The following is a 72089-nucleotide window of genomic DNA, read 5'->3' as shown; positions in this document are numbered from 1 at the left end:
AGTAAAACCACCGGCTCGCATACGGGAAAAGCATAAACGGTCCAAGTGCCCAACCTTCCCACAATAAGAACATCTCAGATCAGCTCTCATCTGCTGAGCGGGCGGCGCTGAACGCCAAGGAGGAGAATCAACACGCGGCCTCTTGCCAAGGAAAGGTGCACCATGAAAATCCGGTCTCGGCCTAGGAGGCATCGGTGCTCGCATGCGGGACGCTCTATCTCCGTCTTGCTCCTCTGCTCGCAAGGACATGCTCACTAGCTCCGCATATGAAGAAATGCTGCCACAGCAAATCTTCGATCGGATCTCAGGTCGCAGCCCCTCAGAAAAACGCCGCATCCTCATCGGCTGATCACCCAGGATCAAAGGAACATACCGCCCCAACTCAGGAAACCGGTTCTCATACTCCGTAACCGACAACCCTCCCTGGCGGAGGCGAAGGAACTCACTCTCCTTCTCATGTCGGTACCAGGAAATACTTCTCGTGGAAGCGCGCCTCAAACGCCTGCCACGACCACACGAAGTCCTCCTCGACAGTGCGAAGCACACTGTCCCACCACAAACCGGCCTCCTTCTCAAACATGAAGGTGGCAAGCTCAACTTGCTCGACCCAGAACAGTGAAGCGGCCTCGGCATCTTAGAGATGCGGTCAATCCAATACTCGGCCTCCTCGGGTCGTGAGAACCCGCAAAAGTAGGAGGTCTCAAGCGCTGAATCGCTCGAATGTGCGCGGCACTAACACTGCACCGCACTCCCAGGATGGAGGCATGGGTGAAACAGGTGGAGTCGCCCCTACTGATTGAGCAAAGATGCCAACCATGGAGGAGAGGAACTCCTGCTGCTGCCGCTGCTGCTGGATACTGCTGCTACTGCCGCTGCATCAACAACATCATCTGCTCAAACCTATCAACGGGTGAAGCAGAAGAAGGTGCATGGCTCGGCTCAGGACCGAGGGTGTGACCGGAGGAGCCATAGGTGTCGACCCAACACCAACACGAGATGGACCCCTGCGGATCTGACTAGCTATCGCTCAAGGGAGGAACCCGAGCAAGCGACTCAAGGAGAGACGGGCCCAAGTCTTCGAACCCTTAGGAGGCATCCCTACATTAAATCAAAGGATGCAACCTCGATTCTAAGTCACATAATCCATCCACACAACAACAACACAACAGCACAACACCAAAACAAACCACATGCATTCCATTAATCAAAATCGTCGCAATACAAGTAGTGCAAACAATACATGAATCACGACTAGGAAAGCATGAAAACAACAACATCTAACACTACAAACAACCACAACTACTACAACCACTAACAACTACCACACTACAACAACTCCAACTACAAGCCAACAACGGCTACACACAGAAAGAAAAACACAAACAAAGCAAAGACGGCCACGACGATGCTACTCGTCTGAGTCAGGAGACGGAGGCGGAGCACCCTTATCCTGCAAGCAACACAGGATAGACTTCAAAGTCCGGGACATCTTCTTGAACTTGTGCTTAACCAAGCCTCGAAGATCCACCATCTCCTTGGCGTAAAGCGGCTTGCCCTTCTTCAAGCCGTGTAAGACGGGCATCTCTGCAATCTGCTCTGCACCCCGCTCCGGCACCACAGGAGGAGAGCGATCACTCGAATCCGTGCCCCACTCTCTTCCTCGTCTTGCTCGCTTCTTCCTCGACTCCGCACCACCTTCAAGATAACTCTCATCATCACTCTCAGACCGGCCTCACCCTCGAGGCAAGCCGACCAGAACCAACCTCCATCGGCTTAAGGGTCCTCAAGTTGAGATGACGAACAGGGACCGGCTTCTCGGCTCCAAGCCTATAGCCAAACTCATGTGCAATCTTGCAAATGAGGCGGCCAAAGGAAGAGACTCGGTCCGTCTACTCGAACGAGCGATGAGAATAATCGGACGCAGACGTACCTCGGCACACACAACTTCGCATCCTCCCCCCACCCGATATAGAAAATCTACCATCAGCGCGTACACTCGCTGCGGTTGCTCCACCCGGGATACACATTGAACGTAAAGATGTGGTGAAGCAAACGGAAGTCGTCCGTCATGTGAGAAGCCAAAAGACTCCTATTCGGCTGCCATTCGACTAGACGACCACACAAGGATCGGGTGCGACGATCCTTCTCGCGCACACTGTCCACATTCTTCTCGCCTGGCATGCACTTCCCCTAGTTTCACCTTCAATAGTCGGGAGATCAAAGCACCTTTGACAATTCCAACTCTACCGCTACCATAGTGAATCTTGAAATTCAGAGTATCCAGCGAAGGCTCCATAATGTTGTCATAGAAGGCCCGAACAGTGCTAGCATTCGCGCGATACTCGCCTTCGAACAAGGGACCCCAACCAGCCCCTTCTAGGCGCTCCAACAAGAAGAACTCACCAAAGAGCCGCGGATCAACATGAGCCTCAAAAGGACTCTACGCCCCTCATAGACTCCATGCGATAATTCCGCCAACAAGGTCCTACTGACAGGAGCTCGAGGATCAAGGTCCAGCTCCATCTGGAACTCACGAGTGGCTGACGTGCTTGCGGCGGCACCTCTCGGCCTCCGTGCACGGGTTGGGCGGCTCGGCCCGGCTTCATCCACGGGCGCTCTCTTCTTCCCCATCAAGGAAAGAAGGGAAGAAATGGAAAAGATGGCCGCACAATCTCAAAGAGGGCCATGAGAAATGAGAGAAAGAGAGAAATAGGAAGATGGTGAAGCTTCCACACAACTATGAGCCAAAAAGGGAATGAAAGGGCTCAAATGAGAGGGAAAGATGGAGAAATCAGCAATGGAATGGAAGATTTGAGAATGGAGTGATGGGTTTGCACGAAAATGGAAGGAAGATGAAGATTTGGGAGAGATTTGAGAGAGTTTGGAGAGGTTGTTGAAGAAAAGGAGAGCTTGGAAGAGGGTGTTGTGAAGGAAATAGATGAAAGGAAGGGTTTTAAAGTGAAACCCGTGGAGGGGTGGGCCACACAAGCCTCATGGACGATCGGCCCGCGTCGGCCGTCGGCCCAACGACCGGCGATCCCTCGCCGAACCGGCGATGGCATCGCCGGTCTCTGGACATATCGGCGATGCCTCGCCGATTTGGCGAGGTCCTCCTGGTCCTCCTTGGTCCAAATGATGTGGTTCCCCCCCTGGGTCCCACGGAAAATGCCCCGATTGGCCCCTTGTGTAATTTGAAGCCTATCGGGTCATTCTGACAGAAATCCAGCGATTTCTGGAAGGTTTAAAACTGAATAATGGGAGGGTAGACCATCTACACTCATTAATAGAGGGTCTAGAACAGGTTTCGGGTCGCTGTGTGTGATCAGGTAAGGGTACAGACTCGATCTCGGCAAAGGTTTTCAGGAAACTTTCGCCGATAGAAACTACGGAGCACAAACACAAAGCGATGATAGACCCGCACCCAATTACACTATAGTGGTGACAACGTGCGGTGTGTGACCATAACCCAGGTCCGGTTTAATCCAGATCATGCTTTGATACCAACTTGTAACGCCCTGAAATTCGGGGGTCGAGCATAACTCGGCTCCCGAGTTCCAAAACATCACTTATGCAACATAATTAATGAGAGATGTATGTTGACTGTATTAGTACATAAAACGGGATAGATTAAGCCAAAACGCAGATATGATTCAAGGATAAGTGAATAAAGCAAGCGGAAGACTTATAGTAAAATATGTGTACAAGTGTAAGTCCCTGAATTACATATACAACCGGATCGTGTAAAAGTGTTATTTATCAAAATTATAAGTACAAGTTACATCATTTCGTTCCCAAAATAGTAATCCCATAGATCCCGCACAAGCACGAGGCTTGCTAGAACCCGTCTAAAACCGCATATAGGAGAAGGCGGCCTCGTCGTCATCCGGCTCCCGCTCTCCTCAGGCGTCGCATCCACATCTGCAACATCGGGGCCTAAGACAGAGTCTGGTGGTGTACAACACCGTCCCGAAACGTGGGAGTGAGTGATCAACTCAGTGGAACAATAAGGCACTGGTTAACATGTTATCAGTTCAATCAAACAGTAATGATAAAGCAGGACAATTAAATAAATCCTAAGTACTCTTGTTAATGCAAGGATGAATGCAATATGATGCGTGCCCTCACGCGTACACCCTCAGCGTCTTCATCTTACGTTACGCATGACATCGCCTCAAAGTGCGCCACATCTACAAAGCACATGCAAATGCGGTGCATGGATATGATTACCAAGTTGTTATTAGTCCATTTCACACAGCAGGATTGGGAAGCTAAGATACCTTCCTCATATCACCATCCAAACAGTGATCCATACTAGGGTCGTCAATCCTAGACATCTCATACGATCATATAGTTGAGGTCGTAGCAAAGGGCTCGTCACCAATCAATGCACGCCTTTCATGCCCTTACTACCACAGATCGGCTCGTCACCTCCTTGCGGTATCCAGGTATGCTCGAGGTCACTACAAAGGGCTCGTCACCAATCAATGTAGGCCGACAAAGACGAATATAGTGTCCCATACCACCATAATCGGCTCACGAGTTTAGTTGCTCACTGGTCACTACGGGAGGCTCGTCACCCAGCGTAGGCCGACGCTCGACCACGGTGTCCCATACCACCATGTCCGGCTCATGAGTCTTAGCGGATCAGGTACCATGGTTATTAGGATTTCACTGGTAAGTTCGGTACCCTAGATTCAAGCAGTAGCGTCCATACATGGTTAACATACACTGGACAATCGGGTTAGTTGACGAACTCGACTAGCACGAGCGCACGTTGAATTGAACGACATAGAGTGCGCAAACACTCCGCGTGGCCAAACCACTGCCGCCAACTCCAATACGACTCGGGTTCGTCTAATGCGTCTCACGTGGCGAAAGCAATCTCAACCACGACCAAAGGGTCAATTACCGATTTCCTGGACTAAGGCATAGTCCCAAACATCCTACACTACGACAAATATTCATATGGAATGTAAAACAGTAATGGAACAACAACTCAAATCATGTTACATACACATCTGAAGAATATCAATTTAACATAAATGTGAGCATAGGAATGCTTGAATTTAAATAACTTGGAATGTAAATGCGTAAGGGAAATCATGCGCATCCATAGAAGTATTGAGAATCACTTCTCAACGCCTGCATTTAGTGTAATCAGTTACACTTAGGTCATTCATGCATTTCTACAAACACTTAGCATACATGGAACAACATACATGACGCATGTTGAAATACATGCACTTAGACAATTCCTTCTTCCAAGGAGTTGTCATACATGCATCTAGCATACATACATGACCAAAAATCATGGCAAACATAGGTGCGTATTTTATACGTATACGGTACTTTATAAATACACTTAGAATACACAAATCTCAATATAGCACATGCATATCAGGAAAGCAATGTAAACATAACATTTGACATGTGAAATCTCATCCATAACAAGAATAAATCACTAACTGGGATTGAAAGCCTTGAAAACCATAACCTATACACTTAAAGTCCGCACCTTAAGCGAGGAAAGAATAGCCGAATTGATTTAGACGAGTTGTCTTCGTCAACGGCGCAAGAATACCCTAAAATAAGGATAGAAATGAGATACAACAACACCAAGTCTAATCTAAGCTCTAACACAGGTTAGGGTTAGGTTAACTTACCCCAAAGGAACTCAGAAAGTCAGAGGAACGATTCAAAGCAAAGGTTCAAAGGTGAAGAAGAACAAGGAAGAATCAAGATGATTCACCAATCAATCTCTCTCACTAACTCTCTCTTTTCCACTCTCTCTCCAAGCTAGGGTTAGAGAAAATTCGTATGGAAATGAGAGCTAGGGTTTAAGGACTATATATAGGCCTTAAAATGATGGAAATAACCCCAGGGTCAAGGTATACTTAGGTTATAACCAAAGTACGCCTTCCTCGATCCAACGAAGCACTTCTGGTGGGCCTATAACCACGAAAGGTCGGACTTAAGCTCACGACCATGGATCTAGGTCAGCCTGAGTTTTCGTACCGACCGGCTTTAGATCAACCGTGGCGGACCACACTCAATTCAACGGTCACGGAAACTCGATCAGTCCACAAGCACTAGGATATGCATGGGCCAACCTCCCTGATTCGAGGGTGAAATTGGGTCGAAATCCAACGGTCAGATAGCTTAAAATCGTCGCGCAAGCGACACGACTCAGATTTCATAAAAAGCTTATTAAATTCCAACCGTTCTCACACTCTTCACTCCGAACTCAACCAAATCGACCCGGAACATCAGATCGACTTGATTTTCGAGGTGAAGACCAAGCCCAACTCAGTGACCGCAACAGCCTAAGATCATCGCCATCGGACTTTCGACGCGCGGTCTAGGTCCGATCCAGATCTTCCAAAAATTTCCCAGAACAACTGGATTTAGCGATGGATCCCAGATTTCAGAGTAACGTAGCGCTCACTAATCTGCACGTTTAGAGCCATGCAGATACAATTTAAAGTGATTGATGCGAATTTCACAAGCAATCAAGTAAAGCGCTAATTACCCCAAAAACAACTACTTAAGGAAAGATTAGCACAAAAATTCCAAGGTCGTTACACTCTATGTCGTTCAACCCAACGTGTGCTCGTGCTAGTCGAGTTCGTCAAGTAACTCGATTGTCCGATGTATGTTAACCATGTATGGACGCTATTGCTTGAATCTATGATACCAAACTTACCGATGAAATTTCGTTAACCGTTGTACCTTGATCCGCTAAAACTCATGAGCCGGGCATGGTGGTATGGGACACCGTGGTCGAGCTGTCGGCCTACGCTGGGGTGACGAGCCTCCCCGTAGTGATCAGTGAGCACACTAGACTCGTAAGCCGATTATGGTGGTATGGGACACTATATTCGTGCTATCGGCCTACATTGATTGGTGACGAGCCCTTTGTAGTGACCTCGAGCATACCTTGACACTACAGTAAGGCGACGAGCCTTAGAGTAATAATGAAGGTATGATAGGCGTGCATTGATTGGTGACAAGCCCTTTGCAACGACCTAAAACCATATGATCGTATGAGATGCCTAGGACTGACGACCCTAGAATGGATCACTGTGTGGAATTTGATATGAGGAAGGTACCTTAGCTTCCCAATCCTGCTGTATGAAAAGGACTAATAACAATTTGGTAATCATGTTCATGCACCGCATTTGCATGTGCATGGAAGTCGTTGGCACTGCGGGAGGATGTCATGCGTAACGTAAGATGAAGATGCTGAGGGAGGAAGGCGAGGGCATGCATCATCTATACATACATCCTTGCACTAATAAGAGTAATTAGGACATGTTTGATTGTTCTGCTTTATCATTACTGCTTGATTGAATTGATAACATGTTAACCTTTGCTTTATTGTTCCACTGAGTTGATCACTCACTCCCATGTTCTGGGACAGTGTTTAAACACCAACCAGACTCTATCTTACATGCAGATCTTGACGCGACCCCTGAGGCAGAGCAGGAGTTCGAGGATGATGAGGCCGCATTTTCTTTTATGCAGTTCTCAGGAGGCTTCTTGTGAGCCATGTCCTGATGTGCGGGAAATTCTGGGTTATTGTAATAGAAGATGTCATTTAATACTTGTACTTTTGATAGTAACACTTGTAAGTATGACCTGGCATGTATACGTATTTCAGGGACTTGCACATGTACACATATGTTTCTATAAGTCTTCCGCTTGCGTTTCTCACTTATCCATGAATTATGTTTGCAGTTTGGCTTAATCTATCCCATGTTTTATGTACTCTTATAGACAATATACATCCACCATTAAATATGTTGCATAAGTGATGTTTTGAAACTCGGGAGCTGAGTTATGCTCGACCTCCAAATTTTAGGGCGTGACACCAAGATCGAGGAATTTAGATGCCAAAGATCCGAGAAGATCAAGTGATTGGGTTTAAACGGGCCTAAAAGTCATTCAGAATGCAAGATCATAGGGTTCCCACCATCCGTTCGGCTCGAAACTTTATATCTGGCCTAAAGACCATAAATTAATCGCATACGTCAAAATTCAGCCCTTAGATTAGTGTATAAGTGATCCGATAGGCAAGATCAGACAATAACCATTAAGAGAGCATCTTAGTCATCCTTGAGAGATTAGGGCCCAAACTTGACCGATGAAAGGAGCACGAAAAATGAAGAATACCAGCTCAATTTCAAGGAAATCGGATAGTGCATTCAAACATAACACACTTCAGAAGACGGTGGCTAGAATGATGGCAAATCTGTAATTTAAGGAACTCCATATGCATGCACATAAGTGAGAACAGAGGTTTGCTTCAACTGTGAGTATTGCCTCATCACAGGTGGATGGTGTGGCCCACCTAGAGTTCGAATCTACTTCCATGGGCTTACATGTTACTAAGAAGATGATGAGTGGAGTAGATCTCCGAGAATGTCATCAGAAGTGGGTCCCACCTATTTTTTGAACAAAACATCTAAATAGTGCCCTTCTTGTGCAAAACGCCCAGCGGACGCACCCGAGCTGATTGGGTTTAGATCCCATCATTCCATTGGATGATCTGATCCGTTCAATCAACTCAGGGGGTGAAGATGACCCCAGCCATGCTTTACTTTTGGTTTCACGCACGTGTATGAACGTGAATCGTCAGAAAACACAAGATGGACAATGAATTGATTTTATACAGTGGACCGCACCAAAACTTGACTAAAACCACTCCTTCTCGACTGGTTTTTCACCAGGAATCCAATGGATGGAGTGGATTTCTTTGTGTACGCTGATCATGGGCCCACCAAATGTCTTAATGCAAGAAAGTGCGCAGGTGAGTGCGAACTTACGCACGGATGCCGCCCGGCCCACTGTGGGCGGTTGTGCTAGCAAGATCATAATTGGATCAATGATCCAGACCGTCCAAATGCTAGAGAATGGGGTTTCAACCCCTCCTATGTTGTCAGTTTGAGCATATGAGACTGTTTTTCTCCCCAAAACCACTTCAAACGTAACCTGCTTTCATGTTTTCGTTGCGCGAGAGAGACATGCGAAACAGAGTCGGTCCGACTCCAAACCGACTCCCAACCACCATCCTCCCTGCTTAGTCTATAAAAAGGAGAAGAACATCAGAGGGAGATCCATCTTGTGCACATGGAGAAAGGGTGTAACATGGAACCAGCGCCTAAAGTTTTTTTTCTTTATCTTCTTTCTTTCTGATTATATTGTTTTTCTTTTCTCTTAGCCTAAGCATGTCCGGCTAAGCCTCTTAGCTAGGGCTAAGAGGTGAAGCTTGTAGAGTGATGGGATGTTTTTTATGCTTTAATTCATACTTTAGTTGAACTTTCTTTTGATTATAGTTTGATATTAAGGAATACTTTCAGTTTTTAATGGTTTGTTGTGACTTAAATTACAATGGATCTGTGATAGCTTTGAGCATGTTCTTAGCATTATAGGGTTTATGAATTTGGAAACCCTATTGTTCATCATTGTCTCCTGGGCATGGTTGGATGACGGAATCCTTCCTAACATTCATACATCCCTAAGATTGTATGTGGATTGGCTAAATTCTGTTGTTTGCTTTGTCTCATGGGCATAGTTTTGTGTTGGAATCAATTCTAATTCTCATACCTATCTTTCCTTAAAAACTGGATCAATGAAAGTTCAGATTTGGTTTTTATTGATATATCTTCCAACTGGATAAAGATGGGATTCTTATTCCAGTTGTGTTCTTGAATCAAGCATAGATCTACCTGAGCTCTACAAGTGGATCCTTGGCACCCTAGTTTCCCACCTTTGAATTCTACAAGTTTTAATTAATTAATTCACCATTATTCTCTTAATTCTCCCTGATTTAGATTACATCTTCGCCTAGTTCTAGTTCAAGTTACTTTCAGATTACATACAAGGTTTAGTCCCTATGGCTTCGACCTCGGTCTTACTGAGATTATTACTACATCCCAACCCTATACTTGGGGTGTGAACAATGTACACCATCATTTATAAACTAGTTGCTTAAATTGGAATATCATATGTACTCTATGTGATTGGACTCACTAATGGCTTGGAAGCCTTAATGTTAATTACATTCTAAGTTTAATTTGGCATATTAGTTTAAGTACGTAATTTTGTTTTGAATTAGCATATTTTTATTAGTCTTATTCACCCCCTAGGACATAGTTATTCATTTCTTAGCTCCTTTAAGCTTTCACATACATAGTCATTCATTCCTTAGCTCCTTCAAGCTTTCGCAGACATAGCTCGCATGGCCCACCACCTCATGCAATAACAACACATTTTTCCACACGAATGGCACACAGGAAGGGATTTAGATTGTAATATGAATATAGAGTCCTTTTGTATCACCACCGGGACAGAGGTTGTAACATGAATATTCATATTGTTTCTAAGACCTTATTGTCCCCAAAAAGTTTACCAACATCAAAAGATTTACCTATATGTTCATTTTGGACAACCTTAATATTGGTAAGATAAGATTTAAGTTGACTAACTTGAAGTTTCAAGTCTTGATTTTCAAATTTAACTGTATCAAGTTCTAATTCAAAACCCAAATACCTCCCTAAAGTATCATCAAGGTTAGACTTAAGATTTTCCTTTTCTTGTGTGATGGAAGAATTTTCAAGTTTGACTTGTTCTAAATGGTTAGCCAATTGTATCTTTTCGGCCTTTACCAAACCCAACATCTTTATAATTTCTATACATTTCTTGAAAAGTTGGTCATAGGCCTCTTGCAAATCAATTTCTCAATCCTCATCATCTTCTTCACTATTGGAGGAGGATGTCACTTCTTCATCCGATATGTTATGGTCAGATAATTCTCCAATGTCTTTAGTTTTAAGGATAATATATGTATTGGAGACCATTAACACATTGATCTAAGGTCCCCACAACTATGGAATTTTTCAAATTTTGATTTAAAAATCATTGGACTCATCCCATTTTGCTACCATATCATTTTCTTTAAATTTCAATACATTTGGACATGAGGAGGCAACATAACCATAACCCTTGCAAGTATGACAACAGATTTCTTCTTCTTCTTCTTCTTTTGAAAGATATACATATATGAATAGAGTCAAATATTAACCCTCCATGTCACCACTCCCTCTATTGTTAGACATAATTCCAAAGCTCATATGAATCAACTCTAAGTTGTTACATCCTTTAAGAGCTACTGCTCTAATATCAATTGAAATTGTATATGATAGTCTACCATGATACGTGCGAAAGCTTGGTGGAGTTATAAAATTATGGCTAAATCCTAGAGGAGGGTGATTAGGATCAATTAAAATTTTTTAATTAAAACACAAATGCCTAATATACTAATTTAAACTAAGGAAGGCAATTAATAGTAAAGCTTCCAAGCAAAAGTAAGTCTAACAACAAAAACTACAAAGGATATGTTAATTAAGTAACTACTCTATAGGAGATAGTAAACTTGTATGTTCTTTGCAAGTTAAGTGCCTAGCATTCAATTCAACTCAAGCATTCATATGATTTAACTATCAAACGCAAAAGCAAGAATAGAATTGTGCAAAAATGATAATCACAAACATAAGCATGTATAGTGGTTCGGTTTTCCTACTCTACTCCCTGTGAATGAACTCTCTTCAAATGTACTGGTATTCATTATCTTATGAGTTTTCAATAGATTTACCTCTAACATTTACAAGTGTACACTCCCACCAGAAGCCTACACAAGGTCTTACAAACATACACTCCCGTCAGATTCCTACACAAGGATTAAACACATACTTACCCATGTTGGTAGTGATACGGTCATACATAAGAACCTATGTGAATTTGGGTCACAAATTCTATACTCAATCCTATACAATGAGAGAATATGTATACTCCTACAATTGACAACTTGTCAATTTGAGCCCCTTTTGTAGTGCCTTCTTGAGATGCTTAATCAATGCTCTCACATGCTTCAATCAGCTTCTCTCGTGCTTCCCCGATCTTTGGAGTCGGTCTTCTTTCACTTGCTTGTATTGGTTACCTTGCATTTGATGCTCCAATGAGCCTACCAAGGTAATGGGAGTTGTTTAATTGAATTTTCTACAACTAAAGGCTACGTTAGTTTTCAAATGAAAATTCACCTATATGAGCATTTTAGAGGTTTGAAAGATAAGTGATTTTTCTTATTGGATTTGTATATATCCTCTAAAGAATGCAAGCAAACAAGATCATCTTTATAAGGAGCTTGAAATGCTCATGAGAGTGATCAAGATGACTTGGATCCCTTTAGATGATAGCCTAAAAGTGTTGGGAAGTATTGGGATACACTGGAGCTTCTAACTCACTCAAGAACTATCATTTTGTCCAAGGTCTGAGTGCCCTATATAAAGGAATTAAGTTTCAATGGTAAAAAAAAAAAAAAAACGGGAAGAAAATTGAAATTGCAGTTTTCGTGTCACATTGCGTTTAAGTGCGGAAGTATGGCGGAGTTAGAGAATGAAGGTTATGCCTTAGAGGGGGGTGAGTAGGACTTATTTAAAAATATGCCTATTTAAAAACAACAATGCCTACCTTAAACTAATTATAAATTAAACTAAGTAAGGTAGTATAACTCTAAGGCTTCCAAGCAAATAGTTGTTTCAATCACATAAACTACAAATATATGCAAATAAGCAACTAGTCTATAAAATGATAATGAACATGTTTGTGTGTGGGATGTGCTACCGATCAACTTAAGCATTCATTTAATCATGCATTCATAATTAAGCATTCAACACATTAGCATAATTAAATAAGATGCACAAATGATAATCACAAACATAAGCAATATAGTGGTTCGGATATTTGCCTACTCCACTCCCGGTGGACGCACTCAACCTATGAGTGTACATGATTTCACTATCAGAGGTTTTAAATCAGATTCACTTCTAACCTTCACATCCCTACACAAGGACTTTTAGATTTATACCCTACATAAGAGCAATGGTCATACTCCTAAACCCGATAATTTAGGCCCTACACAAGATAAGGTCCTACACAAGAACCTGGCGGTTTAATCCCTACACAAGAGCTAAGGTCATACTCTCAAACTTTAGATTTATGCCCTACACAAGAGCCAAGGTCGTACTCCCAAACCCGACACGTATTCTCTTTACGAAGGCCTACACAAGGACTTGAGTTGGTTTTTCCTTCAGCTAACCAACAACCTAAGTCCTACATAAGAACCACGGAATTTAGGCCCTGCGGAAGAACCAAGGTCCTACGAAAGAACCTAAGTGAGTTTGAACACAAACTCTTGTACTCTAACCTACACAAAAAATAAGTACAAACATGAATTCCTACACATGACACTTACTTGTCGGATTGAATCCCTTTAGATGCTCCTCTTGGATTGCTTAATCTCCGCTCTCCCATGCTTTAATCAGCTCCCTAATGCTCCCCTTATCATGTTGTCGCTGCTTTTGTCAAGGCTTTAACTCCACGATCAATTACCTTGCTTGTGATGCTCCTCTTGAGATTAGGGGTGTCCATCAAGTCAACCGAGTCGAGCTGGCCTCAGCTCAACTTGGCTCAGCCACTAGCTGACCTCAGCTCAAACTCGGCTCGACTTGGTCCTCAAGCTTGACTGGCCAGCTCGGCTTGGTTCGGTTAGTAGCTAGGGCCAGCTCAGGCTGAGTTCGCCATTGAGGCATTTCCACAAACACCTAGACTACACCTTCAAAATCCCTTTATATGTGAAATAGAAGCAATGGTTTTACAAGTATTTTATCAAACACCTTTTAAGCAACATAAAAACTAAGAAAAACCAAGAAAAAAAGGGTATTTGTTTCATGTACATACCTTCTTTCCCACCAGCCACACTTCGTTGAGTCATTTTATCAAACACTTGGTGAGCAACATCAATGGCAAAGTAACTGAGTCACCGAACTGGTTCGATCCGAGTTTGATTCGAGTTGGATTCAATTTGAGTCAAGTCGAGTTGGGGCCTACTCGAACTCGGCTCGAACTCATTTTCGAGCTAAAAAAATCAGCTCGACTCGGCTCGAACTTAGCTTTGAACCGAGTCGAATCGAGCTTTTTTGAGTCGAGTCAAGCGAGCGAGCTAACCGAGCTAGCTCAGTTCATTTACACCCCTACTTGAGATGCTCAAAGTAATAGGAGTGGGTTGAATCTCTTACAACTAATGGGTAGTTGTTTATCTTAGGGGATTCAACTAGATGGGTCTCCTAGAAGAGTTGGACATTGATTTACCAAGAATGTTAAAGTCCAATCCATAGGAATTGGAAGAGTTCAAGCACATCTCAATGTTGAGGTTAGAATTCTCATTAGAGGTGTAATCTCAAAGGATATGGCTTAGAACTCAATGGAATAGTGGTTTGGGATGAGTTATTTGCATATGGAATCAATTTACATTTTATTGCTCTAAAAACCCATTATAATGTTCAAGAACTGAATGCACTTTATAAAAAGTTTAAGCTCCAACAGTAAAAAAAATAAAAAATAAAAAAAATAAAAATAAAAAAGGGGCAGAAAACGGCTCTGTAGATGCCATCGAAGGACCTTCGATGTCAGTGAAGGTTTCCTCGATGCCATCGAGAATTCTAGACAATAATCATGTTTTCTTGTTAGACATATCTGGTCATTTTCGATGTTATTGAACATCACACACTTCGATGTCATCGAAGGTGCTTCGATGCTATCGAGAAAGTCAATGAAAATTTTAAAAAGCTTGTTGGATATTTCTGGATCTCAAATCGATGCCATCGAATGGTCCTCGATGCCATCGAGAATTCAAGCCAAAATTCAGTTTGGTTGTTGGACAATCCCGACTCTCAATCAATGTCATCGAGCAGGTCTTCGATGTCATTGAAGACCGTTCGATGGCAGCTCGATGCCATCGAACATTACACAAAATCTGTTGTTTTAGGCAATCTTCTACACGGCAAATTCGCACCTCCTCTAGCCATCTTTATCATGTTTTCTTGGTCTCCTAAGGCTAAGGGATAATCAAATTTATATTCATATTGGGACAAGATCATCTATACGTTATAGGGTTGTTTTGGTCAAAGGTTAGGGTCACCAAGGCATCTCTTTTACTCGTACATGCTCCTTAATGCTTCTACTCCGCTTGTGTCTTCGGTCTTCACTTTCTAAACGCTCAACTAACTACAAGACACAACGGTTCACATGATTGACAAACCAAGGTGCAAAAATGAGTGCATTAACAAAAATGGATCTGTCGATAGGATTGAAAGGCCTATCGATGGGATCAAAGGTCCTTCGATAGGATCGAGCACATTATCGATCCTATTGAGAAATTGCAGGATTTTTTTGTTGAGGTTACAGGACTATTATTTCAATTGCATCGAGTGGTCCTTCAATGCCATCAAGATCCATCGATAGACTGTCGATGGGATCGATGACTGCTCAAAAACTGTTGTTTTGGGCAGTGTATTTTACAGCAGCTTTGCACCTCTTATAGCTTTACTTATCATGTTCCAACTTGGCTCATAAAGTTATGTGATTATCAATCAAGGTTTACCTATGAATATTAGAAATATCTAGAGGCTAAGGTTGTCTTGGGTCTAAGGGTTAAGGTCACTAAGGCACCTCATTTACATGTTCTTTACTCCTTAATACTCTATGTCCACTTATGTCTTCGGTCTTCAAATTTAAAAGGCTTAACCGATTCCATGCACACGGACTCATGTGATTAACAAACTAACTCGGTGCACAAATAAGTGCACTAATAAAGAATGACCCAGTGCGACAAGCTGCACCAAATCACACCCTCACACTCACACTCAATCTCTCCATTTCCCCCCCTCTCACTCTCATTTCTTCACTCCCACACTCTATCCCTCAATTTCCCAAACCTTAGAAATGAAAGAAATGGACAAAATCCCTTATATAGCCCCATTTTAAAAAATTGGTGATTGCAAACATTTTGAAATTCGAGGTTAACGATGATCGGTCGGTCGAACCAATAGATATAAATTTTGTAATGTTTTTGTGCTACTCAAGATGGTTGATCTGACAGGGGCTAAGTTGGCCCTGAAACGGCCTAGTTCACTATCTCCTAGTCCTAACGATTTACCCCGGGGTGTCATACCGACCATTCACTCATACTGAGCAACTTGTTCATTGCAATGAGGCACCGAAGCCTACTGCATCGGTCATCTAATAATATAGGTTATGGTTCTAATTCGGTGGGATCGAACAACAATTCGATTGACCAGCATTGAAGTCCGATCGAATGCATTCATAGGCTAACCTTTGGCCAAATATTCAATTTGATGTATTTTGTGATAGATCCTACTAGATTGGTCATTCGAACTATTGGGCAGAGATCTGGGGATTTTGGTTCCCACAAGCGATCCAATGCAGTTCATCTAATTAGGGTATGGGATTCGATTGAAGCACATGATTTTAGGTTGGGTTTTGACTTGCGATCCATTAGTTTGCGAGTACACACACACACACATGTTTGGCTTCCTATTTTAATCCAAATTTCTTCGGTAACACTCGACGACATCTAATACTCGATTATTAGAGGGCCGAGGTTTTACACTTTCACCCAGGAATCTTTATAAGATGCCCCCTTTTATTGAAAGAAAACACATGTTTTAAGCATAAGAAACAAGGCTTCATGCATACATGCCTAAAATGAGGACACTACCTCGACAATCTCATCTGAAGGCAAGTTTTTCTAATGGTGTGAAAAATACTTTCAATAGTTGCTAATCAAACATCACCAATCACTAGGTAATAACAAATCAAAGAGAGGTTTCACGCCTAATAAACTTCTCTCTTACAATAGGTTTTGTCAACATATTCGTTGTGTTATCGTGAAATTTGTTCATTTTCCACCGTATCACGAGCAAAGTGGTACTGTGCATCAATGCAATTTGTCCGAGTATAAAATACCAAAAGTTTAACTACCATCAATATGTTTTGTCAATGTGCACACATGTATGCAATTGTCCGTGTTTGTGTTAAATGACTTTCTTCGCTTTGAAACTCTACAGGGCTTCTGGATTGGAGGCATCTAAATTCTTGTCAGATATTAAAAAAACTTAGATTTTTTAATGTTATTGGATGTTTTAATATTTTAAAGTTAAAAAATCATGGCACAAATAATAATAATAATAATGATAACAACATTAACAACAACCAAATTTCCATTCCATCTTTCCCTGACAAAAGCAACAATAACAATAACAGTTATTCATCCGAAGAGGGATGCACAATTAAAGGTACAAAATATGTGATAGTTAGGATTTGATGAAAGTTTTTTTTCTTTTTTTTTCTTTTAGAGGGTTGAGCAAATAAATGTGGGAAACATGTGATGGTTGGGATTATCTGGCCAAAGTAATAGTTTAAAGGTTGGACAACCAAGAGGGGACCAACATGGTAGCACAATTTATAGAATGTCAACATGCCATTATTTCCTTAGTTGTTGATTAATGGACCCACAGTGATTTTGAGAGGGATGCGTAGACAAGGGTAGGACCCACATGATAGATGGTCTAGATCAATGATCGGAACTTAACGTTTGTAGTAGGATCAATGTCAATCTTCCCTTGCCCTAGCCATTGATTGGACGTTTAGGATCCCCAACCAAGTGATTTTTGAGAGGGGCGGACAATGGGGGTGGGACCGCATGATGGTTGATTTAGATCGATAGTTGGCCCATTTGTAGTATGATTAATATGGACCATCTATTTTCCTAGTCATTGATTTGAATATTAGAATCATCCAATCAAAGTGACTTTTGAGAGGATTGGACAATCGAAGGTGGGATCATGTGATGGATGGTCCATATCAAAGTCAGACAAATGTGGACCATCCATTCCCCTGAATGGACGGTTTGGATCATCTGACGTAAGTGTCCTTCACAGTGATGGGTAATCAAGGGTAGGGCCACATAACGGTTGGTATTAGCTCAATAATCATAACGTATGTAGTCTGACCAACATAAACCATCCATTTCCCTAAAGATTGAGGGATGGTTAGGATCATACAAAAAAAATGTAATGTTTCTTATAATGATGAGCAATCAACTGTAGGACCCACATGATGGATTGTCTTAGATCAGTGATTTGACCATTTCATGGACTATCCATTTCCCTAACATTGAATGGATGGTTAGGATCATCCAAAAAATTAAATATTTCAACGTTGTAGATGATCAAAGGTGGGACCCAAACGATGGTGGTATGGATAACAATCAGACCATTTGCATTAGGATCAACATAGATCATCCACTTCCCTGGCAATTAAGGATCTTCTAACAAAAGCCAACTTTGAAGTGGCTGGCATGAGCAGTCAAGAGTGGGACCCAAAATGATGGATGTTTTGGATGAAGTATCAGTCCATTGCGCAGTGTGATCAACTGAACTAAGGTCGTTTGGTATCATGGATTTGGGGTTCTTTGGCACCATTAAAGTAAATGGGGGTTTCAAATATAGTGGGTTTCAAATCCCTCGAACAGGGGAGGTGAAACCCGCAATGATAGCTTTGATCACATCTAAAATTCTCTCAACAGTTGCATGTGTAACATATGTGCCACTGGACTATTATTTCATTGGGCACATGACCCACCAATGATATTTCAAAATAATTAGATTATCAATTGCATCACTACAATTACTATAGTATGATGATCAACACCGTCCAAACATTGTCCATGTAAATCAATGGTTAAAAATTGTTGACTAGTCACTCGGACATGATCTCGTATTTGTGGTCCATCCGAGACTTCGAATTTCATCAATTTTCAGGTAAGTCATATATATTTCAGTGGGCTTATAACAACTATTGTGTCAAACATTATAGACATCACTATTTAGATATATTAAATTTAATTTAGTAATTAAATTCGAACTCCTATGAATATACATGCATAGCTACTTTTGGATTAAAGTTGATTCCTAGTCCAGGTGTCAAAACACAATAGGAGAATTTCAAATTCAGGGGTTCCAAATCTACCCTCCGAAACAGGCATAAGCAATAGAAATTCCAGGTATATTATAATAATCTGCTCCAAAATGACGTCCAACACAAGAATACAATGATGATAATTCTCAGAACTAAAGTACTTAAATGAATATCTGATACACATGCTCTCGATTCAAACAATTACTTGATGCTGAAGCTAATACATACAAAAGAAATAAAAATCAAGCCGTCAAAATTATGGGTCATATCAAATCACGCTTATGTCATACATTTATCCAACAGTTAAAAAATGAAAAAGATCCAACGGCTCTATTTCAACAAAAAAATGTTTCCATGAATCAATGAATAGGATTGTTCAACCAAACTGATTTTGGGCCCACCACTAACTGGCCCAGCCAAAAATGGGTTCCAGGATTTATTCGGTTTAATTGGAGTTAATATACGCCATATTGTCTAATTTTTCTTAGTGCTTGCATATCAAGCATCATATTCCACCGGAGTATCAATTAACTCTTGGTGCATGCAACACTCTCTATCTATTGATGGTGAGTGGTGGGCCCACCTAACAAAAAGCTATCTTTTGTTAAGACGTGCGCATCAAATAATTTAAATCCATGGATGGTGTTGTTAGTCAAGGTTCATCGAATCATATCTTTATCTTTCAACATAGAATCAAAGAAAATAAGAGATCTCACCTAACTTTTGATTATACACATCACTTTCTTTTTTAACATTTAAACGGCCCAATCGATCAATCTGGACCGTTCATTAGGTTTGCTATATAGTTTTCTTGGGCCTTGTTGAAAATATCAAAACCCATCAGATGGTTCAACTTTTTCATTATAATTTATAACCATTCGTAATCTAAACCGTGGATGGGAAGGTTAGGATTGCCTGATGGAGGGGTGGTAGAATGATATGAGATCCATGTTGGGTCCCAACAAAATGGAAGGGTCAAATAGTTGGCTGGACTATTTTTATATAAACAATCTTGACCGTCAATTTTTAACCGTCCGTCTGATCGGTGTGATTTTCTCATGGAAGCAAATTTCATGTGTTCCAGACCTAATGGATGGCGTGGATTGATCCATCGGACAGTCCAAGTGGCCTAATTCAACTAGAAGTATCATAACTTGTGGTTCTGATATTTTCTTCAGTCTCTACTAAAATCTCCAACAGATTTTTTTTTATTTTTTTTATTTTTTTTAAATGTAATGATACCTTCACCCACCACAGTGCTGATTTAAGACTCTATTTTGCTTTTAGTAATAGAATAGTACATATTGAAACTGATGTATCCCCAAAAGTAGAAAAGAGAGTGTATATTGTAAAAAATTGTGGGTGTAATGGAGGCTCCATTTCTAGAATCTCCACTTTCCAACTGCCCCTTCAATTTTCATTGGGAGGTATTTGATACTCCGGCAGATGCAGGTACTCGGAACCGTACACGTGGCATTGTGGGACCCACTTAGATATGTTCATTTGCCAAATTTTAGATTGATTGAAAGATCCTGTCAACCAATGGGCATTGATTTGTTGATAAGCGAGATAATCTCCTTCACGTTAGGGCCGTCCATTTGGTGTCCACTGATCATCAGCGTGATTAGCTTAGCGGTTGACAAGCCATCTAAACTGGAAGCCTAATTTCGACGTTTTGATTTCAGTTACAGAATATGATCCGAATATCAAATTCGTTGAACAATCCTGACCTTTGATTCGAGGACACTTGTTCATTAAATAGGACCACTGTTTTGTTTTTTTTTTTTTTTTTTTTTAATAATCATTTCAACCGTCCAATTATTAAGTCAGATAATCGAATAAGCGTAATTTGGACAGTTTAATTTGATCTCTTGCATGCCACGTATTCAGTTTAGAAGTTATTTCTAAGTACTGGCATATCATCCATCATACTCCGCCAGAGTATCAAAATTTTTATCTAATAATTGCTTGGAGACCAGGTTCATTGCTTGGCCATTCCATGAATAGGACTGATGTGGTTGCAAAGGCAAACGATCTAGACCGTACATTTGGCCGGTTTTTTTTTTTTTTTTTCACACACCCCACACACTCACGCTGGTGGAATTTCACCACCTATGGGGTACTCGAACCCTTGACCGGCAGTTGAAGCTCCCGAGAGTCTACCACCCGGGCAAGAGTAAGGACCCACATTTGGCCGGGTTTATGTTTGATTGATATTACACAAATATGAAACCAGATACGACCATCCTGGCCATCTAATTTTCCTCATTCAACAAGGAGAGGTGGCCATTTGTTTGTAAATATCGGTTCAAGGATGCTTATCTAATGGATAAGAATGTCCAACCCGCTTTCATATCTAAAAAGACATGTTAAGACCAATAAAATGGACGGTCAAGATCATCTTTCTATACAGCTCCGCTCCCTGAATTGTCCAACCAATCAAGGCATGGCAAGGGGACGATCTAGATCATTACTCCATACAACCCCCTCGCTTGACTTCAAATCAAATCCATTAGATGGCAAGAGTGATACGATCTGGTCCGTTGATTGGGCGGGGATCATCACAGATGGCTGCAGTTCAAAATTCACAATCACCATATGATTCCAACCGTTGAAATTTACAACCGGTGGCACGTAAATGGACGCTCAAAAAATATTTTTAAAAAATTGTGATCAGTATTCAACCAGCAAAAAAGCTATGAACGGTTAATATGTTCCGATCGATGTGATCTTTTGTACTATGGCTAATGCAAAGGTGGGCTCACCGGTCTCTTTCTTCTTCACTCATGGGGTACACGCTAACCCCACCCCTGTCCATCAGTCAGTCTCACTCTCTCTCTCTCTCTCTCTCTCTTTCCTTCCATCTTTATATATATATATATATATATATATATATATATATATAATTTTCTTCATTTTGTTTTCCCCTGTACTGACAGCAGGTGATTGATTGATAGAGAGCTTTTCTTCAGCGCAACAACTCCCTTCGCTTGGAGTTAGATTGCGTACTTAGTTATCGTACTGACTAAACTCTCTTTGGCCCACCGGGAATGCATGTTGTTCATCCACGCCGTCTATCCGATTTTCAATCTCATTTTATGGATTGAAATGAGAAATTGAAGAATATGAAAAGCTAAAGTCCACCCTGCCACTGGAAACAGTGAGAATAATGATTACCATCGAAACCTTTGAGGTGTTAACACCCTAAGTATAGGGTTGTGACGTAGTGATAATCTCGGAAAGACTGAGGTTAAATCCATAGGGACCGAACTTTGTACGTAATTTGAAAGTAACTTGAACTAAAATTAGGCGAAGATATAATCACTACAAGAAAGTAGGCCTTTAGCCTTAATTTTTAGCCTCGGTTCAAAAAAAGAAGGTTAAATATAGTTTTTAGTCTCGCTTGTAAGGGAACTGAGGTTAAAAATTCACTTTTTTCCTTAGTTGATGAGAAACTGAGGCCAAAAGTCTACCCTATTGCCTTGGTTGATGAGAAACTAAGGCCAAAAGTCTGTCTTTTTGCCTTAGTTGGTGAGCAATTGAGGCCAAAAGTCTAGTCTTTTGCTTCGGTTGGTGAGCAATTGAGGCTAAAAGTCTGCCATTTTGCCTCAGTTCTCAAGAACTGAGGTCAAAAGTCTGCCCTTTTGCCTCGGTTGGTGAGCAACTGAGGTCAAAAGTCTATCATTTTGCCTCGTTTAGTGAGCAACTGAAGCTAAAAGTCTGCCCTTTTGCCTCAGTTGTTGAGAACTGAGGCCAAAAGTCTTCTCTTTGGCCTCGGTTGATCAGAAATTGAGGTCAAAAGTCTGCCCTTTTGCCTTGGTTGGTGAGAAATTGAGGCCAAAAGTCTGTCATTTTACCTCGGTTGATGAGCAACTGAGGCTAAAGTTTGCCCTTTTGCCTTGGTTAGTGAGAAACTGAGGTTAAAAGTCTATCATTTTGCCTCGGTTGGTGAGAAACTAAGGCTAAAAGTCTACCCTTTTGCCTCGGTTGGTGAGAAACTGAGGCTAAAAGTTTGTCCTTTTGCCTCGGTTGGTGAGAAACTGAGGCCAAAAGTCTGGCCTTTTGCCTCGGTTGGTGAGTAACTGAGGCTAAAAGTCTGCCCTTTTGCCTCGGTTGTTGAAAACTGAGGCTAAAAGTCTGTCCTTTTGATTCAGTTGGTGAGAAACTAAGGCCAAAAGTCCTAGCCCTTTTGCCTCGGTTGGTAAAGAACTGAGGCCAAAAGTCTGCCCTTTTGTCTCAGTTGGTGAGAAGTTGAGGCCAAAAGTCTGCCCTTTTGCCTCGGTGGTGAGCAACTGAGGCTAAAAGTCTGCCCTTTTGTCACGCCCCAAACTCGAAAATCGATCTCACGAGAACCCCGATCGCCGAGTTCGGTGCCGACAACCTCCATATTACCCCATTCTCGGCTCCCGGCGCCTACACGCCAGATTCCGATCCTAGGATCCTACAAGGAGGATTTTTTTTATGTACATTTATCTCGTAATAAGCATAACCGCAAGTATACCCAAATCATAAAGGCAACATTATCATCATCATATATCCACTAATATAAACAGTTGAATACAGTGCTGAAAGGGAAATACATATGTAAAAAATCAAAGCTCCAGAGGTCCGCTGCATGCTCCAAGTTCAACGCTGCTGCAACTTAACGCCACCTGCATGCATCTATCATGCATAAGCTTATAGAAAGCTTAGTGGTTGGTGAAAGTGTGTGCACAAGGTAAGTGCTAAGTATTCAACGCAAAGCCATAATCATACAATGTCGAAATAGGTGCAAGATCATGAATCATACGTTATCAGAGTAAGTGAAAGTATTAACAAGTCCATGAGTCGAACAATATCAGAATACGCAATACAGATCAACTATACAAATGAGGAACAATATCAGAATATGCAATACAGATCAACTATACAAATGATGAGCCATAAAGAGTCAAATATCAGATACCGTATCTAAACCATATGAATACAGAAACACAGGTAACCCAAAATGCCATATGTCGCGGATGTAATGCAATTATGCGGTGCGAATGGAATGACCATGCTGAAGTGTGAAGTCGGGATGATAGTACGTAGTATCGCAGGCTATGAGGTCCATCATAAGGGACTTCTATCCAAACCAGTCCCATACCTAAATTTGGATAGTCAGACTCAATGTGGTAAACTCCTGATCTCAGGTTAGTCGCGCACTCTAACCGAAATCCTGACCATTGCGGAGGTACACGTAACAAATAGTTGCACAACACCAGCCTGAGTAGATAGTGAATGAAATGAATACATGAGTATGCAACTCCTACTCAATAAGTCCACATAGCTATACGGTTCCTCTCTAGAAAATTACCGGGGTCTATTACACTCCAAACCAGATTGCCGCCCCATCGCGTGCAACAAGGTGAGTGGAAGAGACCTCACTATCAACCTGTCAATATCGGGCTCGGCTCGTCGATAGCGGACCCATTCCTCGAGCTGGTCAGACTCAGCCTAGCATTGCCCCCTCCTCTCAAGCAGGTAAGGCCGTAACTCCTTCCAACCGAGCACGACACAGTTGTAGACGCGGCCTAATGGTATACGGCCCTCATGCGCTCATGCATCCACTCGGTTTAGACGTTGGAGCAACCTCTGAAACCAAGAGGGTTTAGGGACTTTCACCTACGGATATCTATAGCACCCCATGTAGAACAGATTTTTGGTGTCCCATCTAACCACATACGAAATACCTGTGGAGGCTACGGCCCTGATGTCGCTAGGGCGTACAATAATCACAACAAACAATGCAAGATGCATGAGTCATACAATCCAGTCATGCATCAATCCTACGCATATCGTGCGCTCATGTGAATAACCTCCGCCTATCAGGGAGTCTCATAACAACCTGCCCAATGACGTATGCAATTGTGAACCACATCTCATAACAAACATACAGATGATGTATATAGGCATGTATCATGATGCTATGTTGTCACATACTCATAAATCGTTATCAATAACCGGCATCAACAATCGACCTCAATAATGTGGACATTTAACCAAAATTGCCCCCAAGGAATGACCCACATAGAGCTTAACATATAGTGGACTCATGACCTCACACAAGGGCCAAATATACAACACCATGGGCCTCACTCAAGAGCTTAATATACATCACGATGGGCCTTTCACATGGGCCTAACATACATCACAATGGGCTCAATCGCTTGGCCCTCAAATGCATCACAATGGGCCTCATCACATAGGCCTCGACAATCGGCCTCGCAATAGGAATCAACACTCGGAATCGGCCTTTACACTCAGAATCGGCCTCGACGATCAGAATCGGCCTCGATTATCGGAATTGATCGATAATCGGAATCGACAAATTGGTCACGTCAACTGGAATTGGCAATCGGTCATGACAATCGGAATTAATTGATAATCAGAATCGGCAAATCGGTCAAGTCAATTGGAATCGGTAATCGGTCATGACAATCGGAATCGATCGATAATTAGAATCGGCAAATCGGTCAAGTCAATCGGAATCGGCAATCGGCCATGACAATCGGTCGATCGATAATCAGAATCAGCAAATCGGTCATGTCAATCGAAATCGGCAATCGGTCATGACAATCAGAATCGATCGATAATCGGAATCGGCAAATCGGTCAAGTCAATCGAAATCAGCAATCGGTTATGACAAATCAATCGATAATCGACACTGACAACCAGCATATAAACAAGGCGGGGTCCATAAATGAACAGCCGATCAACCATAATATAAAGATCGGCCCTCGACCGCGGTTATATCAAATCCGGTAGCATGGAGCCATCCATCTATAGTGAATGGGGCCCACTTATTTGGGTTAACCCACGAAGAGAGTGGCCTAACAAGGCCTAAGGGAAGGTCACAATGAGGACATCTAACCATCATTGCCCATCAATGTAGACATCTAACCAACATTGTTCCCAAGGAGTGGCCTACATAAGCCCAAACATATGGTGGGCCCATGGCCTCACACAAAGGCCAAACATATATCGCAATAGGCCTCATATAAGGGCTACTTACACAGCAGGTGAGCCCTGCACATGGGCCTCAAATACACAACATGCGGGCCCTACACATGGGTCTCATATACATCAAATGGGCTACATATCTGGGCCTAATACATATCACCATGGGCCTTGTATACATCAAGTCGGGCCTCATCATATGGGCCGAAGATATATCACAATGGGCCTTACCAAATGGGTCACAAATACATAATAAGTGGGCCCTACACATGACCCTCAAATGCATCACATCAGGCCTCACCCATGAGCCTCGGATACATCACAATGGGCCACAACCCATAGGCGTCAAATACAAAATAGGTGGGCCCTACTCATGGGCCTAATATACATCACAGGTGGGCCACTCATACGGGCCACAAATATACCACATTGGGCCCCATCATATGGGCCATAAATACGTCACTGCGAACCGCACAAATGGACGGTTTGGATATGCAATACATACAATACGGTGGGCCGCATGAAGGGACGGCATGGATATACAATACATACATCACGGCGGGCCCCCACAGCACGTCCAGATGGACGGTGCTGATTTACAATTCATGCATTACAGTGAGCCCTGCGCAGCAGAAAAATAGATGAACGGCGAGCATAAAATCATACATCAGGGTGCGCCCCACACCTGTTTCATGAGGGAGGAAGATAAATGATGTGGACACAGAATATATGCACCAAGGTGGGTCCCATGCTGGCAAGGTAGATGGACGGCTTGAATAGATCATATACGTCTGAGGTGGGTCCCAGCAAAATAGATGGACGACGTGGATATAAAACATTTACATCAAGGTAGGGCCACCGTCCAGGAGATCTGGACGGTGAAGATATAATAAGTACATCAAGGTGGGTCCCACCCACACATGTGGGATGGGCCCCACATCCTAAGACAGATGGATGGATGGTGAAACATATACCTCGTGGTGTGGCCCACGTCCTCAAATGGACGGACAGTGGGGATTAAACCCATACATCATGGTGCATCCCACACCTGCACTGTCCAGATGGACGGTGTGGGGACTAAATACATACACCAAGGTGGGTCCCACCCCCACACGTGCCATACGTGTAGGGTGGGCCACACCATATGAAAATGGATGGACAGTATTGCATACATACATCAAGAGGACCCCACAGAACTTGCTGACATCAACCTCACCAGCAATATAGCTGGTGTGTGTTAGACCAGCCAATCCACTTACCAATCTAGGTGGGTCCCACGTGGGGCCCACCATCATAAGTAATAAAATATATTATTATAATATTTATTATTATTATTATTAAAACCACCAGCGTGTGTTGACAGTGCTTCACGGTGTGTCCCACTTGGATGGATGGTGGAGATCAAACACCTATATAAGGTGTGGTCCAGGTGGATGGCATCAGATAAAACACTTGCATCAAGAGGGGCTCCACACGTACATCACGTGGCTCCCACCTACCATCTCAAAATGGCTGGATGGTGTGAGATTGGACAGATACATATGGTGGTATCCCACCATCTACATGGTGGACGCCTGGGATAAAACACTCACACATGGGCTCCATACGTGTGTAAACACCACACATGCATCATAGTGGAGTACACAGCACCATCCAGCACTGTCCAGCTGGACGGTGCAGGTAAAGCACATGCATCATGGGGTGGATTTCCACCATCCAGAGACTTTGGACGGTGTGAGATAAAACATATAAAAAATCATTAAATATTATATTAATATATGTTAAAACGTGCAGCCCTGGACGCCCATTCAATGGACAGCTGGGATATGAGCTCCATGTGGGACCCACCGTCTTAGCTGCACGTGGTGATTAAGATGGGTCCACACGATCTGGACGGTCCAGATGGACACTCATCAAGGTGGCTCGACGATCATCTAAACTGATGGACGGTTTAGATACACAACGCATACATCAGATGTGGGGGCTACAGAACTTGCTGACGTCATTCAGCGGGCTGTGGCTACTCTTGCAATCAAATGGATGGAGAGGATTTAACATAAATACATCAAGGTGGGTCCCACCCCACACGTGTCACATGTGTGGAATGGGCCCCACGCGTCCAGCCATGGACGGAAGGAGTGAATATATAACACATACATTGTGCTAGCCCCAGAGCACCGTTCCAATCCATGGATGGTGCAGATAAAATACAAACATCAAGCGGCTTCCGCCATCCAGATCACTGGACGGTGTAGAAATAAAACACATACATCACGTGGGGTCCACGTGTATGGTAGATGTAATAAGGTGGGACCCACACAGGTGGCCCACCAGCTTAGGACCAAATTGATATTTGTATTTTCCTTCGTGCAGTCCAGCAGCCTCAGCTGCTGGACGGTGCAAATACAACACCCGTCAATGTGGGGGGCCATGTACACGTGGCCACCCGCCACGCACATCGAGGTGGCCCCACGTATGAATGGCATGGATATAATACATACATCATAATGGGATGTATGAGGGTGGGCCACACACATCAAAAGAGAGAGAGAGAGAGAGGGAAAGAACAGTGGAGATGGGAGGGACCCTGCCACTATGGGTCCCTCATTGATACAAGGCATACATCGAGATGGGTCCCACCACATGTGGGCCCTCAAATGATCAAATCCACACAACAAACAAAGAAAAACACTCACTTTAGATCTTCTCCTCCTCCTTCCGCCAATGCATCCTAGAGCTTCAAAGGACAAACTTTAACGGTTGAGATTGGTTTTAGAGGGTGGGGATGGGAGATAGGAAGTGGGCCACACAAAGCTCTCTCATGGAGCTTGTTTGGACGTGAGTTGCTTGAGAGAGAGTTTGAAAAATGAGAGAGAGAGATGAGAGAGAGAGGTGATGTGAGAGGGTGATGGGTGAAAAGGTGAGTGATGGGTGATGTGTACTTTGACATGTAAGGGATGGTTGCTTCGACTTTGGGATTGCTTGGAGATGGGGTATTGTACTTAACATGTGAGGTGATTGATGGGATATGATGTGATTGATTTGAAATATTGCCTTGGGTTTTACAAAGTGCGGCGTTTTCCTCGAACTGAATGCGGGCTCACATCCCTTGGCTCGGGTATCGCCTCGGCGCGCGAGACGCGACATCGGAACCGCGGAGACGGCGCGGTCGCAAGGGTATAAGTCTCGGGTTAAGTCGACTCAGATATACGGGACACGACTCAAGATCGAGCGCAAACACCGATAACAGGTCGCGGGTCCCCGGAATTCGACTAGGAAGACCGCGGAAGCCTACGGAACGGTATGAGCCAGGATATGGGTTTTACATCTTTTGCCTCGGTTGGTGAGCAACTGAGGCTAAAAGCCTGCCCCTTTGCCTCGATTATTGAAAAGAGTATTTAGCTTAATCTAGTTATATCATCTTATTAATAAGAACATGACGGCTGTCTCTATCTTATCTTAGGAAATGATCTTCAAGGGCCTTATCATGGTATTGTCTTCATGATCCAAAATCAGCACACGCGTACATGAGAAAACATGTTTGCAAAACCTACTGTTTATGTCCATAATAGCACGGGAAATGTTCACCTACAATGTTACGTATAAGGTGGGCCGCGTGTTAAATTGGACCACATGTTCGTGTGATTTAGATCTATCGCGTGTCAAATACTGGCATCTCGGTATTGGAGGGGCCACTACTGAGTTCGACTCCCACAAATGCCCGTAATTCTGTCCTAGGAATTCTACACCGCCCATGAGGTGGGTCCCATGAAGCTGAAGGTCCAAACCCATTAAGCATTCAGTCATACATTGATCAGCACTGTCTGATTATAACAAACGGTTCTGATGAATACGGCCCACCCTCTCTCGTGAGCTGCCACTGGGATCCGCTTCCCACGTGCGTGATTGCTGACGTGGCACTTGATCGAATCGTTCATCTTCATCATGTAGTCCCTCAGCTCATTAAACCCAACAAGCTCTGTTTGCTCCAATGTGACAAACATGAAAGAACATGAAAATAACCATCCACATTCCCACGAACGTGCACGTGTGGAATGTGTACCATGTGTACCATATATATATATATATATATATATATATATATATATATATATATATATATATATATATAAACCAACCTCACTTCCTCCTCTCTTCTTCCATACACGCCCTTGCTCTCTCTCTCTCTCTCTCTCTCTCTCTCTCTCTCTCTCTCTCTTTACTCCGATCCACGCCCTCGATCCATTCTCTCTCTCTCTCTCTCTCTCAATTGGAAGAAGGAGAGCTGCTAAAAGACCTCCTTATCATTCAAATCCGGATCCAAATCCATTCTCTCTCTCTCTCTCTCTCTCGATTGGAAGAAGGAGAGCTGCTAGAAGACCTCCTTGTCATTCAGATCCAGATCCAAATCCAAATCCATTCTCTCTCTCTCTCTCTCTCCCTCTCTTTCTCTCTCGATTGGAAGAAGGAGAGTTGCTAGAAGACCTTATCATTCAGATCCAAATCCAAATCCAAATCCATTCTCTCTCTCTCTCTCTCTCTCTCTCTCTCGATTAGAAGAAGGAGAGCTGCTAGAAGACCTCCTTATCATTCAGATCCAGATCCAAATCAGTTCAAGGTAAGCTCAATTCTTTTCATTTCGCTCCTTTCATTCTTTTTTTCTCGATCTCAAATTTGATTAGATTAGGAGAATAGAGAAAGATCTATTATGTATTATGTTTTTTAGGAGCATGCACTTCCAGCATCCCACTTCCCTCTGCTAGCAGAAACTAATCCTCATTGGAGATGGATATGATTCATCTTCAATTTAGATAATTTTGCATTTGGGAGCGGTTGTGGATAACTAGCTGTAGCATGACAGGAGTGATCTATTTTTAATTAACCTTGTAGATCTTAGATTTATCTATCTTCCCAGCTATTTTCCCCCCAGTTTTCTTCCTAGAGCTATGCCAAATTTCTAGTTGTTGTGCTGCTCTGCAAATTGAAATCTTCCATTTCCTTACTGTTTTGACTCTATTTTTGGGTTGTTGTTTCCAATAACTATGGTTCTGGCCTATATGTTTGTTTTCCTTTAAGTTTTTCCACCTGAGAAGTCACCTTGCCATAAGACATATGAGGCATCCATGCAAGCCTAGGGTACATCTTCCCAATAACTTCATCAAATTCTTTCTAGAATATGATAAGTAGATGAGCTCTTGTTGCAAATTGTACTGTATAGGAGACGGAGATGCTTCATCTAGCAAAAAGTAAAAATCATACTAAAATATTGGTGCCTCGACAAGCCTCCAGTGATTAAATAATGCTTGAAAAGAGGTGGTGGTAAGGTATAAAAATGCTGAATCATTCTCCAAAGTTCTGAATTGTTTCCCTTTTTCAAATTTCAAGGTTGAATGTGCTGATATTTTATCAGATTGGAGTTGGATTCTATGGGGAGTTAAATGAACAGTGCATGCTCAATGTGCTATTCTTCATTATTAGTTTTAAGTTACTTACTATGAATGGCTTTACTAATTATAAGCACAATGTTTTAGCTTTCGTTTTATTTGAAGTTATTATAATTTTTGTTGTAGGCCAATGATAATAATGTTGATGATGATTTATATTGCTATGAATGCCAGGTCAACCAAGGTGGACTCAATAGACTAATCAAACTTTCATCTATATTTTCTGAAGACCCATCTGTGCTACAAGAGGTAAATTGAGAGATGAGTTGTGCCAGACTTAAAGTTGAATACATATGATAAGACAGATTGCTATGCACTTGCAAATCCATTACTTTGTTTTATGAGAAATGCAAAAGGGACCAGCCTGAGTGGCATTCCATGGAACTTTCATTCTATAAACATATTTGAGGATACATTTGAGACTGTCATATAAGCCTTTTTAACATGTATGGTGATCTATTTAGCCTTTTAAGCATGATAGGCTATCCTTAGGTAACTGTTGCATTAACTGTATACTCTGTACTGATTTTTCTCTTTATGGTAGTGTAATAGTGCTTGAGGAACTACTTACATGTTGTCTATGCCGGATGGCATGTGCACTACAGGACTTTGCATGCACCTAGATTGGCTCTAAAAGTCCACATAGTTATTAAAAAATAAAAAGGCCTATGCATAATTAATTTTACTTTTATTTTTATTTGTCTTAACCGAGTCTTGCATAAGAAATCTGGATCCTCATCACACATTGGAGCATTGTTACAATGATCATTTTTACATGTTTGTAGCTACCTCAATGTCACATAGTTGCCACATGTACACTCAGTATTTTTGAGATGGCAATCATTCATGGTGTGGATGTTTAGGGGTTTTGTAATTTAATTAGGTACCTTGGAGTTCAAGTGGCAGACTGAGTGAAAATACCCATATCCAGATCCATAGCTCAAGTGGCAGAGTGAGTGAAAATACCTCGTTTTCAACATTGAGGTCTTGGCTTCGATTCCCTGGTGGGGGTGGCTAACAGTGAAGTGTGAACTGACAATGTTGTGTGTACTAACAAGCTAACTGAAAAAAAGAAGAAAAAAGAGGGTGCCTTGTAGTTGACTATCTCTTCAACATAGCTCACCAGCCACATGTACAATTTCAAAGTGTCCAAGTATCAACCATCATACTTGGCTAGAGTATTAAATAACTCCTACTTAAAACTGTTTCCCTAACCCTCTTTCCCACATCTTGAAAACCATTGCATCCCTCTACACGTGAGTGCACCATTTGCAATAGTTTAGTAGAATAAGAAAGGAAAAATATGGAAATTTTCTAATTGGAAATCCAAGTCCAATAGCTTGAATTCCCTTGATCTAGGGTTTCTGCATATCATATTCCTTTGATCCTATCCAAGAAAGGAACCCAACTTATTTCTTTATTGATCTTATTTAATTTATATTTTAATGGCATCATTTATATTCTTTCTTAGAAGTCCAACTTGTAACTCCTCAGAACCCGCTCTACTGTAAGACATCACAGTGTATGACGGTTCCCAGTAGGTTAAGTTGCAAGTTAGTGTACATGGTTACTAGTATATACCCGCTTTGCTTATATGTTACTAGTATATATTAGATATACGAGGTTAATTATTTAAATTTCTTTAGAACAACAGCCCATTTAGTAGAAGAGATAACACTTCTAGCTGTGCTCCCTTAGTAGTAGCTAAGGGATGTGTTGGTGACTCTAGAGGAGTCCTGAAGCCTTGGCGACTAATTTATACTAGAATATAAGATAGTATCAGGACCAATATTGAGTAGAGTAATAACTACAGTGGATTGACATGAATTTTGGGCAGAGTATTGCATTGTTCAAAGTTGGATACAAGTGATGGATAAGAGCTGGATGCAAAAGTCAAGGTAATGTGTTGAGCAATACTTTCTCCTTCAAATTTAGATTCCTTGTAAAGTTGCATTGTTTTAAGATTTCCCTTTGTTTCCTTGGACAATATAGGGTGAGCTTGGAATATGTTAAGGGCATGAAGGAATTCATTGAGTTTGCATTCAACAATGCTGCTAGCGAGGGGAAGATCTTATGTCCATGTGCAAAGTGCGTTAACCTCTTTTGGCATGCTCATAAAGAAGTGGTAAATCATCTTGTGTGTGAGGTAATTATGCCGAATTACACCCATTGGGTGTTCCATGGGGAGGCGTCTTCTTCATTGACTTCCGGCCCTGCAACTAGTACACATGATGATATGCCTCCACGTGATAACATGCATGGATTGTTGCATGATGTGTTTGGAATATCAGGTGTGGATGACATGCCGACTGAGTTGGCATCACAGGAGCCAATATAAGAGGAACTGAATACTAAAGCTGAAAGATTCTTCAGGTGGTTGCAAGATACCGAACAAGCCTTGTACCCGGGATGTAAGAAGTTCTTAAAACTCTCTTTTGTTGTTCGAATGTATCACTTTAATTGCTTAAATGGATGGAGCAACAAGTCATTCACCATGCTGCTTGAATTGTTGAAAGAAACACTCCCCGAGGGTGAGACGTTGCCGAGTTCCTTTTATGAGACCAAGAAGATTATTAAAGAACTGGGCCTCAGTTATAACAAGATCGATGCATGCCCCAATGATTGTCAGTTGTATTGGAAGACTAATGTGAACGATGATTCATGTGTTGTGTGTGGCATATCCAGATGGAAAACGATGGAACATAATTCTAATGACGATGAGCAACAACTATTCCCTCCAAAGTTAAGAAGATTCCAACAAAGACATTATGGCATTTTCCATTAATAGTAAGGTTACAAAGGTAATTTATGGAAGCACAAATAGCTAAAAACATGAGATGGCATGACAAGGGACGAACCAATGATGAGTGCATGAGACATACTGATGATTCTCCTGTATGGAAATATTTTGACGAGCAACACCTGAATTTTTCATGTGATAGTCGTAATGTCAGGCTTGGGTTAGCGATTGATGGATTCAATCCCTTCGGGATGATGAGTATTGCTCATAGCACATGGCCTGTTGTTTTGATGCCGTACAATTTACCACCATGGATGTGCATGAAGCAGCCTTACATCATGATGTCTCTACTTATATGAGGCCCACATGGTGTTGGCAATAATATTAACGTGTATCTACAACCGTTGATAGAAGAATTGCTTAAATTGTGGAAGGTCGGTGTCGACACTTACGATGCATTATCGAAGTTGAATTTTTGAATGTGTGCTTCTTTGTTATGGACTATTAGTGACTTCCCTGGATATGCAATGTTGTCAGGATGGAGCACAAAAGGTAAACTCGCTTGTCCTAACTGCAATAAGGACACAGAGTCCCAGTGGTTGACACATAGCCATAAGTTTTGTTACATGGGTCATCGTCGATTCTTGGATAGAGATCATAAGTATAAACATGATAAAAGGAACTTTAATGGAAAACTGGAGTTGAGAGGGGTGCCGAAACAACTGTCTAGAAATGAAGTGTTAGCTCAAGTGAACAAAATTAACATAATATTTGGAAAGAAGTCTGATACCAAAGTTGAAAAGAAGAGAAATCGAGACGATAATAAGGAAAAGGAAAAGGCATCTTGTTGGAAGAAGAGAAGTATCTTCGTCGATGTTGTTGCGTCGAGAACTTTGATGTGATGCACATCGAGAAGAATGTATGCGACAATATTCTTGGGATGTTGTTGAACATCGACGGGAAGACAAAGGACAATGTGAAGTCTCATCTGGACCTCCAAGAAATGAAGATAAGATGAACGCTTCACCCAAAGTAGAGACCATCAGGCAAAACATATTTGCCCCCTGCGTGCTTTACAATGGCGAATAAGGAGAAGGATGATTTCTACAGAGTTATAAAGAACATGAAGGTACCAGATGGCTATGCGAGTAATATCTCATGATGTACCAATCTCAAAATGAAGAAGATTTTAGGACTCAAGAGCCATGACACTCATGTTTTGATGCAAAAAATACTTTCGATCGCTGTACTAAGGACACTACCTCCAAACGTGAGCTCAATCTTAATTGAATTAAGCAGATTCTTTAGAGATTTGTGTTCCAAGGTTGGCTGGATGCATGATTTCAAGTTTCTTGAATCTCAGATTGCTTTAACGCTTTGCCATTTAGAGAGGATCTTTACACCATCATCTTTGATATCATGGTGCATTTGCCTATACATTTAGCCAGCAAGGCAATGTTAGCTGGGCCAGTACAGTACCGCTGGATGTACCCAATCGAAAGGTGTGTTTTAAGGTCTCAATATGACCTTTCATTTATCTTGCTATAATAGATAAAATCATATATACTTATATGTCTATTATGTGACTATAGGTACCTACAGAGACTAAAGTCCTACGTTCGAAATAGAAGTCGGCCAGAGGGTTCGATTGCAGAGGAGTACCTAGCTGAAGAATGCCTAACATTCTGCTCTCGATACTTACATGGTGTTAAGACAAGATTCAACAGACCGGTTCAAAATGAGGACTTTAGGGATGCGGCAGTAGGTCGTCCATTGGGAAAGATTGACGTGTTTATTATCGAATATGTTGATAGGACATAGGCACATAGATATGTGTTGTTCAACACCAATGCGGTCGCACCATTCATTGAGTAAGAGTAGTTTTATTTGTAAAGTTAATTCATAAGAATCTCACTTATTTACAACTTATTCATCGAATTGAATAAAATGCAGTGAACACAGGAAAGTAATTAAGAAGGAGATGCCCCGAAGAGCACCGAGGCTCCTAGAATGTATCCACAATGAAAAGTTTCCAGATTGGCTTGGGAAGCATGTGGACTATGTTGGGAATGATCAGGTTCCAAAAGAAGTTAGAAGCCTGGCTCGGGGCCCTAACACTGTTGCAAGAAGATTTAAAGGATACATCATTAATGGTTTCAGGTTTCGTACAAGAGACCGTGAGAGGGACTTGAAAACACAGAATAGTGGAGTTGTAGTGACGGCAAAGACATCAAGCTTTGTAAGTACAAGTGATAGAAACCCTGTTATAGGGGATGTGGATTACTATGGTGTTTTAACAGACATTATCGAGTTGGATTATTGTGGGTCCAAGAAAGTTGTATTATTTAGGTGTGATTGGGTGGATGTAAGAACTCAGGGCAGGGGAATCAAGAAGGATGAATTTGGGTTCACGCTCGTGAATTTTAAACAATTATGGCATACTGGTCGGAACCTGTATGATGAACCATATGTCTTAGCAACCCAAGTACAACAGGTATTCTATGTCCCCGATCCCATAGATCGTGATTGGCATGTTGTTATCAGGTCAAAACCAAGGGATTTGTTCGAAATGGGCATGAATGATTCATTTGTTGATAATGATACATACCTTCAGAGCTTGCCTTGCATTAATCATACATTGGAAGCGACATGCTTGCCAATGATGATAATGTGAGTTGGGATAGGATGGATGTGGAGGGAAACAAAGTTAACACTCCACAAAACTTATCTAATTTGATTAAAGAGGACCACGATTCTGGGTCAGAATCTGATGATTAGGTATTGATGCCTAACACAAATGTGATGCATGCTTCTTCTTTTTTTAATGCTCACAATTATTTGGTTAACTCCAATCTCATTACATATATTATTTTCATATTGTGAAGGAAATGAAGATGTCGACTTCCGACCATCATCATTCGAGCTTTATTGACCCGGTCCCGACCACCAGCCAGGTTGGACAAAGTTCAGATAGTTCAGCACTGACTCCGGGTACGTAAATATATAATTTAAGTGAAGTGAAGTTAAGCTCATAACTTTTATAGTTTTGTTCTATTCTTGATTTAATTAAATGTAGATATTATATTTCAAATATTTAGAATGCTCATATCTATTCTTTTGTTCCATAAAGAGGATTGATTCATAAGAGACGATTTCGAGGCCCTACAGTCATTAGCGAGGTGGCAAACTTGCCACCCAATAAGCAACTGAATATCAGTTGGAATAAGTATGGGCAGCCCATTGGACATAAGTACAATGAATTTACAAGGTGGCTGGGCATTTTATCTAGGAATGGGCGCTTAGCACCTCTTGATCACGATAATTGGCATCATGTGCCACTATCTAACAAGAACGAGATTTGGAATGTAGTGAAGGTAATATGAAATCAAAAATTCAATTACTCTTTTTGTATTTTTGTATACTACGTATAATCGATAATTAATGTATTACAGATTAAGTGGAATATCGACGAGGACCGTCGAAATTGGGTAATGAAGTCCATCGAAGCTTCATGGAAGGAGTGGAAGAAGAGGTTAAAAAAAGAACACTGCAACCGATATTTGACTAATGAGGAACAACTAGCTCACTGTCCTAATCGATTAGAGCCGACACACTGGAAGTGGCTTGTCACCAATTGGTTAAGTGATGAAGGACATGTAAAAATTAAACATAAAGAAAAATTATATCCATGTTGGTGTATATTGTTATTTATATTAAAATTTAGTTATTTTACTATGTCACATTGTAGGTCCGCACTCAAAGGAATAAAATCAACCGCAGCAAGCATCGTATGGCCCACACTGTCGGCTCAAGGAGCTTTGCTCAAGTGCATGAAGAAGAGGTAAATTCTTCTTTGATTTCTAAACTTGAAATGCCATCATTCTGCTTTAATATGATTGTTACCAACTCATTTGTATTTACATGGAAAAAGCGAGCAAAGAATCTTGGTGGAGAGTCTCCTGATCGGGCAACGTTATTCATAACGACTCATCGGAAGAAAGATGGGAGTGTTGTGAATGAGGAGTTGACACATGTTATTGTATGTAGAAATTTATCAATCATTAACATCTCAATTAATATTTTGCATTAAGTCATGATATTGAACAACTTATTTAATGTTTTTCTACACTACAGGAAATGATCGAGGAGTTACGGGCAACTCAACTGCTGAGTTCTCTCAGAGTAGCATTGCTCGAGACGATCTCTTATCCCAGATATTGGGACCAGAGCATCCAAGTCGGGTCCGCATGATGGGGTTAGGTCCCACAGCTTCCACGTTATGGGGCATGAGAAATACCATTGCAGAACTCAGGAGGGAGACTAATGAGTTGCGATGACACATGAATGAGCGGGTAGAGCAATTGGTGGAGGAGCAGATGAAAGAACAGATGGCTAAGCATCTAAAGCAGATGGAGCAACGGATGACAGAGAGAATAACAGAGCAGATGGAGCAACGGATGACAGAGCGAATAACAGAGCAGATGATGGAATGAAGGAGAGATACTATGAACTCATTGGCTGCAACGGACCAAACTTTGGGCAATGTACGGAATGTAGAGGCTGACTCAGTATCCACTCTTAGGGATAGACCTGAGGCTGAGGGACCTCAGTCGAAGGTTCTAAAGAATCAATAGGTAGTTTTTTGCTGAGATTCATTTATGTGTGATCTTTTACATATATATTTATGTTTTCTTACATTTCATGAGTTTTTTGTAGTTCACCATCATGGGTTTTGTGATCCCTTTGTTTTTTGTAGTTCACCATCATTGAATAGTTGGTCCTTTTTTTTTTTTTCCAGGTCAAGTCGTATTTATGTGTTTGACATGCGAAAGAATCCAAGAGCTGTCTTGAAATGAGGGTTGCAGATTGGAAAAAGGTGGGCCATGCTTTTTTGCTTCATGCTTTGTTTGCTAATGAACTTGGAGATCTACGAATGTCTGATGGTTTGAACTATGAGAACCAAATTGCTATTGGATTCTTGTAAGTAAATCACTGCCTTTCTGTCTTTTGTAGTTATGTAGGAAAAATGTTTAGGCATTCCCATGCGTGATGCACATGCAATTTACTAGTGTGTGCATGCTCACACACACAGTACAATTCCACACATATGGGAAACAAAGCACAATTCCTGATTCTTTTCAACTTCTTATTTTTCAAAAACAGGCAATTCCGTGCTCCTGCTTTTGCAAAACTGCAACTAAAGTTCTTTTCTTGATGATGGTTTCAAAAACAGGCGATGCCAAGAACAACCACCTAGTGACTTCTCTATTGCTCAGTTCCGGTTTCTAGAGCGACTACTTGTCATCCATGGGCACTGGTGCTATAAGAGGATTACCCAAATGGTAAGAACTACAAAATCCCTTCTTTCTCTACTTTCTTGAGTTGCATGGCTAATTTGTACTCATGGAAACTACATTGCATTTAGATTCGTTCTGTAGTGCATTATATATATATAATGACCGTGAAGTGAAGGGGCATGACCGTGAAATGCGTCGAAATGACTGTGAATCAACACGGAATAGGCGGGAATGACTGTGAAATACATGAAAATGACCGTGAAGTGAAGAGAATTGACCGTGAAATGCGCGGAAATGACCGTGAAGTGAAGGGGCATGACCATGAAATGCGTCGAAATGTCCGTGAATCAACACGGAATAGGCGGGAATGACCATGATATGCATGTAAATCACGGTCATTCCCGCCTATTCCGTGTTGATTCACGGTCATTTCGGCGCATTTCATGGTCATGCCCCTTCACTTCACGGTCATTTTCGCGCATTTCACGGTCCAATCGCTTCACTTCATGGTCATTTTCATGCATATCACGGTCATTCCCGCCTATTCCGTGTTGATTCATGGTCATTTCGGCGCATTTCACGGTCATGCCCCTTCACTTCACGGTCATTTCCGTACATTTCACGGTCCAATCGTTACACTTCACCGTGAAATGCGTCGAAATGACCGTTAATCAACACGGAATAGGCGGGAATGACAGTGAAATGCATGGAAATGAACATGAAGTGAAGCGAATTGACCGTGAAATGCTTGGAAATGACCGTGAAGTGAAGAGAATTGACCATGAAATGCATGGAAATGACCGTAAATCAAAATGAAATCGTCGAAATTGACCGTGAAATGCATGAAAATGACCGTGAAGTGAAGCGAATTGACCGTGAAATGCATGGAAATGACCGTGAAGTGAAGGGAATTGACCGTGAAATGCATGGAAATGACCGTGAATCAAAACAGAATTGTCCGGATTGACCGTGAAATGCATGGAAATGACCGTGAAGTGAAGCGAATTGACCGTGAAATGCATGGAAATGATCGTGAAGTGGAGGAAATTAACCGTGAAATGCATGGAAATGACCGTGAATCAAAACGGAATCGCCGGGATTGACCGTGAAATGCATGAAAATGACCGTGAAGTAAATGAAATGAATGAAATTGACCGCGAACTGATTGAAATTGACCGCAAAGTGAATGAAATGGATTTTTGACCATCGACCTAATGGAATCTTGGAAAATAACTAGGTTAGTTGACTAAAGTAGCTTCTCCTAACCCAAAATCATATAGGGTACATCAAGTAACTAATTTTGGTTTAGAAGATATTAATGTTAAATGAATAAAGAAAGAAATGAAAAAAAGAGAGAAAAAAAATTTTATATGCTTATATATACATATTTATATAAATATGTATTAGAGAAAATTGTAGGTAGAATAAAGTTCTCCATGTAAAAAATAAAAAATAAAAAATAAAATTGCATAGACTTTTACTGACTACAGTTATGGCTATGGCTATAATCCGTAGCTATATCTTTGATAATATAGAATACACTTCGATATGTATTGAAAATTCCAAGATTTTTTATGCAAAGTCGCTGGATAGTTCTGGATCTTTTTTGATTAATCGGGATACCTTCGATATATCGAAGTACATATCGAAAGACCTTCGATACATAGCAAAGGACATAGTGAAAAAGCATGGGCTGAGGTTATGGCTACGGTTACAATCCGTAGCCATAGATTCCAGGCTTTTTTTTTTTTCTTTTTTTTTCCCCTATTGCCTTTGTGGGTCCTTTTATGAGGTATGTGTTATATCCAAACCATCCATCTATTTGGCGAACTCGTACTAAGTCTTGAGAAGGAAAATAAGACAAATTTAGCTATCAAGTGGACCACACTGTAAAAGGAAGTAGAGGATTGAACGTCTACCATTGAAACCCTTTCAGGGGTCACAGAAGTTTTGGATCATTACGAAATTTGTTTTTCCTCTTCATCCAGGTCTTCATCCTGGTCTTTGTGACCTTATGAATAGATTGGATGGAAAGTAAATGTTATAGTGGGGCCTGCAAAAGTTTCAACGGTGAAAATCAATTTTCTGCTGTGCTTTGTGGTGTGGTCCATTTGATCGTTGGATATGATTTTTTTTTTTTTTTTTTGGATAATACTCCGAAATGATCTTGAAATATGGATGAACGTTGTGGATATAATAAATACATAACTGTGGGGCCATGTAACGTTGATTTCTTTTGAACCGTTCGTACAACTCGGAGTTCGAGGAGCGTCAGCGCTCGTCCTCGAGCACCACCGATCCGTTGAAGGAAAAAGCAGGGGTATTTTCGACCTTTGGCAAGTCGTCCGTACAGCTGGGGCTTATCCTTGTCAGGTAAAATGGGCCATAAACGGGTCGTACAGTTGTATATTTCTCCTTGTTTTTTAGACTCCTATCCAATTATTGCCCTGCAAAACTCATGGACAGAGTGGATTTGTCACGGGCATCTCTGTGGGCTCCACATAGCTTCCGACCACAGGAACTTGTGGCCACAGGCACAGGCAATTCATATCCTTCGGATTGAGAAGATTTTTTTAGTGTAGCCCAGCCATGATAAGAACCACCAGCGCAGTGGCCTAGATCACCAAACTAAAGCCCCATAGTGAGCATTTCTATATATCCATATCTATACTATAATTTAATTTTATTTTTTTTGAAAAGCAAAATAATTATATTTTTATTTTTATATTATTATTGAACTTTCAAATTTAACTTTAATGGTATGGACCGTTCGTTCAATCCAACTATTCCAGGCCATCCATCATTATCAAGCTTTTCTTTCTTAAAAACCACGAATAACATGCAGTATTTGGGTTTGAAACCATTGAACCCTCATAGATAGAACCACCCACAGAAATGGGTCAACCGGTCAGGGATAAAATGATGCCATGGTTTGAAGTATTCTCTAAAACTGATAAATATCATGTCTCAATCGCATCAAGGACGTCAAAATTCACCTATTATGAGTTCGTATGGAAATGAAACAAGTACCTTCTACAGAAATTGATGGAATGCCTTTAGATTAATCAACCTTCTAAATGAGTATATCTATCATTTCAAAGCTATTAGCGCACTAATAAGGTGGGCCAGGGAAGAAATATTAGACGGTTACCATTGAATATAAATTGTTTTGTCTTTTTCAGACAAAGGGTAACAATCATGACTTCTATAGGATAAAATAATATAATGGTAAAATAAATAAGGGATAAAAAGGACCCTACTCGCATGACTTACATGAGCATGCCAGGATTGTACCAACTGGCAAATAGGTGGAAATTTCATGAGATCCGATCCGGTCATCAAGTATGCTACCTTTCATTCACCCTAGAAGCCAAAAATCATAATCATCCAAAGCTAAGGTAGGCCACAATATAGGAAAAAGTTGGATGGGATGCCCACCATTAACTTTGTGTAGAGCCCACCATGATAATTATATATTCCATCCAATCAATTCATCTAATTTTCCTCGTCAGCATTCTTCAACAATCATACTATTCCAAAACTCAGGTGGTCGATAACACATCAATTTATAGATACTAAGTATAATACCCTTTGGGATGGCCCACCGGAGAAAATCATTAAGAAATGTTTATTAGCACTCTGTAGTGCGTTTTGTTTATAATGATTACGTGGGATTTTTTATTTTTATTTTGGTATGGCTTAAAAATCATGACGCAGTGAATTAGAGTGTGACTCGGGCAGGAAAATGACATTCAATGACTAGCTATGTATTAAAATATAATTTCGCCTTTGAAAAAGCTGCTAAGATAACATAATATTAATAGAAAAATGAGCCATAGCTCAAGAATTGTAGTAGTTGAGCGATTTTAGCCATCGAACTAATGATCTACATATGGACGATCAAAAGCTGATCAACGAAAAGTAACCATTCACATACGATAGGCTAAAATGGACTGCAGTATTTGGTTAGTGGAATGCTAAAGTGCATGCAGCTCCCTCCTACCCATGGCAAACACATGTGATGATTAGGATTGTTGATGTGGTGGGCCACGCCGTGATTGGCTAGAGGTAAAAAATTCCGGTTGATTGGACAATTCACATAATCCAGTCAATGAGTTCTGTTGGTTTGAAGGTGCGCTGTTCTCATCACCATTCTTTAACAGGCCACCAATCCGGTAGCTAACACTGACCAATCCCCTTCCTTTTTTGGTATATGGCACATCAACAAGTTGGCCCACTAGTCCAACGGTCCAAATCACCGAATGCTTTTAATGTGTGTAAATCCTGATTGTGGAATTGAAATTATCTTGGTACATGTTCTACATATTCCTGGCCGTTATTAGAAAGCCTAATTGGAAAGGGCACGGTTATAACGAGGTAAAGACATTACTTGTTAAAGATCTTAAAAAATACCTGGAGTGGTTTTTTCTGGAACCATAACTGACATGATGGTAAGACATTGAGCAATTAAGAGGAATTTGAAAGCAATTCAAGCAATTAACCAAGCAGCGGATAGCCATTTAGGAAGTTGACTAAGCGGCCAATGGCCATCCAGGAGGTCGATCGAGCAGCCAAATAGAATACAGTTGAGTCAGCAATAAGACCTTGGAGCGGTTACCAGGACAGGTGACAAGTTTAGAATGAAGTTTCTAAAAGTCCATATAATGCTCAAACTATTACTACAACCGTCAAAACATGAGAAGCATCCAGAAGGAAAGCTAGTATTGAACGTGGAAAGCATCCAAGATATCTAATTTTTCATTTATAAGATAGAAGTACCGAAAATGAGAGTAGTCATCTTTTGATAAAAGATTTGTGTCCACTCTAAGATGTTGTGGGGAATGAACTACAGATGTTTGTATGTATCACTTTTAAAAGTCATACAGTCTTACTTGTGTGTGTGTGTGTGTGTGTGTGTTTCTGATTATAGTTTGGTTACCCTTAATACAATTTATACATACTTTATAATTGGAGAAGTCTAGAGAATGATTTCTTCATCCACTGGCCTTTCCAATCTCTCACGAGAGATATGACATAATCACATGTGATACAACATAAATGAATTTTCATAGTCTAATATTCACTTAGATCCTACTTTATTTCACGCTAAGTATTCACATTATATATGTGTGAAGTATTGAAGTCCAATTAGTATAGCTTATTAATCATAGTGCCGGTGCCAACCACATTTAAATCATAGTAGATACTAAACTTTACATTATCAAATTTAGATATATAATCGGATTTGTATAAATGAGAAATTGATATTAGATTGTGCCTTATGAAAGGCACATAAAATGTATCTACTAGGTTACACATGACCCGACTCTAACTTAATCCATCAGACTCTAACTGCATATACGTCCACTTTAATGGCATTGACCATGTATATTGATCGCTCTACATTAGTTGGTGGCCAATTCTATGGGATACTCTACATAGAATTATAAATGTGAATAGTTGTACCATAATCTATCCACCAGGAATCTTTTGAAACATCGGTCATATTGAACTCAAAATAAACCATGACATGATCTTTACCCTTCTCTACGAGCCACTAATTGAACTTAATGCAATTTATATCTTGATAGTTCGGCTTCTTTCAGAAGAAGAAATTATTCTTCTTAGCCTACTTATTGCTCGACTTATCTTCAGGTTAATTTTTAGCTACAGAACCTAAAAATCCCTTAATAGAACCATATTTTCTTTTTCTTTTTCCTTACGTCCATGTCCTGAGGTTACTAGATGAGCACTATAAACATTTTCCTTCTTACTAGACATTTCCTCCTTATTTAAGATAAGGTCATTAACTATACTCCCTAGAACTAATTTTATGAACTCTTTACTTTATAGGATAATTTAACTCGATATAAAGGGGAACTGAATTGCATTGAGTTAGAATGTTAACTTGATTATATAATACTTACATTAGCCAATATGTTTACTTTGAATAATTCATTAATAAATTAAATTGAATATCAAGCAAAAATATCCTGAATTCAATTGATTGGGGTCTTCAATTGAATTGCCCAAGATGAACATGAGCCAGCCCATTTAATTCTAGCAAGCATCGAAGACATCATCATCACTCATCATGTGGGAGGTAGTCATGACATGCAAGTGACTCTCGTGAACATGAATATGAACAATGTCAATCATATAAATTCAAGACACTTAAGACCTGCGGGTAAGATTAGTCTCTCAGCCTTACACCACCAATATCGTTTACTCCACATCATTAATGTTCCGGCCAAACAATGATTGTTCGTGTTTTCGTCACCATCCGTATTGAACATAAATGCAATTGCATGCAATCCTTTAACTGAATCCCAATATCACAAGTCCGGAATAATAATAATAATAATAATAATAATAATAATAATAATAATAATAATAATAATAATAATAATAATAAATCATTGATCGGGTTCACTATGGTGGATAACAAAACCAGATCTAATCCCACAAATTTAGATTTAGTATTGCAATTATAATCCTGCCCTCAACGGATTATCTATCAAGCAGTCTGATTTTGGTCCATAAATCTTACAAAGGCACGCCTTAAAAGCCCCGGATTATGGGCTTAAAGAAAGGGATTTAGCAGAATCCATGGCCACGCCCATTACCTCTGTTGGATATCGAAGCCGAAACAGAGGGGATGAGAGGAGGTTCAAATGGCCACAAATAGCAGTCATACAAGAACCATAGGTAACAGAGCTCCTTTGACTACGGTTTGCAATCAAAAGAGGGCTAGAAACCTCCTTCAATGTTGTCGCTCCCACTTTACCCCTCTTGATGGAGAACAAAAGTCGTCGTAAATTCTGGCCGAAAAAGACACCCCGGAGAGCCCAGCAACCGCACAGATGCTAGATGGAGACCTGCTACTAGAAATGGCTGAGGTGCGACTCTCCTCTTTCTCCTTTCTTTTAATCTTAATGGGTTTTATAAAACCCTCTCTTTGTCCCTCATTGTCGGTCATAATGGCGACCTTCGCCGTTACCTCTGCTATGAGTGAGAGTCTCATACCACCTCTCATACATGATGCCAGAATTTTAGCAACCTTTGGATGTATAACAACGTTCACTATATGCGGACTTTCAATTTTTGATTTTATGGTATATTTTCATTGTCGCGCGGAAGCTGCCAGGGTTGTGCCAGAATTTGACATTGATCTTAGGAATGGCTCAGATCTGGTCCTTCAGGTCCAGATTTGGACTATCCATATCTGGCCCTAAAGGTCCACAAAAAATGAATTTCACCATAAGATCCCTCATAACCAATGCATAGAATGCTCTGATACCAACTGTAAATCCTGATTATGGAATTGAAAGGACCGTGCTATACATCAAGAATGAAGATTTAAAAGCTAAACAAAGGCGTACCTGGTTGAGATGCCATTATTGTAAACTGATTGTCATAATCTTCCACACCTCACACCCTTAAAGAACCATCGGGATGGGAAATTAGCTTCAGACGTGTGTAGGATTGGGGACGACCTTGTTCATATAGTTGTGAGAGATGAAGAGTTTGAAACCCATTAAAACTCCTCTCTCTTAGGCTACACACGAATTTAACATTTCTAGTCTAACCAAAGCATTATGCATGTAACACAACATTTGTGCACCACTCCTACGTGATTTTAGACTAATCAAATCTTAAGTGGGGTCCATCGGAGTGCCCGATCATGATATCCGATCCTTAGGGAGATCTAGACCATTGATTAATTAGGCCCACCTTAGGAATTCTTACAATGTGTACCATGAGGATGGAGTTTAATGGAACTTCCATGCACTACAACTATATATTGGCCTACATCCTTTACATATTGGTCTATCTACATGTGTCCTGGTCACTATCTCATCATGATACACATTATTAATAATTAATAAAAATCCAGCCGATAAATTAAACTCATCTTTTTATCTAATAGTACAATAGAGTATAGACGTAGCTTGGTGTAGTTGAATCACCAAATGAAGGGTAGCTCTTGAGTTTGATGAGGTTTTCTTAGTGTTTTTTTCTTTCTTTTTCTGGTTCAAAGTGTAGGTTCTTGATCTGGTCCTTGGCTCAAAATATAGATTTTCTTTTCTTTCCTTGTTTAGGGTGTGAATTTTTTATTTTTTATTTCTTTTGCCCCCTTTGGGGTTATTTGGGTGCTTATAAATTGAGTTACAAGTAAATGAAATGCAAATAAATGATTTACAGGTAGTATTGTCAAAATCTTATGATTTATGATTTACAATTTAAGTCGAATCCTAAGAGAGAAAAAATTGAATCCCTTCTTAGATAAATTCTATAATTTTATTATTCGAATTCTACGATTTACTATTTAAATCCCAATTTACGATTCAAATTATATTTTTCTCTTCTATTTTAAACTTTACTTGGCTTTCAGCTAATGTTTTTAAAATGGTGGGAGCTTTAAGAATCATTTAGAAAAAAAAAAAAAAAACCTTTAAAAATAGTTTAGAAAAGGTAAATTATTTTATTTTATTTTTTATAAGAGATTAAATTTTATATATATATATATATATATATATATATATATATTCTCTTCAATGTTAAGTCATGGATCTTTTTTTTTTTTTTTAACGATTTCTTACTTCTTAATTTGTCGAAACACGAAATTGATGCATGACTTATCTGGACTATTTTTTTAGATGGTTGTAAACATGTTGACCTATATGTATTGTGATAATGATCGCTAGAAATCAAAATATCTTTTTTTGTCGATCTACAAAACCAAATGTTGCTTTTCCAACGTGATTTTGCGCTCAAGGAAGGTAAAATGAACATAAATTATTAAAGGATTATTCAATATTTTTAAGGTGAATTTCTTGAACAACAAAAAAAAAATAAAGGAAAGACGACAATCTCTAACAATATCATGATATGGTGGTATGACTTATGGCCCATTATGTGTATATATATATAATCTTATATTAACACTGTCAGAAGGCAAATGTATATATACATGTATATATGTATATTATATATATATATATATATATATATATATATATATATATATATATATATATATATATACATACATACATACATACATACATACATATATATATATACATATATATATATATATATATGTATATATATATATATATATATATGTATATGGGAAAAGGTACTATGCACTCAACCTCACGATAAGCTCCCGTGAGGTCGAGCTGTGTGGGCCCCACCGTGATGCGTGTCGACCATCAACACCGTGCATTTGATGGGTCCCCTTTAAATTATGGGATATGCCAAAAATCAGCCATATACGGAACTCAGGTGGGCCATACCATCTAAAATCATGTGAAGACACCATTAAAACATATAAAAGCACTTGGTGGGGCCCACCTGAAATTTGCATGCATCTGAAAATGGTCTGAACCCTCATCCAAGTGGGACACACATAATGGATGGGCTGGATTTGCAAACCACATCTCGGTGGACCCAAAAAATGATTATGAATGTTTTAATGGTGACAACCCCTCTCCACTTCTGTATGTGGTGTGGAACACACAAGTCACGGATTGACTTGATTTTTGAGACCTAGGCCCACGATGGAATGGTGCATCTGACTGATGGGGTAGATGTTCGAAACGCATCATGGTGGGGCCCACACAACTTGACCTCATGGGACGGACTCGTGAGGTCGAGCGCATAGTACCTTTTCCCTATGTATATATACATATACAGATACATATACACACACACACACACACACACACACACACACACACACACACATATATATATATATATATATATTATTTTTAAGAAAATTTTTGAGTGAGAAATATTGCATATTTTTCCCGTATTATGCATTGGTTTTATAAGTATAGATGTGTTTAATTGATCTAATTACGTATGTTTTACTATACAATGTGATTTGGAGAACTAAGATAAAAATAATGATTAAAGAGAAGATTTAATGCACAAAGAATAACCAAGTAAAGATTTAGAGATTTAGAAGTGATTAATAAAGATTTGAAGTGCCAAAGATCTAAGAAAACCAGGTACAAGAGAGAGAGAGAAGACTAGAAAAACCACAAAGTACATTAATAGAAATAATAGACTATTTGGTCTCACCTAAGGTTGGCTTGATCCGACCGAATGTGCACAGAACAATCCATCAAAGAAATTCGACTAAACACTTAGGTGCGATCGATGCCATATTCGGTGCCATTGAAGGAAGGTTCAGTGTGACTTAAGGGAGATAAAGACTTCAGATATATTTTTGTGAAATTCGGCAACAACCAAATGCATCTTCATCTGGACTCGGTGCAACTTCAGTGTGACCGTAGGCTGTCATCGGTGCAACCAAAGCATAACATAACTGCATAAATTTAAAGTTGGTTCCAAGTTAATGTGAATTTTTCCTATATAAATGGGTGATTCTAGCCTTCTTAAACACGAATTAAGGTAGAAGAAAAGGACCAAGGAATTACGGAACTTATACGAAGTCCTTCTCCAATCCTTCTGTTTTTCTTTAGTTTTTATGTTTTCTTTTGAGTTTAGTTCAATCATCTCTATGGTTGGCCAAATCTCTAAGCTGGGGCTAAGAGGTGAAGCTTATAGTTATTTTTATTATCTTAATTTACTTTGATTCAAATTAATTGGTTTGATTGTTAAACAATTATTGATATTGGTTTGAATGAAGATTTATTTTTAGTTTACTTTAATCCATTGTCGACTCCGGACACATTGGATGCTTATGAAAGCTAAGAGTGATTGCTTATCTATTTTCAAGGGATTGATCTATAAAGTCCATTGATCTATCGTATACTAAGGGCACAATAAATGCTTTGAATTTCCTACGATCAATACTTGGATACTTTATGTGGGAACCAATTCAATTAAGGTTCAAATCTCTGTTCATATATAAATGATGATTTAACTACTCTATTATCTGACTGGACAAGATAAAACTTCGATTCCAGCTGAGTTATATAATTGAATTAATTGAATTAAATATTAAGAATGACTATAAGTGGACCATTGATGTAAGTCCCGTATCCTTGACCGTACCGTTCCATAGGCTTTCGCAGTCCTCACGGTTGAATTCCGGTGACCCACGATCTATAACTGGCGTTTGCACGCGATCTTGAGTCGTATCCTGTATTCTAGATTCGGCTCGACCCGAGACTTGTATCATTGCGACTGCGCCGTCACCGAGGTTCCAACGCCGTGTATTACGAGCCGAGACGATACCCGAGCCAGGAGATGTGGGCCCGCGTTCAGTTCGAGGGAAACGCCGTGCCTTCCAAAACTCAAGAGAAATGTCCCATCAATCAATCCCATCAATCACCCTATATGCCAAGTACAATACCCCATCCCCAAGCAACCCCAAAGTCAAACAACCCATATCCCTCAAGTCAAGTACACCCATCACACCCATCCCTCTCCCTTACAATCTCTCTCTCTTCCTCTTCACTTCCATTGCTAGCCATGGACGTCCAAGCAAGCTCCATTTTTTTCTAGCCCTCTTACCTTTAGATCTCTCATAATCCAACCCTTAAAAGCCCATCTCCACCATTGAAAGGGATCCTAGAAGGCTTGAGAGCCCAAGGGAAGAAGAAGAAAGTCATGTGGGTCTCTCTCTCTCTCTCTCTCTCTCTCTCTCTCTCTCTCTCTCTCCCATGTTATGCTGGCCCACTTGACAAGCATATGTGATGGATCCGAACCATCCAGCAGCAAGGACACCCTTGCTGTCCAAATTGCTGGATGTCCAACAATCACACAAGGCTTAATGAAGGGAAAATCCCAAATATCGGTTGGGTCCCAGCTTTCTAGCCACCCCATTAGGCCCCACATGTGGATCCTACCGTGATGTGTGCATTTGGTATCCCCGACGTTCATCAGCTACTCACTCAGAGCATGGTCAGATGGGCCAGGTACAACCGGACCTGCTGCTGTCCAGCAGCAGGATTGGACGAGGGGAAAAACGCTGATACCAACCTGATCTGATGATGGTGGGCCACCATGTGGACCCCACCTTAAGGTATGTATTCTATACCCTCACCGTCCATCATCTGGCCATCCGACCATGGGCCAGATGGACTGGTAATAGTTGGACAGTCTACTGCCCACCCAACAGAGCCACCACACTGCGTTTCTGGGCAAGCTCTGTTTGAAGGGAAACCACAAATATCACCTTGATTCCAATAGGGTGGCCCACTGACGTGGACCCCACCTTGTTACATGTGTTGTTTATGTATGGGGATGTAGCCACACCGTCCATCTGCTGATCATCCTGACCATGAGACGCGGACAGGTCCAGCTGGGCAGAAAATCTGTCCATCAGTAGGCCCGCTGTTGAAGGTAAAACACATATATCAGTTTTGATCTAAAGCTGGTGGGCCACGCTGACGTGGACCCATCTTGATATGTCGGTTTCACCTACACCATCCATCTGCAATGATGTAGATTCATTGCTGTTGTGAGCTACAGTATAGCAGCAGCAGACTGTCCGTGCTTGACGACCTCGAATGAAAGGAGAATGCAAATATCAGTTTGATTCAAACTGTGGGCCACATACACGTGGACCCCACCTTATATATGCGTTGTATATCCACCGTCTAGTACTGACGGTGGGACCCACCTGATGTAAATGTTTTATCTACACCGTCCAGTACTGACGGTGGGACCTACCTTGCTATATGTGTTGTGTCCGCACAGTCCAGTAGCTGGATGTGAGACCTATCACGATGTGTGTGTTTCGTACACATGCTGCCCCAGTAGATGTGGACCCCACCTTGTCACCCACTTGATATAGGTGTCTTACATCTCTGTCGTCCGTCTAATGGAAGTGCAGGACTGGACGTTAAAAAAAAAAAAAAAAAAAAAAAAAGAAAGAAAGAAAGAAAGAAAAGAAAGCAAAGATACAGTTAAGGTAATAAAATAATAATATATGTCATATATATAACATATATTATATATACATGGTATATACACATGGCTGGTGGGACCCACCAGATGTGCACGTTCACCCACCCTCCACCGTCCAGCAAGCTGGACGGTGGGACCCACCTATGATGTATGTATTGTAGTCGTCCATCCACAAGGGACGTGCGGACCCCACCTTGAGATCGTGCTGCCTCCAACACGTGGGACCCGTGTGATTGTGTGTGAGGCCTACCATGATCATGTGGTATCCACACCGTGCAAGCCTTGGACGATGGGACCCACCATGAGTATGTAAATATCCACACCGTCCAAAATGTGTTGGACGGTGCTGGACAACATTTGGATGGTGGTGATCATCATTAGTGGGCCATGTGTCCCATGGAATGATAGTGTACAGCGATATGCATGTTACACCTACAACCATTGAAATGATTTTTTTTTTTGTGTTGTCCAAGTCCACTTGAGGACCATTGGTACGGCCCATCCATGAGGTCTATCAGGATACATTTTGGCCCATGGGCGGGGACTACCTGTTTGTATTGTTAGGCCCAAATGCATGGCCCACATGTTGTACATGAGGCCCACATATGGGGCCCATGGTGATGCATTTACAGCCCATTGGTGTGGCCCACTTGATATATATGATAGCCCATTAGTGCGGCCCATTGACGTAGCCCTTTTGATGCATTTAAGGCTCATGGGTCATGGCCCTTGGTAATGTATATTGGGCCCGTGTATGCAGTCCACCGTGATGTGTGTATTGTATATCTATGACGTCCATTCAGGCGGCCACCGTGTTGTATGCATTATACACCATGCCGTCCATTTGTGCAGCTCGCAGTGATGTATTTGCGGCCCATATGATGGGGCCCAATGTGGTATATTTATGACCCATCCATGAGGCCCATCATGATGTATCTTTGGCCCATGAGCGGGGCCCACCTGTTGTGTATTTATGGCTCATTGATACAGCTCATTTGATGTATTCGAGGCCCAGATATGTAGCCCATTTGATGCATATGAGACCCATGTGCAGGGCCCGCCTGTTGATGTAATTGAGCCCATGATGATGTATATTAGGCCCTTGTGCTAGGCGTGTGCCCCTATCCGATTGGCCCTATGAGCGTCATTCCTTGGGAGCAATGTTGGTTAAATGTCCACATTGATGGGCAATGATGGTTAGATGTCCTCATTGTGACCTTCCCTTAAGCCTTGTTAAGCCTATTCTTACCGATGCTAATTGTCGTGACCGATTTGCCGATTCTGATTATCGATCGATTGATCTGATTGTCGTGACCGATTTGCCGATTTTGATTATCGATCGATTGATCCGATTGTTGTGACCGATCTGCCGATTCTGATTATCGATCGATTGATCTGATTGTCGTGATCGATTTGCCTATTCTGATTATCGATTGATCCAATTATCGTGACCGATTTGCCGATTCTAATTATCGATCGATTGATTCGATTGTCATGACCGATTTGCTGATTCTGATTATCGATTAATCCAATTGTCGTGACCGATTTGCCAATTCTGATTATCTATTGATTTGATTGTCGTGACCGATTTGCCGATTCTGATTATCGATCAGTCCGATTGTCGTGACCGATTTTCTGACATTGATTATCGATCAATCCCAGTTGTCGTGACTGATTTGCCGATTCTGATTATCGATCAATCCGATCGTCGTGACCGATTTGCCAATTCTGATTAGCGATCGAGGCTGATTATCGTGACCGATTTATCGATTCTAATTATTGATCGATCCTGATTGTCGAGGCCGAGTAACGAAGTCAATTTCGATTGTTGAGGTCGATTGTATAGGCCGACCCCGAGTGATGAGGCCGATTCCGAGTGTCGATTTCGATTGTCGAGACCTATATGGTGTATATGCACACCGTAGTTGAGTCCTACTGTGATGTATTCATGGCCCATGGGCAAGGCCCATTGTGGTGTATTCGTGTCCTATGGGCAAGGCCATTGTGATATGTATTAGGCCCAAGATGTATGACGCATTTGATGTATTCGTGACCCATGTGTAGGGCCCACATGTCATTCATTGGCCATCAAGGTTGTTGTATTCGTGCCCTTGGGCCAAACCATTGTGATTGATTCCCGGGATTGTTGAGCTTTGATGTATTCGTACCCATGTGTGGGCCAATGTATGTATTTGGCCCATGGCAGGGCCCATGTAAATGCATGTCCATTTGGTGAGGCCCATTGTGTTGTATATTAAGCCCTTGTGAGGTCTAAATTTTATGTGGACCATACCTCAGGGGCAATGTTGGTTAAATGTCCACATTGTAGAGGTCGATTGTCGACGCCGGTTATTGATACTGATTATGAGTATGTGACAGCATAGCATCATGATACATGCCCATACGCATCATTTGTATGTTTGTTATGAGATGTGGTTGACCATTGCATATGTCATTGGGCAGGTTATTATGAGACTCCTTGATAGGCAGAGATTATATCACCTGAGCACATGATATGCGTAGGAGTGATGCATGATTGGATTGTATGACTCATGCATCTTGCATTGTGATCACTGTACGCCCTAGCGACACCAGGGTCGTAGCCTCCACAGGTATATCGTGGATGGCCAGATGGGACACCGAAAATCTGTTCTACATGGGGTGCTATAGATATCCCTAGGTAAAAGTCCCTAAACCCTCTTGGTTCCAGAAGTTACTCCAACGTCTAGACTGAGTGGATGCATGAGCGCATGAGGGCCGTATACCGTTAGGCTGCGTCTCCCACAGTGTCGTGGTCGGTTGGAAGGGGGTACGGCCTTACCTGCCTGGGAGAAGGGGGCATTGCTAGGCTGAGTCTGACCAGCTCGAGGAATGGGTCCGCTATTGACGAGCCGAGCCCGATATTGGCATGCAGATAGTGAGGTCTCTTCCACTCACCTTGTTGCGCGCAATGGGGCGGCAACTTGGTTTGGAGTGTAATAGACCCCGGTGATTTCCCAGAGAGTAATCGTACTGATATGTGGACTTATTGAGCAAAAATTACATATTCATTCATTCATTCACTATCCACTCGGGCTAGTGGTGCGTAACTATTTGTTACGTGTACCTTCGCATGGCGAGGATTTCGGTTGAGCGCGTGACTAACCTGAGATTAGGAGTTTACCACATTGAGTCAGACTATCCAAATTTAGGTATGGGACTGGTTTGGATAGAAGTCCCTTGTGGTGGACCCTGTAGCCTACGATACTACGTACTATCATCCCGACTTCACACTCCAGCATGGTCATTTCATTCGCACTGCATATCATATTGCATCCACAGTACTTAGCATTTTGGGTTACTATGTTTCTGCACTTATATGGTCTAGACGAACTTAGTAAGATGTACATATTGCATTATACTCTCGGCATCTGATATTTTGGCTCTCTTTGACTCTTCATTTGTATAGTTGACCTATATTGCGTGTTCTGACATTGTTTGACTCATGAACTTGTCAGTATTTTCGCTTACTCTGATAAAGTATGAATCATGACCTTGTGCTTATTTCGATACTGTATGATTATGTCATTGCGTTGAATACTTAACACTTACCTTGTGCACACACTTTCACCACCCACTAAGCTTTCAATAAGCTTATGCACGATAGATGCGTGCAGGTGGCGTTGGGTTACAACAATGCTGAGCTTGGAGCATGCAGCGGACCTCGGGAGCTTTGATTTTCGATATATGTATTTCCCTTTCAGCATTGCATTCCAATGTTTATATTAGTGGATATGTGATGATGATGTTGCCTTTATGATTTGGGTATACTTTTGGTTATGCTTATTACGAGATAAATGTACATATATATATATATATATATATATATATATATATATATATATATATATATATATATAAATCCTCCTTATAGGATCCCAGGATCGGAATCTGGCGTATAGGCGTTGGAGCCGAGAATGGGGTACTACGGAGGCTGTTAACCCCGGATTCGGCGATCGAAAATTTTGTGAGCCCGTTTTCCGAGTTTGGGGCGTGACAATTGATGCTCTAGTGCTTTATCTTTATTGATTTCCTTCTCAATTACATCATTACTTCTTAAATCAAAATCTATAAATTAGTTCTAGTTCTAGTATTATGTTTAATTTTTTTAAAATAATGCATGATCATAAGTCTTTATGGGTATAACCTCAGTCTCACCGATTTATTACTACATCACAACCATGTACTTGGGGTTTGTTTTGATCAAGTTTTTGGCATCATTATCAAGGACTTCGGTTGTCTTTCTGAAATACCTTAGTATTCGAATTGGTGTATGATTAGGATTAAGATTAGTTCACTATGTTTCTAGAATAATTATTTTTTTTGAATTTTTAGATACTAATATTGCTTCTTTTGTTTTGTAGAATCTAACCTGGAATCATCAATTGGGTATTATCCTTACAACTCTCTTTCTCTAGTTATTTCAAATTTCTTATTTTGTTGTATTCTTTTATTTTAGTTGAAGTATATTTTAGAATTAGGTTTGAGAGTGGTTCATGCCCAAGTAGGTTCGTGACAACACTCTTTGTCTCTTAAGTGAAGGAGGATTAGTTGAAGGATTGCTTATCCATTGCCGAATTAGACAACACCTAAGATCCTTTGAATTAGCCAAGAATATGGCTGAGAGTCAACCTCATCATTGCGTTGTTGAGCAACAAGATGAAAATGAAGTGCAAAATGTCCCACTAGCTAGAACTCTACGTGACTATTTGCAACTAACTAGGACGAGCACAACTTCTTGCATGATCTTTCCACATAATGTAGGAAACGTGGATTTTAAGTCAGAAGTGATCCAATTACTTCTTAAATTCTATGGACTAAATTCTGAGATTTCATACCTACATCTCAAAGAGTTTGACGTGATTGTAGCAACCTTACACTTCAATAATGTCTCGAATGACACATTGAGATTAAAATTGTTCCATTTCTCATTAAAATAGAAGGCCAAGTCATGACTTCATACCTTGAAACTGAGATCAATTGGGACATGGGCTAAGATGACCCGAGAGTTCCTTAAAATTTTTCTCCCAGTTCATAAGACTAATACCCTTAGAATGGCCATTATGAATTTCTCACATAAAGAGGAAGATAATTTTAGAATGATTGTTATGAATTTCTCACAAAAAGAAGAAAAAACCTTCTTCCAATGCTAGAAGAGGTTCAAGGATCTCCCAAATGCTTGCCTACATCATGGATACGAATTTTGGTGGGTCATAAGCTTTTTCTATGATTGATTGACTTTTCACATGAGCCAATTTGTAGAGATGGTGTGCAATGGAGAATTCATGAACAAAGATCTTGATGACGTGTGCGACTATTTTGATATGCTAGCTGAAAATGCACAATCATGGGATACTTCAACCAAGCTTATTAACCCCAAGTTGACTCAATCCAAAGAGAATGGGGTAATATACATGTCAAGGGAAGAAAATGACATCAACGATAAGGTGGCCAACTTTACAAGAAAGGTCGAGGCCATGGAATTGAAGAAAATATAAATGGTCAAACCCGATGAGACAGTAGAAACTGTTTGTGGTATTTGCGCAAATAGCATACACTTGACGCAGGAGTGTCCTATATCAAACACGTACAACTCTAGTTGGTGGAACCACCCGAACCTCAGTTGGAGGAATGGACCATTGGATAATGCAGACAAAAATCATCAAGGGTTTATTCCTTTAATCCTCATTCCACTACTAACTCAGAAAATAACCCAAGAGAATCTAGTTCAAAAATTCATCCATGATCATGAGCAATTCAATCAGAATACTTTGCAAACATTATACGATATTAAAACATCATTCGGAGTGTTTGCATCGTCTATTCAAAGATTGGAGTCACAATTTACTATTAAGAAGAATAAGACTCTTATAGCCCAACCTCTACATAACCTAAAACCACAAGCAAGATAAGTGACCCTAGCTCTTTGACTCAGCATGTGGAGCAAGCAAAGTCCATCACTACTTTTATAAGTAGAAAAACGATTGACAAAAATATCCCAATGAGGGGTAAGAAGCCTAAGGACTTGGAAGAATCTAAGGGAGATGATGGATCTAGTAATACTACCCATGAAAAAGAACCAGAAAAAGAATATAAGCTAGTTGTTCCATTCCCACAAAGGTTGATCTCACTAAAACCTTTACCCAACACTCAGGATATCTTAGAGGTTCTAAAACAGGTGAGAATCAACATCCCCCGTTAGATGCCATACAACAAATTCCATCATATGCCAAAATTTTGAAAGATCTCTGTATGGGCAAGAGATGGCATAATGTCTAGAAAAAAAATTAATATAAAAAGTGAGTGTCATTATCAAACAAGATATGCCCTAAAAATATAAAAATCCTAATAGCCTAACCATTTCATGAGTGATTGGGTACCACCGGATTGAACATGCATTACTTGATTTGGGGGCGGGTGTGAATTTGATCCCCTATTCGGTCTATCAATAGCTTAGCCTATGTGAGTTAAAACCCACCAACACCACACTCCAACTCGTTGATTATTTGATTCGTATACCGAGAGTGATGATAGAGGATGTGTTAATCCATGTCGATATATTCTACAATCCAATAGATTTTATTATTTTGGATACACAACCCGTCATTAATGCTAGCACTCATATTTATATCATCATTAGACGACCATTCCTAACTACATCAAACACTATAATTAATTGTATGATTGGGATTTTGAAATTATCCTTTGGAAATATGACACTTGAGTTGAACGTATTCAACATATGCAAATGACAGGAGGATGGTGATGATGTCCACGAGATTAACTTGATAAATTCATTCATGAAAGATAAGTCACTTTTGACATTATACTCTGACACTTTAGAGATGTGTTTGGCCCACTTCATTGATTTACATGATAACATGGTTAGGGAGATGAATGCCTTGCTTGATATTACACCAGTACTTGAAACTAACTAGTGGGACCTGAATTTGAAAGATTAACTCTAATTGACTCAAAGCCTCTACCATCTAGTATCAAGGCACCATAGCTTGACCTAAAACCGTTACTTGCCGATCTTAAATATGCCTACTTGGGTCAAGATGAGACATATTTAGTGGTGATCTCTTCCCACTTGGATGAAGAACAAGAGAGTATGTTGATTTCTACTCTCAAGGAACATAAAGGAGCCCTTGGATAGACTATCCCTGTAAGATTCGTATCCTAGCCCGTACTGTTCTGTAAGCTTCCGCAGCCCTCCCAGTCGAATTCTAATGACCCGCGATCTGTTATCGGCGTTTGCGGGCGATCATGAGTCGTGTCTTGTATATCAGAGTCGGTTCAACTTGAAACTTGTACCGTAGCAACCACGCTGTCGCTGCGTTTTCGATGCCACATCTCACGCGCTGGTCCAATACCCTGGCCAGGAGATGTGAGCCCGTGTTCAGTTCGAGAAAAATGTCGTGCATGCGAATTTCGAGAGAATCTTTACAACATGTCCCATCAATCACTTCACTTGTCAAGTACATATCCCACCACTCCCTTACCAAAGCAACCCCAAAGTCAAAGCAACCCATACCCCTCTTACACAAATTACCTCAAAAGTCAATAAAGCTCTTATACACCCATCACTCACCTCACCCATCACTCCATCACCCATCCCCCCCCCCTCCCCCCCTCTCTCTCTCTCTCTCTCTCTCTCTCTCTCTCTCTCTCCTATCCTTCATCCCATTGCTAGCCATGGGCGTCCAAGCTCCCCAAGAGAGAAACCATATGTGGCCCACCTTCCTACTACCCAATCCTACCATCCAAAGTCCATCTCAACCATTGAAATTGTCCCCTTGGAGCGCTAGGATGCATTGGCGGAAGAAGGAGGTGGAGATCCAAGATGGGTGATTTTATTTATTTGATTTATGATTTGAGGGCCACCATATGTGGGACCTATTTTGATGTATTTGTTGTATCAAAGAGGGACCCATAATGGCAGGGTCCCTTCACCAACCGATTCTCTCTCTCTCTCTCATATTGAGGCCCACTTTGAAGAATGGATTAGATCCACACCGATTGTGGACCCACTGTGGTGTATGCATCTTATCCATGTCATCCACCTTCGTGGGACCCACCTGATGGACAAGTTGGATCTATACCATTTAGATATGGGAAAACATAAATAGGAGCTTGATCCCAAACGGGTGGGCCACATTGATGTGGACCCATCGTGATTATGTGAGATATCCACACCATCCACACAGCAAGATGGTGGGACCCACCAGCCGTGGACCCACGCAGGGACCCAGCTTAAATGCATAGACATCCACATCGTCCGTCGAGCGTCCAGGAACGCTGGATGTGGCTAACGTTGAAGTGTGAACTGACAGTGGGGTGTACTAAACAGCTAACAAATAAAATAAAATATACATTATTTTAATGATTATATAATATTATATTATATAAACATATATAATACGTATAAATGGTAGGGCCCACGTGGGACCCACCTTATTGGTAACTGACTAGTGGTGTGCGCGTCTCACACCAGCAGCAGCTGCTGCTGCATTCTTTTCAGCACGTGTGGGGTCCACATGAGATGTGTTACATCTCAACCGTCCACGTGTGGCCCCCCTTATGATGTACAAGTTTTAATCCTACCGTCCAGATGGGCTGGACAGTGGGCCTACCCTCTTGATGCATGGATTTCGTAATCCAGATCGTCCGTTAATCCAACCCTCTCCTTGGACGCTGGACCTCTTTTAAAATTAATAATATATATTATTTTATATATATGCACCGTGGTGGGCCCATGTGGGACCCACCTGCTGGACGGATTAGCCGGCTATACGATTGCTGTGGGGCCCACCTCGAGGTATTTCCCCACCGTCCATCCGTTTGATGACTGATGACGGGCCAGCAGCCGCTGTCAGCTGCTGCTGCACGTGCAGCAGCAGCACCTCACCTGGACTCCATTGCGATGTATTTCCATTTATACCGACTATGGGACGGTGGGCCTGCCTGCCCTGATGTATGTATATCATCCCACGCCGTCCATCTGATTCATCCAAGCCGTCCATCGGTATTGCCATGTGGGCCACACCGTGATTTATGTTTTGTAATACACACCATCCATCAAGGAGGGTGGGGCCCACCGTGATGTACAATGGCCGTGGGACTCACCAAGCATGCTATATGACTGACTGTCAATAGATGTCCAGACCCTGGACGTTTAAGCAACAACGAAATAAAATAAAATAAGATATATATATATATATATATATATATATATATATATATATATATACACACACACACACGTATTATTAATATTATAATATTTTGAGGGCCCCACATGGGACCCACTTCAGATGTAAGTGTTCTATCCAAGCCGTCCACCTGCTTTGCCAGCGTGGACACTACCATGATATATTTCTTTCATCCACACCGTCCAGAATAAGCTGGACGGTTCTGGACAACGTTTGGATGATGTTGATTTACCTGGGTAATGTATAGATAGTGCTGATTTACCGGGACAATATTTGGACCATGCTGATCATCATTAGTGGGCCATGTGCCCTAGGGAATAACCGTGTATAGTGATACACATGTTATACATACAATTAGTGAAATGATTTTTTTTGGAGTGGTCCAAGCCCATTTGAGGCCCACTTGTGATGTATATTTAAGGCCCACCTGTGATGAATATTTAAGGCCCATTTGTGATGTATATTTGAGGCCCATGTGATAGAACCCACCTGCCTTGTATTTAAGGCCCATATGATGGGGCCCACCTACTTGAATCTGAGGCCTATAGGCAGGGCCCATTGTGATGTATTCAAGGCCCATGGGCGAGGCCCATTATGATGTATTCGAGGCCCATTGGCGAGGCCCGATGTGATGCATGTGTGGCCATTACATTGCATATGAATCCCTTATGTGGGCCACTCCTTAGGAGCGATGTCGGTTAAATGTCCACATTGACGGGCAATGATGGTTGAATGTCCTGATTGTGACCTTCCTTTAGGCCTTGTTAAGCCCATTCTTACCGATTCCGATTGTCGTGACCGATTGCCGATTTCGATTGACGTGACCAATTTACCGATTCTGATTATCGATCAATTTCGATTGTCATGACCGATTGCTAATTCCGATCGACGTGATCGATTTGTCGATTCTGATTATTGATTGATTTCGATTGTCGCGACCGATTGACATGATCGATTTTTCGATTCTGATTATCGATTGATTCCGATTGTCGTGACCAATTGCCGGTTCCGATTAACGTGACCGATTTGCCAATTCTAATTATCGATCGATTCCGATTGTCACGACCGATTGTCGATTTCGATCAACGTCACCGATTTGTCGATTCTGATTATCAATTGATTCCAATTGTCGTAACCGATTGCCGATTCCGATTGACGTAACCGATTTGCCGATTCTGATTATCGATTGATTCCAATTGTCATGACCGATTGCCGATTCCGATTGACGTGATCGATTTGCCGATTCTGATTATCGATCGATTCCGATAATCGAGACCAATTCTGATTGTCGAGGCCGATTCCGATTTGTCGAGGCTGAGTATCGAGGACGATTCAAATTGGTCGAGGCCAATTGTATAGGCCGATTCCGATTGTCAAGGCTGAGTATCAAATCCGATTCTGATTTGTCGAGGCCAATTGTATAGGCCGATTCCGATTGTCGCGACCAAGTGTCGAGGTCGATTCCGATTGTTGAGGCCGATTTCATTTGTCGAGGCTGATTTTGATTACCGAAGTCGATTGTCAAGGCCTATGTGATGAGACCCATTGTGATGCATTTGAGGGCTAGGTGATGGAGCCTGTCACGCCCCGAACTCGGAAACCGGGCTCACAAAATTTTCGATCGCCGAATCCGGCGCCGAAAGCTTCCGTAGAACCCCATTCTCGGCTCTTGGTACCCATTTACCAAGTTCCGATCCTGGGATCCCATAACGAGGATTTCTAATATCATTTGATTCGTAATGAGCATAACAAAAGCATAACCCACGAACAATAACCACAAGAACGCCATCACAAAATCCACTATGATCAAAACTTTGAGTACAAGGCGTATGTAAGGGAAATACAATATACTGAAAGTAACAAAAACTCCAGAAGCTCGACTGCACACTCCAACGACGGCGAAGCTACGGCTGGGTCCTGGCGTTACCTGTACGCATCAATCGTGCATAAGCTTATAGAAAGCTTAGAGGGTGGTGTAAGTGTGTGCGCAATATGAGCGTGCTCAGGATGTAAGGTCAAAGAAATGCAGAATCATGCTGATGAACACATGTATACAATCAGCCGTACCAAGGCCATACGATACAAAACATGAATGCGATCAACCATATCAAGGCCATGCGATGCAGAATGCAAGTCAAGCATGTCAATCTTCATCCACATATCAATGCAGCTCCTCACTAGAGCATCAAATCAGTGCGGTTCTCAGTCTGGATAATCACCGGGGTCAACTACACTCTACGCCAGCTTGCCGCCCCTATCCGGACACACAACTGGGAGGGTGGAAGAGACCTCACTATCCGCCTGCCAATATCGGGCCCCGCTCGTCGATAGCGGACCGATTCCTCAAGCCGGTTAAACTCAATCTAGAAATTGCCCCCTCACTCAAGCAGGTAAGGTCACACCCCTTTCCAACCGACCACGATACAGTGGGAGACGCGGCCTACTAGTATACAGTCCTCGCGCGCTCGTGTATTCACTCGGTCTCGACGTTGGAGTCATCCTCTGGTACCATTGGGTTTAGAGATTTTCACCCAAGGACATCTATGGCGCGCGTACGCTAGAACCAAATATTTTCGGTATCCAATCCTGCCATCCACGATGTGTCTGTGGAGGCTATGGCCCTGATGTCGCTAGGGCATACAGTAACTACAATCACACAAATGCAAGTGCATGAGTCACACTACCAGTCATGCAACAGTCCTACGTGTACCATGCACTTATATGGGACAACTCTGCCTATCAGGGAGCCCATAAACAGTTCACCCGAAGGCATATGCTATGATCGGTCACTCCTCATATCGGGCATACATATGATGCGTATGATCATGAATCATGGATCTATATTAAACATGTATAAAGAGATGGGCTCTGTGTATAACGGAGATGGGCTTAGACGGCCTACTTACTACAAGTATGGGCCTATCAGTGGGCCTTAGGGAGAGTTATAATGCGGACATTTAACCAACATTATCCATTCAATGTGGACGTCAAACCATCATTGCTCCCAAGGCGTAGCCCATTACAATAGTCAACACATGAACCATGGTAGAATCACGTTGTAATGGTCCTCATGTACAACCCATTGGGCTTCGACCCATGGGCCTTTAATACATCAAATGGGCCTCAAACCATGGACTCATATATCTCAAGTGGGCCTTAGTGGGCGGCCACAAATACATTAAGATGAGCCTCAACAAATGGCCTTATACAAATCAAAGTGGGCCTTAATGGTCGGCCCACAAATACACCAAGATGGGCCTCAACACATGGCCTTAAAAAAATCTCCAAAATGGTTAGACAGTTTGGATGAAACTCATGCATCATGGTAGGTCCCATAGGGATGGGAGGCATAGATAATTCATATACTTCATGGTGGAGGTCCACACTGATGAAATGTGTGGACATAATACATAAGTGGGGCCCACCATAATGTTTATCTGCCACCCAACTTGTTGATAGGGTCACGTGAGCAAGGGCCCACTATAACATTCATTTTCCATCCACCCTGTTGAAAGGTCACATGGACAGAGCCACTGCAATGTTTATTTGTCAACCAAACTTTTGGTACGGTTACATGGTCCTAGGGTCCACCGTGATGTAGTTCACAAATCCAACCCATTCATTGTGTGTGTCCCACCAATTTAAGGGTCCAAACCGAGTTTCAGGTGGATCTAAGCTGCATGTGGACCCCAGCATTTGATTCCATGTGGTTTGGCATACCACCGCATGAATGGTGATGGTGTGGGCCATCCGAGAACTGTTTATGGCTGATTTTTGGAACCAACGCATCATTAAAGGGGACCTATTAAATGAACGGCATGGATGTAGAACATACATCATGGTAGGGTCCACAACTAGGGCCAAGGGGGGCCCTCCCTATTTAACGTTGGACGTCCAGACTCCTCTGGACGTCAAGGTAGCAAATGCATGCTATATATATATATATTATTTATTTATCCTAGGTGGGACCCACATTAACCAGATCTACTCCGTCCATTGTATGTGTCCCACAAAATTAGAGGTCCAAACCAAGTTTTCAAGTGGGTCTAAGCTTCTTGTGGACCCCAGCAATCATTTTTCCAAGTTTTAACGGAAAATACTAGCATTCTTAATGCCACGGCTCGCCAGATGATTGGATCGGTCTCATTTTTCGGCTCAACGCCTAAGATGATGCAAAGGTTGGGATGGACAGTTTGGATCATGCATAAGCATCAAGGTGGGGCCTACTTGAAGTCCCATCCCCAAACCCATTATGGGTAGCTTGCTAGTACATCCATATCAGTTCACACTTCACGTTAGCTACTTGCAGCGTGTAGCGTCCAGAGACGCTGGACGGCGTGGATGCTCACAGACATCATGGTGGGTCCCACGTGGACGTGGCCCACCATGTTGGTACACACACACACACACATACACACACACATAGTGTGTGTGTGTGGAATATGGGATCTGCTAAATGTGGTGGGCCACCCCATCTAATGGATGAAATAGGTAATTTGGTGGGCCCACTACATACTAGGATGAGAAAAAGAGAAAGAGAGAGAAATCCACGGTGCAACAGAGGGACCCCACCACTATGGGCCCTCATTGATACATCACATACATCACAACGGGTCCCACCAACATGTGGACCATAAAAAAAAGATTTAACGGTGGATCGCCCACCTCTAAGCCTCCTCCTTGCTCCCTTGGCCTCAAATGCTCCTTGCCTTCATCTTGGACGGTGGATGATGGGGTTTGGATGGTTGAGATGGAAGATGAGAAGGTGTAGATGGAAGATGAGAAGGTGGACTACACTTGGGAGGGAGGGGGAAGCTTGGACGTGTGAGAATTTGGGTTGATTGGGAGATTGTTTGAGTAAATGAGAGAGAGAATATTAAGAGTGATAGATGGAGTGGTGGGTGTAATTAATGAGGCATGGGTTGGTTTGAAAAATGGGTAAAAGAGTGATGGTTTAGTTTAAAATTTTTTAAAGAAGGAATGGTGAGGGAGAGAGAGGTTTGACTTGTGGGAAAAGGAGTGGGGTGGTTGTACTTGGATAAGGGATACATTTATGGTTGATTGATGGGACTTATTATAGAGATTCCCTCGAGATTCACAACGCGTGGCTTTTCTTCAGAATAAACACAGACCAACATCTTCTAGTCTGGGTATCGGGACGGTGCGTGAGTCGAGGCGTTGGAACCGCGGCGACGGCGCGGTCGCCAAGAAATAGGTCTCGGTTCGAGCCGACTTTGGCATATAGGTCTCGACTTAGGATTGCGTGCAAACGTCGGTTACCGGTCGAGGATTGCTGGAATTCGACCGGTAGGATCGCGGAAGCATACGGAACGGTACAGACTAGGATACGGGTCTTATAAAGCCCATTCTGATGTATGTTAGGCCCATGTGAAAGGCCCATTGTGATGTGTATTAAGCTCTTAAGTGAGGCTTATGGTGTTGTATATCAGGCCCTTTGTGAGGCCGTGAGTCCACTATATGTTAGGCTCTATGTGGGCCACTCCTTGGGGGCAATCTTAGTTAAATGTCTACATTGTCGAGGCCGATTATCGATACCGATTATTGAGGCCGATTGTTGGTGCCGGTTATTAATACCGATTATGAGCATGTGACAACATAAGATCATGATACATGCATATGAGATGTGGTTGACCATTGCATATGACATTAGGCATGTTGTTATGAGACTCCCTGATAGGCGGAGATTATCTCACATGAGTATATGGTATGTGCAGGATTGATGCATGACTGGATTGTATGACTCATGCATCTTGCATTGTGTGTTGTGATTACTGTATGCCCTAGTGACATCAGGGTCTTAGCCTCCACAGATATTTCGTGGATGGCCAGATGGGACACTAGAAATCTGTTCTACATAGGGTGTTATAGATATCCCTGGGTGAAGTCCCTAAACCCTTTTGGTTTCAGATGTTGCTTCAACATCTAGACCGAGTGGATGTATGAGTGCATGAGGGCCGTATACCGTTAGGCCGTGTCTCCCACTTATCGTGATCGGTTGAAAGGGGGTATGCCCTTACCTACCCGAGAGGAGGGGCCAATGCTAGGCTGAGTCTGACCAGCTCGAGGAATGGGTCCTCTATCGGCTAGCCGGGCCTGATATTGGCAGGCGGATAGTGAGGTCTCTTCCACTCACCTTGCTGCGCACGATAGGCCGGCAACCTGGTTTGGAGTGTAATAGACCCCGGTGATTTCCTAGAGAGGAACCATACTAATATGTAGACTTATTGAGTAGGAGTTGCATACTCATGCATTCATTTCATTCACTATCCACCCAGGCTGGTGGTGTGCAACTAATGGTTGTGTACCTTCGTATAGCCAGGATTTTGATTGGGCGCGCGACTAACCTGAGATCAGGAGTTTACCACATTGAGTTTGATTATCCAAATTTAGGTATGGGACTGGTTTGGATAGAAGTCCTTTGTGATGGACCTCGTAGCCTGCGATACTACGTACTATCATCCCGACTTCACACTCCAGCTTGGTTATTTTATTCACATCGCATATTGCATTGCATCCTCAGCACATATTATTTGGCTTACTATCTTCGCATTGCATAGCTAATCTACATTGCTTCCTCAGTATATAATATTGATTTATTATATTTTTGAATCGCATAACCTGGATAAGGCTGTTGGTATTTATGGGCCTATCAGCATGTTTTCTCATTATTTTGATATTGTATGATTATGGGCTAATTAGTATTTCCACTTACTCTGATATTACTTACTTGACACTTACCTTGTGCACATACTTTCACTACCCACTAAGCTTTATATAAGCTTATGCACGATAGATGCGTGCAAGTGGCGTTAGGTTGCAGCAGCGTTGAGCTTGGAGCATGTAGTGGACCTGTAGAGCTTTGATTTTCGATATATGTATTTTCCTTTCAGTATTGTATTCAAATGATTATATTAGTAGATATGTGATGATGATGTTGCCTTTATGATTTGGGTACACTTGAGGTTATGCTTCTTATGAGACAAATTCACGTTGAAAATCCTCCTTGTAGGATCCGAGGATCGGAATCTGGCGTATGAGTGCTGGGAGCCGAGAATGGGGTACTACGGAGGCTGTTGGTACCAAATTTGGTGATCGGAAATTTTGTAAGCCCGGTTTTCAAGTTTGGGACGTGACAATCCCGGACCTCAAGGGAATAGACCCTTTGATTTGTACTCACCACATTTACCTTGAAGATAATATGAAAAAAATCTAGAAAACTATAACACCATCTAAATTCAAAAATAAGTGGTTAACACTGAGGTGTTAAAACTATTGGATGTGGGTATCATATACCTTATATTCGATAACCAATGGGTGAGCCTAACTCATGTGGTACCCAAGAAGTCCGGGATTACCATCATAGCTAATGCGGATAATGAAATCGTGCCAACTAGAGTTACTACTGGTTGAAGAATGTGTATTGACTATCGAAAATTAAATAAGCTCACGATAAATGGCCACTTTCATTTCCTTTTTGTTGATCAGATTTTAAAAAGGTTGGCGAGTTATTCCTATTGCTACTTCGTTGACGGGTATTTAGGCTACAACTAGATAGAAATGGCCCTTGAAGACAAAAAAAAAAAGACCATATTCACATGTCCTTTTGGCACTTTCTCCTATTGAAGGATGCCATTTGGATTGTGTAATGCCCCTGTCATATTTCAGCGATGCATGTTGAGTATTTTTCTGACATAGTGGGGCAATTGTTAGAGGTCTTCATGGACGACTTCTCTTTCTTCAGTTCATCCTTCAAGAAGTGCCTTGAGCACTTAAAATTAGTGCTGAAGAGATGTAAACAAAAGAACCTTGTGCTGAATTGAAAGAAATGTCATTTCATGGTTCAGAAGGGAATAGTCTCTGGACACATTACATCGTCTAATGAAATTAAGGTGGATAAAGCTAAAATCGATTTAATCTCTAACTTACCATCACAAAAAAGCATATGTGACGTGTGATCCTTCCTAAGACACACGGGATTCTACAGAAGGTTCATAAAGGACTTCAGTCTCATCTCTCGTCCTTTGTATAACATTCTTCAAAAGTAAACTCCTTCGAGTGGAGTGACAAATGCCAAAAATTCTTTCACCAAGCTCAAAGGCATGTTGACTAGTGCTCCCATCATGTAACCGTCCGATTGGAGTGTACCTTTTGAAATCACGTGTGATGTTAGTGACTATGCAATTGGGGTGGAGCTAGGCTAAAGAAAATAGAAGAAGCCCTACATCATCTACTATGCGAGTAAAACTCTAAACTCTACCCAAATAAGCTACTCTACCAAGGAAAATAAACTCCTATCCATATCGCTTTGGACAAGTTTAGGTCCTACTTGGTAGGATCTAAGATATTATATTTATTAACCATGCGGCACTGAAGTACATTCTTTCTATGAAGGATGATAAGCCTCATTTTCTTGAGATGGATCCTTCTACTCCAAGAATTTGTCCTTAAAATATGAGATAAGAAAGGAGTAGAAAATATAGTGTCTAACCATCTCTCTTTGCTTATCCTACACGATTCTATGGAGATGGCACATATCAATGATATGTTCCTTAATGAACAACTTTTTAAAGTCTCTCAATTACCTTGGTACGCTAACATTACCAATTATCTTGCCACGGGTATAATTTTTACTCATTGGACTACACAAGATAAGAAGAAATTCTTTACCGAGGTACGCAAGTTCTTTTGAGATGATCTATATCTCTTTAAATAGTGTCTAGATCAAATCATTAGGAGATGCATGCCTGATTATGAACAACACTGTCATTCTTATGCATGTGGTGACTACTTTTTGGCTAAGAAGACCATCGTGAAAATTATGAAGTGCATCTTTTATTGGCCCAATATATTCAAGGATACAAATGAACTCTACAAAGCGTGTGAGCGACGTCAAAAATTGAGAGGATTATCACATCAAAATATGAAACTGTTGAACCTCATTATAATCATTAAAGCATTAGATTGCTGGGCCATTGATTTCATGGACCATTCCCCTTATCTTTTAGAAATCTCTATATTTTTCTCATCATAGATTATGTCTCCAAGTGGGTTAAGGCAATTATGTGCCAGAATAATGACCATCACATGGTCATTAAGTTTTTGAAAGAAAATATTTTATATAGGTTCAGAACACCTTGAGCCATCATAAGTGATGAGAGATCTCACTTTTACAATAAACCATTTGAAACATTAATGAAATACGTATTTTACACAAGGTGAGTATCCCCTATCATCCTCAGACATGTAACCAAGGTGAAATATCAAATAGGGAGATTAAATAATTTTTTGAGAAAATGGTTAACCCAGATCGCAAGGATTGGTCACTTCGACTAACCAATGCGTTGTGGGCTTATCGTACGATGTATAAAAGCTTATTGGTATGTCACCCTATAAACTTGTCTATGGGAAGGCTTGTTACTTGCCTGTAAAGCTGGAACATAATGGGCTATAAAGAATTTCAACTTCAATCTTGATTAAGCCAGCTCGCTGTACAAGTTATAACTTAATGAACTTGAAAAAATCTGGAACGAGGCTTACAAGAACTCTTGGATATACATATACAAGGACATGATGAAGGTGTTTTATGACAAGAACATCCTTCGAGATTATATTTTTTCCCGAAAAACTGATATCTCATTGAACCAACCCATTTATAGTTTAAATGATTTATCTTCATTGGGATGTCGAGATAGAAAATCCAACGAATGAAAATATTTTCAAAGTAAACGGCCATTAACTTAAACCATTTATTGAGAAATTTGATTTAGAGGATATGTTCGTCCCTCTGAAGGATACCGTCTATCAGAACTGACCTTCTAGTCTAATGGAGGTCCATTTATATCCATTTACTACTTTCTTAGGATTATGTTAGAATAGTTTTTTTTTGTCTAGTCGAAACCCCTTTTACATGGTGGAAACTTCATGTCATCCCATTGATCTTCTTCAAGTACTCTTTCTTACTCATTCCTCCTTTATTTTCATTGTCTCATGTTATGATGCATTGCATATCTTTTTACATTGATGACAATGCAGATTTTAGGTTGAGGGTGAGATTAGATGGATTTAATAAATATTTTCTTAGTTTTTGAGCAAAAAATTTTTATCTTCAGATTTTATAACTCTTTTTGAAGATTGATATTTTGTGCATCTTGATATATTGTAGGATGATGAGATATAAAGTAATTTTTCAAAGTCTAGAGTCTAGTTGATCAGTAAATTTCTTAATAAATTTTTTTAAATAACTTAATTGATATGAAGATTTAAACATCAATTGAGCCTAGTTCACAATTCACATTCGATTCATATTCTTTAAAAGTTAACTTGAACTTCTAGTGTTTTAGTGTAATGATTACTCAAGAGTGTTAGGAAGCAAGTATGAAGATCCTTATCTACCTTAGTATGAAAAGAATATATATATATATATATATATATATATATATATATATATATATATATATATACACTAGCTAAAACATAGTTGGAATAAAAAATTGCTACCTATTGTGTACCTAAATAATGAAGAAAACAAAAATAAAAGAAGTAGAGATGATGATGTGAA

At 41.1% G+C, this 72089-nt stretch overlaps 1 protein-coding gene and 2 long non-coding RNA genes across 3 annotated transcripts; all 3 read left to right on the top strand.

Moving 5' to 3' along the window:
• The first annotated feature begins 30186 nt into the window (after positions 1-30186).
• On the top strand, positions 30187-39433 carry LOC131246021 (uncharacterized). The gene is made up of 3 exons (XR_009171101.1): positions 30187-30496; positions 38861-39042; positions 39296-39433. It is a non-coding gene; the product is annotated as an uncharacterized LOC131246021 (long non-coding RNA).
• On the top strand, positions 36152-37711 carry LOC131246022 (uncharacterized). The gene is made up of 3 exons (XR_009171102.1): positions 36152-36840; positions 36948-37053; positions 37515-37711. It is a non-coding gene; the product is annotated as an uncharacterized LOC131246022 (long non-coding RNA).
• On the top strand, positions 37820-38848 carry LOC131246020 (uncharacterized). The gene is made up of 2 exons (XM_058245873.1): positions 37820-38101; positions 38197-38848. Exons 1-2 carry the CDS (start codon positions 37853-37855, stop codon positions 38311-38313), a joined length of 366 nt encoding a protein of 121 aa, XP_058101856.1. The 5' UTR covers positions 37820-37852; the 3' UTR covers positions 38314-38848.
• Positions 39434-72089: the final 32656 nt, after the last annotated feature.

Source organism: Magnolia sinica, chromosome 5, assembly GCF_029962835.1.
Source record: "Magnolia sinica isolate HGM2019 chromosome 5, MsV1, whole genome shotgun sequence".
NCBI classification, from domain to species: Eukaryota; Viridiplantae; Streptophyta; class Magnoliopsida; order Magnoliales; family Magnoliaceae; genus Magnolia; species Magnolia sinica.
Note: the sequence above shows the minus strand (reverse complement) of the source record. Positions and strands in the feature narration are given on the sequence as shown.

Bases quoted from the DNA above. Each gene is read 5' to 3' on its own strand.
- LOC131246020 (XM_058245873.1), top strand. From the start codon at position 37,853: ATGGCCCACACTGTCGGCTCAAGGAGCTTTGCTCAAGTGCATGAAGAA. The intron at 38,102-38,196 runs GTATGTAGAAAT...TCTACACTACAG, and splicing joins AGGAGTTGACACATGTTATT to GAAATGATCGAGGAGTTACG.